The sequence below is a fragment of the Periophthalmus magnuspinnatus genome, chromosome 14 (genome assembly GCF_009829125.3).
Source record: "Periophthalmus magnuspinnatus isolate fPerMag1 chromosome 14, fPerMag1.2.pri, whole genome shotgun sequence".
NCBI lineage: Eukaryota > Metazoa > Chordata > Actinopteri > Gobiiformes > Gobiidae > Periophthalmus > Periophthalmus magnuspinnatus.
Genome location: NC_047139.1, coordinates 29284648 through 29354841, shown reverse-complemented (window position 1 = coordinate 29354841; position 70194 = coordinate 29284648). Strand labels below are relative to the sequence as shown.

Here is a 70194-nt window from a genome sequence, read left to right as displayed (position 1 = left end):
AGACTTTAAATTCAGAAGTGTGTCCAGTATTGACTCTGTTCTTTAAGTGAATGTATACTGTGTGCTATTTTTAACTGTGACACAAGTTCATTATGTTAAAAGATGGGGTAGTTCATTCCAAATATACAGGCAATTTGTAGTATGAAATATATTTATATAAAAATGTAAATTTATGAAAAAAGCAAAACCATAACTTTTCATAGAGCCATTAGTTACAGATTTGAGTACAGTGGTGACAGATGCATGCCACAAATCCTCTTTTTGAACTCACCCAGTCCTTTACAGTGGGCACATTAACATGGCCAGTACAAATCAGATCACGAGAATAACGCACAAAGAAATCTGATGATAAAAACATTTGGTAACATGTATCAGTTAATTCATGAATTGTATCTAAATAATGCATTTTAAAATAACTATTTAAAGTTCTCTTTCATTTTTGTCTTTACCACATTAGTATGCTTTTGGCTTTGATTTGTGTTCAATTGTCAAGCAGGTGTGCACTTGTCTTAGCCCTGACCGCACTTACACATTGCACTTCCACATTTGTCCATTGTGTGAAAATGAATGAATGAACTTAGCTATTGTCTGCTGTTAACATGTGCAGTGGTGATTACCCAAACATCCTGCAGCTGGGGTGCAAGCTGAAGCAACAGAGCACATGAGGAAGGGGTCTAAATGAATGGTTTTCAAAATGTGCTGTGGGTGCCCTTGGCGGTACACAGTAGTATTTTGCTGTGTTATTGAGAGATTAAAATAAAAGAGTAAATTATAGCTTAGACAGTGTGTTGACTTGTTTGTCCTTGTTTTAACTTGATCAAGATCTCATTGTCATTCTGATATAGGATGATATAGGATAAGCAATTCTTTATTGTCCTCTCCGTCTGACCCATCCTTTAATGGCACTAATGGACCAGTGCAGCGCCTGTGGCCTCTTTTGCATTTGTCTAGATTCCCAATTAGGAAGATTAGCATATTGTGCATGTATTATGGTGCATTTTCAGGTGCATTTAATCTTGTTTATGTCCTGGCTAACACCTAATTCTCATTCAAACCTGACAGGATCCTCATCTTACCTTGATTAAGAGCTTGTTCAGATTTAGTCCTGATTTAATCTTGGTTTACTCTGCCCTTCCATGATTTTTACAAACAATAATAATAATAAAGATTATTTGTTTTTGTTATTTTCAAACATTTTAAACAGTGACACTTTGATTGACCCCTTTGAGAAGAACTGTCTCTTTAGTGCCCAACACATTAGTGGTGGTGACATACGGATGTGTTGACCCTGGGACATCTGCTGTGATTGCTGTATTCAGTCAGAGATAAACCCGATTCTTTGCTTGTTCCATAGTAATTTGCCTCTGTGCATACGTGTTTGTGAGTGGGATTGCCATGTTGAAGGGGATTAGTGCTGCATGGTGGCAGGAAGGGTGTAACAACATGATCGCTGCCAAGTCCCAGCCGCCTCACTATTGCTACTGTAAAAATAAATACATTTAGAAATACAGCCACCTATAGGAGCACTATGACATCTCCCAAACTGTCAAAGTTGGCTGCCATCAAGCTGACAAGAATATTGTAAGAAAAAATATCTTAACTTTAGAGTGGAAAAGTTTCTGTGAGGTATGAAAAATGTTGTTGGAAAAGTTGATTTTATTCTTTTTGTTGTTAAAAGAAAAAAAATAAAGACAACTGATTGAACTAATGATCAACTTTGATGTAGATGAGAAGTGTGCATTGCCATTTTAAAGACAACAACTTACATTATTATTATTATTATTATTATTATTATTATTATTATTATTATTATTGTATTGAGTATTCTTGAGAGGATCATCAGTGGTTTTAACACACCTGACTCCATCATTATTGATCCGATCCTGTACTAAAGCCACGTTACTGTCTCACCAAAAGTTATAAATGATGTCTAAGTTAGTGAACGTGAATGGGTAATAGGTAGGGCTGCACAATTTTGGGATAAATTCTAGTAGAAGAAAATTGATTGGGATTAGATTATATATTTAAAATCAGTCAATCTTTAATTGTTCACAGTGCTCCTTGTAACAACTCCAGCAGCATTAACATCTGAGAGAAAATTGATATGAACTAATAAACTAATTATCAAAGATATTACTATCTGAATTGCAGCCTTTAATGATAATTGCGCCAACTCAAATAGTGATTTCGATTTGATAATATATTGTGCAGTCCTAGTACTGGGCATAAAACTTTGCCTTTGCAGAGGTCTCTACATCAGGCCTTATTCTAATTTTGTCTGCATTCCTTCAGTGACAAAAAGTAAATTAAAAGGTATGCTACAACGCGTCTTTTCTCCAACAATCATATACAGTACAAAGTCTAAAAAAGGCTGAATGAAACTGTCAGAGAGACATCCGCTTGAATTTGAGCATAATCCACAGCAGAGTCTACAGCTGGAGGCCAAACACTGAGTCTCTGATGCAGAAATAATCCTGGGACGCACATCACAAACAAACCGGCCTTCTGTCCCTTTTAAGCCTTTTTGTCTCCCAGTCCCTCGGGAGAATTGGCCTCACATTTTAACCTCTGATATCTGCTTCTGAGTGGATCTTCATTTATGTTTATTTGAATAACTCTCTGCCCACCTCTGCTACTACCACAAATGCAGTAGTGGACATTGTAATCCACTTTTGAATGGGCACCAAGTTACAAAATGGAGTCCAGGTTTCTATGGGAGATTACGCACACTCCAGTAATAACAGATGATGTAATAGTCTAGAGAGTGCCCCAAAATGAAGCAAGCGACATCAAGTTTAGGCGTAAAGGCTCTCAGCCCATAACCCTTTTACCTTACAATGGTGCAGGAACTAAAGGGCTGTTCTCAAATTGTTCTCATACGTATTTTTGACAAAGAAATAAATATCAAACCAACACAAATCAAGTACTTTTTGTATATTTCATGTCTAATCATCAATGATAGCCAATACTCTGGAGGAAGATATGTGATTACTTTTGTTTATGCTTAGGAACATAAACAATGTAAAATCTATTTTTTTTCCAGTTAAATCAAATCAGTAGACATGGCTCATCTAGTAAAGCCAATTTAATTGTTTTTTCAAAAGAGAAAAATGTAATAGAAAATAGAAAATTTTCTTTTCATATCATCCAGCCCTAAGCAGAATCAACAAAGTACAGGTTGACGTGATAAGCTGAACATTCTACAGCAGGGATAAGTACCACATGGAAGTGTTCAAATCTTTATTTGCTGGAGCAAGAATACAAGTGGCTCAAAATGTGATGCTATTCATGGTTTCAGACTATGACAATGGTCCTCCATTGTAATATCACATTTGCACAATTCAAATTAAAGTATGGGATCTTTTGAATGGGGAAAAGCCCTCACAAATCAGGAGGAAATAATTTATCTGATAGGGTCAGAGATTCTCAAAACCTGCAGTTTCAGGTCACAAGAAGTATAATGATATTGGTTTTCTAGATTGACTTTATCTTGTCTAAAATCTTGTATTAACTATCCATATCTGATCCAGGTTTCTTTAGTATTCTAGAAACCACCAGAGCAAAGATGGGGCAGTGTATAATCCCAGATCAATCACAGATCTGATGGACTAAAGATTAAACAGTTAATCTGTCTTCTTTATCTGTTCCGGTGTATTTCATTTTTCTGTTTGTTCAGTTTTTTTGTTTTGCAGACTGTAGACTTTTGATGATGAGAGTGGATGAAACTAACAGGTGGAAACAGATGGAAATTAGCATTTTGCTGGTGCAGCCATCTTTTTAATGTATCTGCACACTGTCCTTCAAATAAATAAATAAATAAATAAATAGTTTGAATGTATTTAAAACTCTGTAAATTGCTATTATAATGATAAAATACACAGACCTGTTGACTGTAAACGGTAAATATTTGATCCAAACTGGTCATTTATTTGCTAATCCATTGTGGCCAAAAGCTTTTCAAGCTATTTACACACGTATACTTCACAACAGGCCAGGATCAGAAGACTTCACTATGGGCTCAATATTTAAAAATGAACATACACTAAAAAGTTAGCCCTTTCCCATAGTAAAAACTACATTTGTTTATTCGTGTGCATTGGCATTTTACACCAGCTAGGAAGGATATCTTTGTGTTTTATGGTTCTTTGCCTATGTATCATGCTATCTGTATATTTGTTTTTGTTGACTTTATGTGAAGCACTTTGGTCAGCTCAAATTGTTTAAAATCTGCTATAGAAATAAACTTGAATTGAATTATGTTGTGATGCACCGGCCGTGGCTGTAGGTCGTCAGACAATACCGCCATTGTCTCACGTTCCCATGCCCTTTTTCCTACCCGTGTGCTGCTATTTAAGCATTATCTTTTTGTGGCGCACTGAGGTCATTTCCCATACAGAAAACAATAGAAGAATACAGGCTCACTCAAAGAGAAAGAGAGGAAGGTGAGAGAGATGCAGGCAGGAAGCCATAATCTAAAGCCTAAATGTGGGGCTTTTGATTAATATATTTGTGAATAAGGTCTAATACTTGCGTAATTTTGAAAAAAAAAAAAAAAAAAGCCAGAGGACAAATTGTGGTTGTCCCAAGCGTGGAAAAAAGGAGATGGCATAGAGGATAAATTATATTAACTTAAAACCAACAAACACAGAAGGAAAGAAGGCAAGTACTGTTGCTATTACTGGCCTTGGAATTAATCTATAAAATGTAGTTTATTAACACCAGATTTGAGCTTAGTGTTGATTTTAAAAAATGAGAATAAACAAACACAAATAATGCTTAACTGTCTAACATGGTACACTGTTGTTTTTTTGGCAAGAGTTTAGTTAAATCTATTCACACAGTGTGGTGTCTGTCACATCTAGTTTGTGTCATAGAGACAGCTATGGGATAAATCAATGCAGCTGCCCTCTTAACATTAAAATACTCAATAATTTACTACTTCTTTTTAAAAATACAATACTCATATGGAAAGCCCCCTTGGCTATACATCACAGAGTATCTATCATACAGTGTTAGGATGAGGGCAGTCTGTTTGTTCAAGCTTAACTCAAAATGTATGCTATTACATTTGTAACACAGGAGGGAAAGTAATTTGACACTCAGTCAATTTACTTGTATAGTTTAACTTGTAAGTATCATAAGTATAAGTAGGAGTAGTATTGAGTACCATTGGAGGCATGGCCTGTGGTGATACTCCTGGGGTGGGAAAACTGCTATAGTTTAAAAACGGTATACTCTGTGTGGGTTTTAAATATTATCTCCAGCAATGCAGTGACAGATAGTTGTATTAAGTTACTGCAATTGCAGGTACTTTCTTACCTTACACATTTTTTACCATTAAGGAAATCAATGCTGGGCCATTTTACTTTTACTTGAGTGTTACAACCAATACAAAATATTGAAAACATTTAGAGAAAGAGAATAGTGGAGTCAGCTATAAAACTCTTTGTGAAGACAAAGAGTTCACAGAAAGTAGAGGAAAGTAGAATGAAGATTCTACTTTTCTCTACAAGATTTCAAGCTTGCAAGTCCAATAAACACGTGTTTTTGGGAGGTTTTTTTTTGTTTGGTTTTTTTAGGTTTTGCTGCATCTGATCCAGTGCAGCACTCCTCTATCACTATCATTAGTATTTAAAACATCTTTTTCTATTGATGTACGTTTTACATAGTTGTACATAGCATAGGTGCAGCACAAACATCTTATCTTGTTTTGCAGAGTTTCCCCTTGGGAAGATGGCCCAGGAGGTCATTGTGCAATGTCACGTTTGTTTGTGTTTACTGAGGCATGAATGAGAATTAGGGCAGCCATTGTGACCATTTTACCCAAAATAACAAAAATTGTATTTTGTTTAGAGTATAATAAACAATGAGAAGTTAATACTGATTCTCAATAACGCGCTGGCGTTTGACCGTCCGGCAATCTAAAAGTTTGGAGAAGGAACCAGAGTGGGGCAGAAGTGGCATTAGTAGTAGTTGTAAATATTTTCAAGCTTATTTCTGACCTCTTGTTTCTGACCCTACATAGTACAAATTGACTTCGCAGTAAACACACGTGACAGGGTGGCGAAGGTCTACAGTGGATTTGCTGAAGGAGATCACCAAGTCAGTTGTGTGCTTATTTATACCTCCCTTTAATCCCTCACCTTTGACCCCACCTCACCGCTCATGCTGATGAACCATATCATGTTGGACAGTTGGGCTCAGTGTCCTTTGGTGATTGTAAACAAAAGATCATGCCAGAATGCCCTTACTTTGCCAAGTATACATGGAGCATTTTATTCATTCTTTACTTAAGCATCTTTCTTTTCAACTTGTGACAATGTAATAGTGGTAATTATCTTTTCTTCTCTCCATAGGGGTACAGGGACAGAGTGTGGAGATGGACGAAGAAAAGTCAGGCTTTGTGGGGTCAAAGGTCGAGCTGCGGTGTCGCTTCATCAACAGCTCTCCACCAGTCAAAATCTCACAGGTAACTACAACCACAAAAAACATTTAAACACTGTACTACTGGTCACATTTGTTCCCTAAAGAATAGTTTAAGGAACTACTTTCAAAGTACAAAGCATGTTTTCTACATTAAACAATGAATGGTCACATATTCTTAGTTGGGCACTAGGCGAACAGTTGGAGGCCTCACTATTTCAGTGCCATTGGACTTGTGATTATTAACATTCCACAACTTGATGCACACAAATGCCATTGTCTGCACTAAATGTATCTGTACTACCATTATACATTTAAGTACAAAGGTATTTATAGTGGCTAAGAGCACCAATAGCCACAACAAATAAGCAAAAAATACTTCTAATTACCAAAAGGGGGCTCCCCAGAAAATTTTGATCATTATACACATTTTTCCTGTTTTCTAGTGCGTGTACTACAACTGGTGTAATTACATTTCTGCATTATGTATTATAAATTATGTGATAGTGCCCCACTAGGCCCCTAAACATGCTTTACAGTGGTCTACAAATGAATGCTTCAACATAACACTTTGATTTATTCATTATAACCTAAATATTATAGGCTCACCATCTCTGTTTCATAATGTGATTAGGACCTACACTGGCATGAAGACTTTCATGTTAGTTTCACTTCATGATCACATTATTTGTGTACAATAATGCTGGGAAACTTATAAACAAGTAAATGTGGAATAATTTGCGGGTATGAATAAATTAGTGCAACTCATTAATATGCACAAAGATGTAAGCGCATCCATGGGTCATTTACTCGTCCAGCAAAGCCAAACAAAGCTTCTCTCATTATCAACAGTAACCCGCTGCAAACTAGTTTCTGAATTATTGGTGTGAGACAAAGATAAGACGCACATGTGGTAAACTTGTCTGAGATGTGTTTACAAGTGAGGGACGAGGGAAAGGTCGAGGCACGGCAGTGTGCCGTCTCAACACATTTAACCAATCAGAAAGTGATATAAAGTAATAAAATTCTAAAATAAAATTTGTTAAAGTTAAGTATACCCTTTTCTGAACTCTGACCTTGTGTTGCCCAGGTGACGTGGCAGAAGCTGGTAAATGGCTCGAAGCAGAATGTGGCCATTGCAAATCCGTCTCTAGGCGTTTCCGTGGCACCACCGTACAGAGACCGCGTCACTTTTAAGAATGGAGCTGTGCGACGTAGAACCCCAAACCTGGAGGACACAACCATCACCTTCTCATCGCTGCGTTTGTCTGATGAAGCAGCATACATCTGTGAATACACCACCTTCCCCGCAGGAAACAGAGAAAACACAGTCAACCTTACAGTCTTAGGTGAGATACAGGGTCTTAAATGTACAAGCCTCTATAGAGACCCTTTAAAATGCTCAATGAAGGCAATAATAATTTTAATAAATAATAATAATCAATCATTTTGATTGGCTGACTGACATCAGATCTAAATGCTTATTATTTTTTAACAATTAATAAGATGCAATTTGGAATTGAAAAAAACAAAAAACTTTTTCAGCACACCAAATGGTCGTCGTCATCATCAGCCTCACGTATGTGTGCTGTTACGTGCATTTAAATTTGACAAATGTTTAAGTCCTCCCTGACTTAATCTGATGTGATTGGATTAACTTCACATTTGTAATAATGTCCATGTAGGCTACATCTGTGTATGAGTTGTTTTGAATTGTTTGTAGAAGCATGCTGTTTTGTTGCATAATCCAGTTATAAATCCAACCATAATCCAATCCAGCATATGCAATGTATTATGCAACATTTTTATCAGATCTTATATTTCAGGTAAAAAATGTATACTATCTTTCACAGTTCGACCCACGACCCAGATGAGTCTCTCCACACCAACACTCGTGGCGGCTCGATCATCAAAAGTAAAAACTCCGGTGGCCACTTGTGTTTTAGCAAATGGAAAACCTCCAGGAACCATCAGGTAGGCGACTAAATACACATGGAAGACAAAATGTGCCAAGTCATAAACACAACCATAAATAACAAATGAATAATTCATAAATTAATTTAGAAAAATGTAAAATTACATTTTTAAAAATCTGTTAAATTGTAAAGTCAGTAGATATGGCTCATCTAGTCCAAAAATCTATTGTCTATATTGTCATGTTAATGTCAATGTCAATGTTACATTGAAATATAACCTATTATATTTTATTAACAAGTGTACACTTCTACAGACAGAAGCACAGAACTTAAGTTAGTTTTCCTAAACAAAATTTCATCTCAGTAAAATGCAGTTTTATATTGAAAACTAATCAATCATCTGCCAAAGATGAGTCAAAACTCAAGGTGGTCATATGTTTTTCTGTGCTCTTTCATTCATTTGACAGTGCCCAGGTCCTAGTCATGCTCTCAGGGACCACACAGAATCACTGCTTTAATGCAGTCAGCCATTGGAGATTACTCTTTACATACACTTACACTTTTAATTACCTCTCATACTGAATTAAGAAATATTTGTGGGCTTTGTGTACCCCATTTAAATGTATGAAGCCTACTTCCCAAGTTTGATCATATAAATGTGATGACATAAACCCAGATATCTTTGTCATTACAGAATCTTGGCTAGTATTCCAGATGAAGATGTAAACATTGCAGATTATAAAGTATTCAGATGTGACCCATTTTAAATAAGAGTGACATGGCAAATATTTTTTATAATAATTTTATAGAGGCAGGCAATGTAAATGCTAATGAAAACACTAACAAAGAAACAGATTACAACAAATAAAGTCTTAGATCACCTAATAAACTTGAACCCCAAACCAAATCTCTTGGTGCTGACAACCTCAGTTTACAGTTATTGAGTCTTAGTGCACCATAGTTTCATCTCTTATGACCCATATCTTTAATTTAACATTCTTGACTGACAACATTCCATCTTTGTGAAAGTCAGTGCAGGTTGTCCCGCTACATATAGGTGGTGATTACAAGTGCCCTTAATAATTATTGTCCAGTTTCAAAATGACCATGTCTGGCAAAGCCTGTCCAGTAAACTCTCAATTGCGGTCCTTTCTAACAATATCCTGGATCCACAGCAATCAGGTTTTAGACCGGGCCACAGTACAATCACGGCCGTCACTGCAGTAGTCAATAATATCATTCATGCCTTGGACAAGAAACAACACTGTGTGGTGTTCTTCGTTGACTTTTGAAGGCCTTTGATACTGTAGACTCAAATATTCACCTAAAAAACTTGCATCCCTTGGTTTTGGTACAGTTTTCTCTAAATTGGGCCAAAAAGGGTGTTCCCCAAGGTTTAATCCTTGGACCATTACTTTTTACATTGTATATGAATAATATTTTCCCCTCATCTTCCTGCGCATTTTTATCCAGATGACACAATTTTGTATTCCATCGCACTTACTGTTCAGGAAGCTCTATGCAAATTACAAAATCCATTTGATTTTTTATTTTGATTTTTTTTACTAATAAATCTAAAACTGGTCCTAAATTCATCAGTAACTAAAAATATGCACTTGACCATATCTCATGTGACAGGCTCCTACGATCCCATCAGAACTTTAAATGCTGACCTCAGTGAACAAGTTCCTCATTAGAATGACCTCGGTATTTGGTTGTTTTAAAACAACACTGACAACATTTCACAAAAACTTCAAATTTGAATAGGTTTTCTTTACAGGTGTCTGTGTAGACCCTCAGTCGTCCAGGTCTGATCCATCGCACACAACGAAGTTAAATCTGTCAACTGGAGAAATCTTGTAGGAGTGAAGACGTTCCGCTGCTCATCCAAGCTGCTTCTTCTTTTCTTTACAGGAATAAAGCCTGTTTTTCATATAAAAATAGGAAAACATGAATTCAATCTACAGTCCTTTCTTCACTGGATTATGGCCACCTCATTTATGGTCACACAGCAAACACCTTAAAAAATCATGATACTATTTACCACAGCACACTTTGTTTTATTACATTGACAGACTCATCACTGTACAGCGAGGTTGGCTGGACCTCACTGCAGACCCACATATATATCCACATCTTCATTTACAAAGCTATACTGGTCAAATTTCCACAGTATCTCAACCCTCTGATTCAATTCAATTCTTTTCATTACCGCAGCAGGTCTCAGGAGAGACTGACCTTAGCAGTAGCACAAATCTACACAGAGTAAGAGAAAACTGGTTTTAGATTTTATGCCCCTCATTTATGGAACACTCTCATAAACCGACTCAAACTAAACAGTGTAATTTCGTCAAGTGAATTTAAACACACTATATCTGTCATCTTTTCAGACCACTGTAATTGTTTTATCTGAAGCCTGTTAACCACAGGTTCAGTAAATATTTAAATGTACATTTTACTGTGCATTTTATGAACTGTAAATATTGTATGTTTTAACTGTGTAAGTCACACTCCATTGAAAATGAGATGGAATCTCAATGGGACTTCCTGATAAGATAAAATAAAATAAATAAATACATAGGAATCCAGGGCTAGAAGAGCTGTTACACTACTTGTATTGGATATGTTCTTTATGTAAAATTAGATAATACATTTACATCTAACTATATGTAGGATGTCACTTTACAGGCCTACTCATACAGCCTAATCTCTGCTTTAGAGACCCTTGTCTCTGTTTGACTCCAGTGTGAAATTCTTTGCAGTTAGATTTTAGGTGCAAATTTTTTGGCATTTATGTTTGAGTTTCTATATTGAAAGTGGCTGAGTTTGGGCCAAAATCGTTTACGGCATGAGGACAGGCAAACAAGCTGAATTTACTGAACATGTGTGTTTATGAATAAGAGCTGTGTCATGTGTTCTGAGAAAGAGCATGAGAACTGTGTGAACTGATGAGAGATGTTCTATTTGATTTGACCACCTCTTCAGATACATGTTTGAATCAAACTAAACTAAGTATAAAGAATGTGTGAAAAGAATGGAAAAAAACTGTAAATAGCTCTGTATATTATGAATATATGTATATATTATTGTATATATTATTGCAATATGTTGGCAGCTATTCTAATCTCTCTGTATGTCACAATTGGAAAAAAGGTGAAAATCATATTCTGTTACGGCATATCCATGGTCATCCTATTTAGTGCTACATTTATTTATTTATCTTTTTGGCAGTGTTCCTTCTTCATATATGCTGTGACCAATATCTTATCATTACATGTAGGTGGGAATCACGCGTCCAGGGAGAGGTTAGCACCAGGGAGTACAGAAATGAAGACGGGACATATACGGTGCAGAGTGACTACATCCTGGTACCGAGTCGCGACACGCATCGTGAGACGCTCACCTGTGTCACCACCTACAATGAGGAAGTGTTCACCGAGAGTGTCATCCTCGACATTCAGTGTAAGCATCTTAGTTATTTAGTTAGTTACTTGGTAACAACGTGTGTGTTATGCGCCGAGGCAGGTCTGCTGCTCTAACAAAAACTGGCAAATAAAGTCCGTGACTAGAACCCATTGGCCACCAGGTTGAGGCAGCACCATCCTTTTATTTACAGCTGATTACAATTGCAGCTAGGTGGATCAACTGGGTGGCACCTGGTAGCAGGACAGGTAAAGGGAGAGAAAAGACCAAGAAAGAGGGAGAGAGGAATGGCAAAAGTATACATGAATATATAAACGGCACGGAGGCTGTAACAATGTACAGAAATAACAAACACCCCAAGAAAGAACCAGCCACCTGGGGAGATGACAAGGGGGGCAAAAGTTGTCTTGCCCTGAGCCCTAACAAGCCTGCCTATAGGTCTGAGAAACACATTGGCAATATGAAGGCATCAGTGTAAAGTTTGATTGTTTGTTGTAAAAGTGCAGTGATGAAACCAAAATAGCCAAATAAGACAAATGAATTTGCTCTGATGAAGGGTCAGGGTTGTATATATCACAAATATTGGTTTTATTATTATTATTATTATTATTATTATTATTATTATTATTATTATTATTATTATTATTATTATTATTATTATTATTATTATTATTATTATTATTATTGGCTAATTTAATGCAATAATTGATACAGCAAGAAAGACCTTGTTTTGGTCTTGGTTTCTGACAGTTTGACAGTTAATGAAGGCGAATACATTTTTTGTGTGATTATACTCACAAAAGCACAAAAGTCTCTACATATACACCTTTTAAACTCAAACATAAAACTACCACTTCCTGCCTCACAGATGAGCCAGACGTCATGGTGGAGGGCTATGATGGAAACTGGTACCTGAACCGAGAGAACGTGCAGCTCAACTGTCTGGCCGATGCCAACCCCTCAGTGTCTCTGTACCAGTGGAGAATGTAAGTATAGTTTTATTATTTAATACCAAGTGAGTGTATATTCATTACCCATGATTCACAATGCTTTTTAATGTGTCATTTCTTTGTATTACAGAATCAATGGTTCCATCCCAGACACTGTTGAAATCCGCGACAACCTCCTCATTTTCAAAGGACCAGTGACATATGAACTTCAAGGGACCTACGTGTGTGAAGCAACTAACAGCATCGGGACACGTGCTGCATCAGTGGACATCAGTGTAATTGGTATGCAGTTTATTATCAATATTAAATAATTACAACATCAACTAGAAAAGCCGTTCTCCCTAAAAAAAATATACACTGTTTTTTGTTTTATAGATAAGCCTTTACCTCAGATTGCAACCAGTGACGTGGTCAGTGTCATCGCTCTGTTATTGGCTGCTGGAGTACTACTGGGCATCACCATCACGGTCCTCATCCTCAAAATCAGGAGTCGCAAAGACAACTCATCGTGAGTGACACCTTTATGAATAAAACAAGAATAATAAACAAATGGCCTATCTGTATGTATTCACATAGACTGTACTGTGCTTTGTTTGATTAGAAATGACTCTCAATCCAGAAAGATGTCCCAGACACTGAGGAAGAGACCAGACGATTTCCAGGTAGGGTGATGCAATGAATCCAATTTGAATAGAGACAAAGATTCAATGACTGAATGCTTGGATCTTTACAATTGAGAGGTCAACAGCCAGTCCTCTGAGTCAAAGCATGTGGTTTGGACCAGAGTTCAGATTTTGGAGGAGGAAATTGTATAATTTATTAAAAGTCAGTTTTGTTTATGTTCAGGAAATTAATATTGATATTAATAATGAAAGCAATTTTATGTGATTTATCAGTATGAGGGAAAAAATAATAATTTTCTTGTAATATCAGCTAGGCCCAGCCCTATTTCCAGGCATCCTACAATATAAAAAGGATTTACCCCGGACCTACCGCTTACAAAACATAGATTAGCTACTTGGTGATGTTTTCTTTAATCCATGGAGCACTTACACCACTAGAGTTTGCTAACACTATTTTTATTTACTCCCTAGCATTCGAGCAGATTTTACGAGGAGCTTCCAAACACAGCAGACTACGTGAGCTACCGACTGGCCTGTAACAAGGAGGACTATCCGGAGCCCTACTCACCCCCCATCCAGCCTCCCCTCTCCTTTCTGCCGCAGCAGCCCTACCATGCCTCTTCACAGCCCAACACCGGGACAAGCACTGGCAGCAGTGGAGGCACCACCTCCAGAAATACCTTCTCCCCTCCAACACACACAACCGCCATCTTTAAATACCCCTCTGTCTCAGGACTGACGTCTCCGCCCATAGGAGCAGCATACACCTTTCCCAAAGAACAGTATGTCTAAAACAAGTCTAAATGATCTAAACAATATACAAGTTTATTTGGGACTTTGGACAGTATTTTTGTTTCTTACTGGAGGTGGACAGTGCAGCTTTTGGGCCACTACAGCCCAATTTTTGAATTACAATGTTTTATTATTTTGTTTTTGTAAGTGTAAATATTGTATGGCTTCATCACACATATATGCTGTACCTTTAGATTCATTCCAACAGTGACTGCTTTTCACTCAAGGTCAGAAGTGGTGCTACCATTAATAGGCTGCTGCTGCTGAGGGCCCGAGGGCCCTGGTGGAGCTCCCAGTCAATTGCCCTTCGGGGTCACTAATGGCTTCAGACCCATTTGATATTCTTTAACTATTACAATAAACTGAGATTAGTTTACTTTTAAGCAAGAAAACACTGTCAAAATATCAGCTTGTCAAATCCAAAGCGCTCCCCTATTTCACATTAGAATGGACTAGTCCAAGAGTGGGGCACACTAGTCTTGTTGCCATTTACAAGATGGACAAGGATCAAACTATTGAACTGTTCCTATTGGGAGATGTGGCGTGAGGATTTCTGTGTGGTCATGTAGGCTCTTGACTGTACTTTCCTAGCTTTATTATTATTTTTTTTTTCAAACACAACTCTATTATATCATGTATATATAACAGAGCTGTGTTAGCCATGTGTCTCTGTAAGGAGGTGTTACGAGCTCAGATGTGTTCAGGATCAAAACTGCTGAAAACCTATGGCCAGGGACAGCTCTTTGTCCACAGGGCTTCCATAGAAAAAGTGAGCATATGAGGATAGCTGGATGTAACTGTTAATTTTGCTCACATCAAAGTCAGCTTCAATGTTAAAATGCATCAGAAAACTGTTGAAAAGGGAGGAAAACAGCCTGACCCTGATTTTAACATATTTCAATTAAGTGCCTGATGTACATTTTACAATAAATAAATGTGACCAAATCAGTCCTGGTTATCCAGTACCTAACAGTTCAAATAAGAACTAAAGTGAAGTTTCCAGTCTATCCTAATTAAAATAACTAGACATGTGTGTGGCTCAAGAACAATGGGGATAAAACACAATAATTTAAAAATATTTTTTTTAAAAAGAGATGGCATCCATTCTAGGGAGGGCCCCAAACTTGAATTTGCCTCGGGCCCCAGACACATCCATAAGAAAGGCCCTCTTATTGTTTAGTTCCCTTAAAAAAACAAAAACAAAACACACTTCAAATAGTGTACACTGGTGTAAAAGTGTATTGTACAGAAACCTAAATCATTGATGGTTCAAATCCTGCTGTTGTTGTTCATCAGAAAAAGAACATAGAGATTTATCCTTGAAAAGTGAAAATACATTTGCATGAATGTATAAAAAATGAAAAAAAAAACAGCAACAAAAACTTTACAGACAATAACTGAGATGGTTGTTTTTCATGCTGATCCTGTTTTGTGCAGTTGACCCTTAACTTTGTCCCTTTAATGGCCTTTGTGTGGACAGTCCAAACCATTGTATTAAAGGTATTTGATGTAGACACATTCTGGGTGACACACTTTTCATTTTGTATGAAATATACAAAAGTCCTTACATTAATCGTCTTGATGGGTCGGCAGCAAATATGTTATGATTTGTGTGTATCGTGGATCACAATGTTAATTTTGTCACGGATCATGTATACCTCTGTTATATAGGATTTAAGAGGTAGCTCTCTGGTTCTAAGAGAGGGCGGGGCAAAGCAGATATCAGTATTAGTCTTTGAACATAGAATCTCTTTATAGACTGGCAGATTTTCACAGGGTCTAATCACACTTCATTTATATTGGTCTATTGCCCACCCCTGCTTCTATATCCCCTGCTTTTTATTACATGATCTCGCCCATTTTTCACAGCAAAAGTAAATAGTAAAAAAAATATTGTGGACATGTATTTTATATTATTTACATTTCTCTTTTGAAGGAAAAAGGTTTTTATTCACAAATGTTTTTTTTTGTTTCTAATGTTTTGATTTTATTTATGTTTCCTGTGGGGTTTTAGTATTCATTGACGCTGGCTGTTCATGAACATTTGATTTTAGTAATAAAAATCACATGTGTGAAGTTAATTTTGACTGGACTACCACTAAACCCACTGCATGCAAAGAGCATACACTTAAAACAAAAACAAAACAAAAAAACACTATAATGAAGCAACTAAAAGCTATGGTACAGTGAATACACAAAGAGAATTCAAAAGTCCCTTTATTATAGGCTAAGAATAAAAAAAAAAAAAAAGTCTGTTGCATATAAATGTACTGTGTACTTTTTTTTAGCTGAAAACCTTAAATTATATATCATTTAAAATAAAGCCCTTAACAAACTTGAATCGCCAAACTAACAAACAGGACAAATATAACACACATGAAATGCAGGACATGACGTCTACACTTAATAATCCTTAAAAGGGACCAGGACAATGCCCACTTAAAGGCCACTCAGTCTTACTTGAGCCTAATGAGAAGATAGCATTTCCTTTGTTGCCACGTAACTATAGACTGTTGATCAGATGTCAAACTCAGCTCATTTTGGGGTCAGCATGAACAAGACATGCTTAAACTTTTATTGGCTACAATTTCAACAGCTTTATACGTCAATCAAGAATCTTATCCTCAGGATAAAATGTAATAAATGGCTTCATTTAAAAAATCTATATCTGTCTTTTGTGGACAGTTGAATTCAGTTTTTGGTAAAAAAAAATGTCAGTATTTTGATAACATTAGTCAAGAAGATTACGCTCTTGAAAATATTTTTTGTGTAGCCAGATATTGTTTGACCATATTCCAGAGCCGGATCTTTCCATATGAAGACTAGTGTAGTCATGATGTTATATACATATCTGTCAATCCACATGTAGTTATGAGAAAACCCTTGTTCACTTCTCAGTGTAAATATCAATTTCTGACTGGTTAAATGTGTTTGTGCAATAAGACACATTATGTCATGCCCCGACCCCTCCTTCACTCATAAACACATCTCAGACAGCATAATGCAAGTTTACCACACATTTGTCTGTTATCTCTGTCTCACGCCAAGAATTCAGCAAGTTTAAGCTGTGGTGGGTTACTGTTGATAATAAAAGAAACTTCTCCCTTTTGCCTTTGCTAGACGAGTGAATGACATGCAAACAAGCAGCAATATGCATGTGTCTTCATGCATATTAACGAGTTATGCGCGGAAATTATCGTGGTTGTGGAAATCATCTGTAAGATAATACCAAAACATACTAAAAGACTGTCTGTGTTGGTTTATTATGTTTGCACCGGTAACCAAACGGTCCAGCTACTGACAGACACAGTTTCTGCTGCAGTGGCCCAAAGGTATGGGGTAACACTTAAATACTGTCTGAGGTCTGAGCCCTTCCCCAAGTACAACTTGCATTTAGGTCAGTCTGGCTGGACATTTGGCCTTCTTAGCTCAGAGAGGTAACACCTTTACATTAGCATTTGAGGTAAGGATGATCAAACAATAGATGTGAAATAAAACAGTAGAAATGAAAATGGAAGACACAAAGTTACCAAGAGCCTCCTGTGAGACTCAAGGATTTGACAAAGACTAGCGTGGCTTTTAACACTTCTTGCAGTGTGTCTTGGACAATGGAAAACCTACACACAATACTAAAATTTCTATCATAGCGCTAATTTGCATACGCACCATGCACATATTAAGAAGCTTAATCATGCTCTATTTATTGGCACAGTTATTTGATGTCTTCCTGCATTTATAACACAAAAATGATTAAGTAAAAACTTTAACGTTTTCATGGCAGTGCATAGTCCTGTGACAGTCCTATTTATAATGAATATATCAAAGTGTTATGTTGAAGTATAAATTTGGAGGCCAAGAGCATATGGCACAGTGGGACTACATGTGGCACACCAGCACTACTTTACACAGTCCATACATATAATCACACTTCAGCCCACTGGAAAATATGAATAGAAAACAGTCAAAATTTTTATAATAGCCAACAATTTATGGTTGATAATCAGAAATGAATTCTAGCATGTTTTAGTGTTTTACTCTGTCTGATGTGGGTAAAACACATAGTGCAGCTGTCCATTATGTTGTGGCATGTGAAAAAACACTTGAGCCAGAGTGGGACAGAGGTGGCGAGGACCCCCAAACCAAATTTCACTAAAGGTTAAATCCAGTTCTTCCATATTTAAATTAAAAGATTACCAGACACAGCCAATCACTGACAAATGCCAACATAACGTTTTGTGCAGTACTTTTGTGCAGCAACAGAAGCCAACACACTGAGCAGAAACCTTTGAAAATAAGTGCTATGGTCAACAATTTAAACTTAAAGGTACAACACATATGCACAAAGTATAGCTGTTAAGCCCTCTGCATTACAACTATGCAGAATTGCTGTTCTTCCTCCTGTTAGCATTAGCCTCAGTATCTTTGTCCCCATATTCACTCTCCCTCCTCTGTACAAGCCTCAATCAGTGTCACCCAGCTCTGTATTTCTCTTTTATCTCTTTTTACCACTGCCCCCAAGCATTACAACACTGCTGTCTCATCCCCGTGCTGTATTATTCAAAAATAATGGAAGTATTATTTGAGATACACAAAATAGCATTGAGCTATTAAAAAAATAATAAAATAAAATAAAAGTATGGTATAATATTGCCCACAGTGCTGTTACTTGGGTATTGGTACGCAGTTTGAACTTTTATTTTTGCCCTCATTTGGGTTAATTATTGTTTAGAACGACCTTATCCATGGCTTAATCTAATTTTAGGTTGGTTTAGTCGTATTTTATATAATATTTACCCCTAATCTAATTTAGATAAAAAATAAAGTGTGGTTTTTGATCTGGTGGTACTCAAAAAGCCAAATATTACCTTAGGAGGTAGCTGGTGTGAAAAGTTTGAGGACCACTGGCCTATAGATGGGGTTATTTGGTTGTAGCAGACACTCAATCTGGACAGAGAGATGGAGCTTGTTTGTTTTACAAGAAAAACTATTCAATTCATTCATGACTTCCTGAGAGATATTTAGTTATTGCTCTGCTATTTACTAATATTTACCAGGAATCATGTCAAATAAATGTTCATGATTTATATTACAAGATTCAGTATATCATGTAACTAAATTAATTATGGCTTAATTTAATGTAATTATATAATACTATTTTATAATATTAACATTTTGAGTGTAATGCGCAACGTTAATTCAATAGACTTATAATATTATAATATATAGTGCTATAAGGAATTCAAACCACTATTCTTTCTTTTTTTTTTTACTAATTATATTCCACCCACTTTTAAATGTTGATAAATTATGTTATCATTATCGTCTGAAGCATCATTAAATACATTATTTCCGCTAAAACACATAGTAGTGTCAGCTGCTGTAGTGTCTCTTACTATTGGCTGGTCTGAGGAAAACTGATGCACTGAGCAGCTTCATTCATGAGCAATGAGTTGGTGTCTGGTTACTCTCATCGGCCCTGGCTCACCTCTCTCTCTGTATGATCAAAACATCACTGCCCTCACCATTATTATAACAGCAATTATTCACGCACTGCATGATTAGTACAGATAAAGAACAAGGACAGTAGGCAACAGTGTGTCCAGTTCATGCTGATTCTCGATTATAAGCTTAAGGATTGACCAAAATAATGCCCTTTCAAAATAATAGTCAAAACAAGTAATTAACAGTTTCTGGATGTCCAAAAAATATGTATAGTTTACCACATAAAAGAAAAAAAAAAATATGACAAACACCAAGTCAGACATCAAATATAAACGTGTCTCTTCCTTTTCACTTGTTTTTCACAGTTTAAATTCAAAAGAAAAGCCCAACAATATTGTGTTATGTTGTGAGCAAAAACAAACTGTTACTTCCTGTCTATACTGACCTATGAAACGCAGGCCATTTTGTAAGTTGCATACAAAAAGACACACCCTTACAACTACTATTTACCGGTAATCAACTCAAATATTTAATATGAACTTACTACTGTTAAAATTTCAAGTATCGCTTCTATTACAGCTTCAATTGGATACGTCTTTAATCAGTGACCTTTACAGCTACTATGCCACAAGCTTTATTACAACAAATACAAAGGTTACAAAAAACTGCAAAAGTACAAAATGTTGTCTCATTAGTTTATTAAGTACATTATGTTTTCAGATATTGCTTGAGTAAATTTAGTTACTTTACAGTTTTGACTAAGAATTACTGTGTGTGAGGCAGAGTAACCTGTGCAGGTATGTGGGACCCATCTATAATAAATGAGCAGGGTATCACTGTGCTATTCTAACCGAGGCAGAAACAGAGAAAGGAAAAAAACACATCAATAATTGAAGCCAAATCAGTTTATTGCGCCTTCAGCCCTCCTCCTGTCAGTCCAATGAAGTCAGTGCATGCAACTGGTGTCTGTGACAGTTGCTGGGGTACACGGTGTTTATCTTTTCATGTTTTTGAGACATTTAACTTTTATCTTTTAGTTTATTTAATAAATTGTTTTGTTGTGAAGAGGCAGTGAGACTGTGAATCATCATGATACCATGGTGGACCCACTGCTAGGGCTGCTGTCTTTTTTGTCCAGGAGCCTGCTTCTAGTCTCTGCTTATGGTAAGTGTACGCAATACTTTTTTTAAAATTTAGTTTTACCTGTGCTAACATTATACAGAATATATATTTCTTTATTCCAAATTATTGTGGTCAAACTGAGTATTAATAATGTAATAATGTATTTGACAGAGAAATATATTCTATATTAAGATTTATTTTACTGCCCTTTCAATTTGTCAAGTTCATAGAGCCGCCGCTTACAGATTAAAAATAGCTCTTGCAGTTTAATGACGCTTATAGCTGTGCAGTAGCTTGCGTAATAGATTTTAATGCATTTTAGAAATACCACAATGAAAGAAACAATATTATTATTTATTGGTGGAGGCTGTTGTTGTTGTTGTTATTGTTTAGCCTGAAAAGTTTCACAGAATGACATAAAACTTAGCAATCTCCATGGAGACAGCAGGTGACTAAACCAAACCAAACCAAGTATTTTTTTGGCAACAAAAACTCCTTTAATTGAATAAATGAAAAGGTGGAGCTTATACCACAGTACTGTGGGACATCACAGGCAAAGCAAAACAAATTTTAAGTAGGTTACTAGTTACACAGTGCACCTTTAAGTCTATGCAAGCAAAAATTTCAAAACCAAAGAAAAAAAAACATCATTTGGTGACTTATTCATTGGTGTGCTATTAAAGTGTGATGTTTTCCCTGAAAGTAATGCATCTTGTAACTGTATACTTGCAGGGTACATGACACCGCCCGTGCCTTTTCCGTCATCACTGGAGAAGCTTGTGCCGAATCCAAGTGGGGAGGTGGTGTACCAGAAGTCCAGTGTGTATGGCGTCGTGGACAGAGCTGTGATCCTCGACTGTGGCCTGGCTACACTGCTACCTGATATCTTCATATGGAGTTTCACCAAACCTGGCTCTCAGGAAATCAAAAATGTGGTGTATGATTTGGGCAAAGGGCACCGGATGCAGGCCCTCGCTCAGACTTTGGGGCAGGTCACGGTCATTTCAAACACTGCATCTCTCAGCATTGAGCGGTTGGCACTGGCTGCTCATGGAGTGTTCACGTGCCAGGCCATCTATGATACAGCCACAGAGGCACGGTTCTACTACTACTACGTGTACCTGACTGTCCGCGGTAAGAAAGGGAACATGCATGCGTTACCATAGCAACATATTATGGTGCCAGTGTGAATGACAGCAAGTGCAATTATAATTGTATGTCTGGTGGTGGTGGTCATAGGAGCACTAAAATAATAAATAAGCATTAATAACTTGGCATTATGAGATATCACATTTTAAAGGTGCACTATGTAACTTTTTGGTAGCGGATTGGCCATCTCCATAGATATGGTATTTCTTTGCCTGGAGTGTTCTATAGTTTAGCATGGTACATATCTATATTGATGGATACACCTGTAATTAAATAAATGCAAAATTTAGAAGTATTAAAGATGCACCGATTCAGATTTTTCAGTTCCAATACAGATTCCAGCTTTATCTGCCGATCCCCGATATCAACCAGTATCAGTGCAGAGCCTGAAAACGTTTGTTTCCTTAAAACAAAAATAAAATAAGACCGCTCAAAATGTGTTATGTAGCTGTTATTTATCGCCAAGTAACCACAGAAATGTGTCCAATCAGGATACCGGCTAAATTGATATTTGAAAGCCGATATCCGAACAAGACATCAGAAAATGATAGGACCAATGCTTAGTTTTATATACTTTAATATTGTTTGTTTGTTTGAACATTTTGGCCTACTATAATGATGTAGCCTAATATAACAGTATATGGGTATTAGTGGAGGGAGATTGAATAACCACACAAAAAACATAGTTGCTATTTCAAATGACTAAACCTTACATGTGTTTCCAGTTCCCATCAGTAAACCGTACCTAGAGGTGAGCGAGTCCTCTCCAGTGGAGGGAAGCCCTATTTGGATGCGCTGTAATCTGGAGAATGGGACTGGGCCGATACAGTACGAGTGGCACCATGAAAACATGAATGGCAGTGTGACCGTTTTTGGACAAGGAAATTCCAGTATTGTTGATGTGAACAACATCAACCGCAACAACACGGGTTGGTACCGCTGCAGGGCCCAAAACCCAGTCAACAGCGAACAGTCGGACCGCACCTGGTTAAGCATTATATGTAAGTAGGCCCATGTCACTGCAGGTAGAATAAAAAGGTTGTCAAAAACAATGCATGAAGATTGTCAAATATAATTATTCCCAGGTAATAAACTACTTGAGTGAGATTCCTATCACCATAAAGCACACGACACTACGATAAATTAAAGTGAGAGGCTTTAAAGTGATAGAGGATGCATTCATGTAAATGATGTCACAGTAATCAAATATGGACAAGATACTTCCTTACTATGAAAGGCCCCTAAGCTTCTGGCTAAGGTATTTCACGTGAACATTAAAGAGCCTGGTATCTATCCTAACATTAATCAATTATGGGGTGATCGCCATTTCAGTATTTTAATTTAGACAGAAAAGAAGAGAATATTTGGGACATTGTACTTCTGTAACTATCAACTTTTTATTTATTTCTTTGTCCACAGTTGGCCCCGATGTTCCCCAAATAGACGTGACTCCGTACACAATGACAGAGCGGGGATACTCAGCCTTAGAGAGAGAGACAGTCTCTTTGATGTGCCAGGCTCAGTCCAACCCTCCCAGTCAGTACGTGTGGCTCTACAATAACTCCCAGGTCTTTGGGGGACCTCAGTACACCATCACCAAGATCCTTCGCATGCACACAGGAGACTACACCTGCCTCGCCCAGAACACCTACCTGAACACCCGCTCCAAGAAATCCATCAGTCTAACTGTCTACTGTGAGTAGGAAATTCAAAATCTTGACTTTCTTTTACTTTGAATCCTTTACACTCTTTGACCTAATTTCCTCTGCGCATCTATCTAACAATCTACAATGCACATTCATACATTTGCACAACATACAAGCACATACACACCATGGAGTGAGGGAGCAACAAGCCGTTCGGATGGACGGGGAGCTCAAAGGGACTCTGCTGGAAGGTACTATGTATGTAACAAATCTGGTCTGAAGGACAGACCAGAGCTTGTCATCTAGCAATAGTTTTCGGCAGCTGAGGTTGAAAGTATAAGCTGGATCAGTCCAAATGTTTTTAGTTTTTATATAGGTAAAGAGGTAACGAAGTTGAAAAGGTGACATGTATGCTTTTCTGTTTGTAAAGTTAGCAATGTATGCGAAGCAGACAAAACGTAATGGCCACTTGCTTGTTGGACAGCCTTGTATGTAACAAATTTTGATTCAGTGTATTCTGGTGCATATGTTTAGCTTTCCTGTCAAATTTTAGCTTTTATCAAACTTCAAGAAGTCTTATGCTTGTCCATTATACATATTAAAACTAAGTTCACCTATTGCCCTCCAAACGGCAGCTGCCATAATAATTTTGTATTAATTTATTCAGAGGTCATAATGATTTTAATCTGCTTACAATATAGCTGTAATTGTAAAAGCACTTTTAAAGTTGTAGAAGTCCAAGTAAACAGTAGAAAATGGTAAGCTATTGTTATTTTTCTAAATGATCTGGAAAATGTGTACTTAGCCATATGGTGTGATTTATAATGAATCAGTTTTTACTCATTAACAAGTGCACTGTAAGTATGTGTATTTTTTCTCCTCAGTTGGTCCAGATCTTCCTCAGATATTAGCAACATCCAACACAAGGACAGAGTCTGGATATACAGCAATTGAAAAATACACTGCCATCGAGAAAGACAATGTGTCTTTACTGTGTCAAACACAATCCAACCCGCCCAGTGAATACACGTGGATCTACAACAACTCCCAGATCAGCAGCAGACCAGAGTTAACCATCTCCAGGGTCCTACGAGCTCAGACTGGGGACTATATTTGTTTGGCCCAAAATGCTTTGCTTAACAGCAGCTCCATAACCAACATAAGCCTTAGTGTCTACTGTGAGTGAATGAATGAATAGCACATTTTCTATTGTTTGCAGATCGCTTTTTGCTTTGTTTGAGGCTAATTGTAAATGCCTACAGATCCCCCAGAAGGTCAGCCAATCTGCTCGATGGTGGCAGTGTCAAACCACAGCTCTCTCAGACTGGTCTGTCTGTGGGTCGGAGGATATCCTTCTCCAAAACTGAGCTGGAGCAGTGAATTAAATCTAACTCAACAAGAGGAAACTCACACACACCTGGTGAAGAACACGGCCATTTTTGTTTCTTCAGACAACAATACATCAAACAACAGCTCATTCACCTGCAGAGGCACCCACCCAGCAGTCACTCAACCAGCAGAGTGCAGTGTGCACACTTGTGAGTGTGGTAAAACAAAATACAATGTGCTCTTACAAATATCTTTAACATTCTTCTACATTATGTTATCTACTCTCCTTCAGATGTTTCTACTGAGGAGCTCCAGTGTTTTTTTACTGTCACTGGTCTCAACGTGACACTGTCCTGCCTCTGGGAGGGTGGTGTCCCCAGGGCCCTGGTGTGGTGGGACGGCCCAGAAGGCCACAGTAAACCTGGGCAGGAGGGCTCCAATAACATGACCATTAGATATGGCACTCTGCACACTGAGGCGCCCTACACCTGCTATGCCAGACACCCACTTTTGTCTCAGTCAAAAACCTGCAACATTACAATGGGTTAGTGTACTTCGTACTATCTTACCCAATCCTGGAACCAGATGCACAAACACTAACAAACCTCTACAAATGTGTCTCACAGTTGCAGTCAGTAGACCCTCCCTGCTGCTCAGTGAGGCGTCTCCACTGGAAGGATCCTCCATTTCAATGATTTGCAAAGTTCAAAATGGGACCGGGCCAATCCACTATGAGTGGCACTATGAAGCACAGAATGGGGGCATTTTTATGGTTGCTCAAAACGACAGCGCTGTCCTCCAGCTATCCAATCTCCAACATAATCAAACTGGCTGGTATCACTGTGAGGCAAATAACCTGGTCAACAGCCAGAAATCTGACCCAATATGGGTGGATGTTATTTGTGAGTGTCTCTTTTAAATTTTATCTAAAAGCAAAGCAATAAAGAGTCAATGTTTACCATTAATATAGAAGACAGTTGCAGCCCTTAATACTATTAATATTTAATTTTCAACTTCTCAGCCTAAAACAGGCTTAACAATGAATTGGTAAGAAGCTACATCATACTGTTACCTTCTTGCATTATTTTATTATATACCAATACACTGATCATGAAGAGACGTTAAGTGAAATTTCTATTCAAAGAACCATGTTAAATAAAACAATACATATAAGTGCCTAAGTCATGTAAGATCTGTCTATGGGAAACACTGAAAGTGTTGCCAAAATCATGATTTATACCTCTCTTTACAGACTCCCCTGTGAACTCCTCCACCTGCTCGATGGAGGCAGTGTCAAACCACAGCTCTCTCAGACTGGTGTGTCTGTGGGTCGGAGGATATCCCTCTCCAAAACTGAGCTGGAGCAGTGACTTAAATCTAACTCAACAAGAGGAAATTGACACACACCTGGTGAAAAACACAGCCATCTTTGTGGCTTCAGACGACAATACTTCAAACAACAGCTCGTTCATCTGCAGAGGCACCCACCCTGCAGTCACTCAACCAGCAGAGTGCAGTGTGCACACATGTGAGTGTGAAAGTGTGAACAAGCACTTAAAATCTAGGTCCTTGTACATAGCCATTGTGTTCATTACAAATTGGGTTCACTCAGTCTGTCAAATAGAATAGCTTGCTTTTATTTCTAAAGTAAGAAAAGTTGTCGGCTAAAAAAGGTTTACATTATTTAATCCATCTACAGATGTTTCTACTGAAGAGTTCCAATGTTTTTTTACTGTCACTCGTCTCAACGTGACACTGTCCTGCCTCTGGGAGGGTGGTGTCCCCAGGGCCCTGGTGTGGTGGGACGGCCCAGAAGGCCACAGTAAACCTGGGCAGGAGGGCTCCAATAACATGACCATTAGATATGGCACTCTGCACACTGAGGCGCCCTACACCTGCCATGCCAGACACCCACTTTTGTCTCAGTCAAAAACCTGCAACATTACAATGGGTTAGTGTACTTCGTACTATCTTACCCAATCCTGGAACCAGATGCACAAACACTAACAAACCTCTACAAATGTGTCTCACAGTTGCAGTCAGTAGACCCTCCCTGCTGCTCAGTGAGGCGTCTCCACTGGAAGGATCCTCCATTTCAATGATTTGCAAAGTTCAAAATGGGACCGGGCCAATCCACTATGAGTGGCACTATGAAGCACAGAATGGGGGCATTTTTATGGTTGCTCAAAACGACAGCGCTGTCCTCCAGCTATCCAATCTCCAACATAATCAAACTGGCTGGTATCACTGTGAGGCAAATAACCTGGTCAACAGCCAGAAATCTGACCCAATATGGGTGGATGTTATCTGTGAGTGCTTTCATAAAATTACATTTTATTTCATATAATTAGAAAGGATTTCTAAATCTTGCCATAATTATCTTCCTTAAGACTCCCCTGTGAACTCCTCCACCTGCTCGATGGAGGCAGTGTCAAACCACAGCTCTCTCAGACTGGTGTGTCTGTGGGTCGGAGGATATCCCTCTCCAAAACTGAGCTGGAGCAGTGAATTAAATCTAACTCAACAAGAGGAAACTGACACACACCTGGTGAAAAACACAGCCATCTTTGTGGCTTCAGACGACAATATTTCGAACAACAGTTCCTTCACCTGCAGAGGCACCCACCCTGCAGTCACTCAACCAGCAGAGTGCAGTGTGCACACATGTGAGTGTGAACAAGCACTTAAAATCTAGGTCCTTGTACATAGCCATTGTGTTCATTACAAATTGGGTTCACTTAGTCTGTCAAACAGAATAGTTTGCTTTCATTTCTAAAGTAAGAAAAGTTGTTGGCTAAAAAAGGTTTACATTATTTAATCCATCTACAGATGTTTCTACTGAGGAGCTCCAGTGTTTTTTTAGTGTAACTGGTCTCAACGTGACACTGTCCTGCCTCTGGGAGGGTGGTGTCCCCAGGGCCCTGGTGTGGTGGGACGGCCCAGAAGGCCACAGTAAACCTGGGCAGGAGGGCTCCAATAACATGACCATTAGATATGGCACTCTGCACACTGAGGCGCCCTACACCTGCCATGCCAGACACCCACTTTTGTCTCAGTCAAAAACCTGCAACATTACAATGGGTTAGTGTACTTCGTACTATCTTACCCAATCCTGGAACCAGATGCACAAACACTAACAAACCTCTACAAATGTGTCTCACAGTTGCAGTCAGTAGACCCTCCCTGCTGCTCAGTGAGGCGTCTCCACTGGAAGGATCCTCCATTTCAATGATTTGCAAAGTTCAAAATGGGACCGGGCCAATCCACTATGAGTGGCACTATGAAGCACAGAATGGGGGCATTTTTATGGTTGCTCAAAACGACAGCGCTGTCCTCCAGCTATCCAATCTCCAACATAATCAAACTGGCTGGTATCACTGTGAGGCAAATAACCTGGTCAACAGCCAGAAATCTGACCCAATATGGGTGGATGTTATTTGTGAGTGCTTTCATAAAATTACATTTTATTTCATATAATTAGAAAGGATTTCTAAATCTTGCCATAATTATCTTCCTTAAGACTCCCCTGTGAACTCCTCCACCTGCTCGATGGAGGCAGTGTCAAACCACAGCTCTCTCAGACTGGTGTGTCTGTGGGTCGGAGGATATCCCTCTCCAAAACTGAGCTGGAGCAGTGAATTAAATCTAACTCAACAAGAGGAAACTGACACACACCTGGTGAAAAACACAGCCATCTTTGTGGCTTCAGACGACAATATTTCGAACAACAGTTCCTTCACCTGCAGAGGCACCCACCCTGCAGTCACTCAACCAGCAGAGTGCAGTGTGCACACATGTGAGTGTGAACAAGCACTTAAAATCTAGGTCCTTGTACATAGCCATTGTGTTCATTACAAATTGGGTTCACTTAGTCTGTCAAACAGAATAGTTTGCTTTCATTTCTAAAGTAAGAAAAGTTGTTGGCTAAAAAAGGTTTACATTATTTAATCCATCTACAGATGTTTCTACTGAGGAGCTCCAGTGTTTTTTTAGTGTAACTGGTCTCAACGTGACACTGTCCTGCCTCTGGGAGGGTGGTGTCCCCAGGGCCCTGGTGTGGTGGGACGGCCCAGAAGGCCACAGTAAACCTGGGCAGGAGGGCTCCAATAACATGACCATTAGATATGGCACTCTGCACACTGAGGCGCCCTACACCTGCCATGCCAGACACCCACTTTTGTCTCAGTCAAAAACCTGCAACATTACAATGGGTTAGTGTACTTCGTACTATCTTACCCAATCCTGGAACCAGATGCACAAACACTAACAAACCTCTACAAATGTGTCTCACAGTTGCAGTCAGTAGACCCTCCCTGCTGCTCAGTGAGGCGTCTCCACTGGAAGGATCCTCCATTTCAATGATTTGCAAAGTTCAAAATGGGACCGGGCCAATCCACTATGAGTGGCACTATGAAGCACAGAATGGGGGCATTTTTATGGTTGCTCAAAACGACAGCGCTGTCCTCCAGCTATCCAATCTCCAACATAATCAAACTGGCTGGTATCACTGTGAGGCAAATAACCTGGTCAACAGCCAGAAATCTGACCCAATATGGGTGGATGTTATCTGTGAGTGCTTTCATAAAATTACATTTTATTTCATATAATTAGAAAGGATTTCTAAATCTTGCCATAATTATCTTCCTTAAGACTCCCCTGTGAACTCCTCCACCTGCTCGATGGAGGCAGTGTCAAACCACAGCTCTCTCAGACTGGTGTGTCTGTGGGTCGGAGGATATCCCTTTCCAAAACTGAGCTGGAGCAGTGACTTAAATCTAACTCAACAAGAGGAAACTGACACACACCTGGTGAAGAACATGGCCATTTTTGTGGCTTCAGATGACAATACATCAAACAACAGCTCGTTCACCTGCAGAGGCACCCACCCTGCAGTCACTCAACCAGCAGAGTGCAGTGTGCACACTTGTGAGTGTTCAACAACACATTAAATGGGTTACTGCCACAATCACCTGAAAACTACACATGGTTGATATTGAGGTGTGATCTTTGACAGACTGAGGAAACCCACTCTCTGAAAAAAAAATATAATCCATATAAACCCTATCTGACCATTTCATTTTCCTCCACCAGATGTTTCTACTGAGGAGCTCCAGTGTTTTTTTACTGTCACTGGTCTCAACGTGACACTGTCCTGCCTCTGGGAGGGTGGTGTCCCCAGGGCCCTGGTGTGGTGGGACGGCCCAGGTGGGCACAGTAAACCTGGGCAGGAGGGCTCCAATAACATGACCATTAGATATGGCACTCTGCACAGTGAGGCGCCCTACACCTGCCATGCCAGACACCCACTTTTGTCTCAGTCAAAAACCTGCAACATTACAATGGGTTAGTACACAAGGGACATGTCTGACCACTCTAACCCATTTACATCTTAGAAATAGCATTTCACCTACATAAAACATACATATGATTTTTGACAGCTCCCCTCAGCAAACCAGACCTAGTGATGAGCAATGCTTATCCACTGGAGGGCTCAATTGTCTCGATGCACTGCAGTCTACAATCTGGGACCAAGCCGATCCAGTTTATGTGGCACTATCAAGCTCTGAGTGGTAACACCTCGATACTCACACAAAGCACCAGTGTGGTCAAGCTGACAGTCAAACGCAGTGACATGGCTTGGTATCGTTGCCTGGTCCAAAATCCGGTTAACAACATACAATCTGATTGGATCCTATTAAATGTCACTTGTAAGAAGACAGATTTTATCATTTCTACTAATTTAAGTAGAAATGAACTTCAGTATTGTGTTACTAGATGGTCCAGAGTTTCCTGAAATCAACGTGGCTCCAAACATAGTGGAAGTGCGCGGATATATAGCACTGGAGCAAGAGACGGTTTCTTTGTTGTGTCAGGCCAAGTCCAATCCTCCCAGTCAGTACATCTGGTTCTATAACAACTCACAGGTAGGGCAATGTTGACAAATGCCTATCTCAATATTTTGTAGTATCCTGATAACAATATTCAGACAGTACTATGTCTATCCAGCAGAAATATGTTAGAACATGTCTTTGTCACCTCTATTGACAGGTGAACATTGGACCACAGTTCACGCTTAGAGACATCCTTCGGACACAAACTGGGGACTACACCTGCCTAGCCCAAAATAGTTTCCTCAACACTCGCTCCAAAAGGTCCATCAGCCTGACTGTCTACTGTGAGTGAGACCTTAAAATAGCAAAGTGATCACAATCTAAAACTGCACAGGCTATAAGATGTAGCCGGTAGCATAACATTTAGGAATCAAAAGTATATACAGTAAAAACATAACTAATGCATGAACAGAAAGTTTCAATGTACGGATATAAATGTTTTATTTTTATGGACCATATGGCAGTATATGACAGCAGAGGGACATTCAAAACATTCAATGCACTGAAGAAAAAATAATAATATTGGAAAATGAGCTATAGTGAATTCTGTTTCTGCTTAAATCTCTGAGCTTTTGGTCCATTATTCTGCAGTTTATTCTTTTCTGATAATCTTTTCTACTCTTTTATCAGTTCAATTCTTTAGTTTTTATGATTTCTAGTGCTGTGTTGGCTTTGAATGCTGCAGTGATGGTCTAACACTTGTCTAATACTTGTTTCTTTTTTATCTGCTTAGGTGAAAAGTTCACATTCATTCAACAACACATTTAAAAGTCACCACACACTAATTTCTGTTCTAACTGTAATTCCCCTACTTGACTTTCATTCTCTGATACTGTGTACTGCAAATACATTATTTTGTTGTTCATTCATCAATATGTGCTGTACAAGCTAATGCAGGGCTTTTCTAAATTCTGTCCCCAGACCCCCCTGATGGTCTGCCCACCTGCTCTGTAGAGGGCACAACTGAGCACACATCTCTCAAATTGCTCTGCACTTGGACGGGTGGATTCCCCTCTCCTAAGCTCATTTGGAGTGGAGACCTTGTGGACCAAGAGGGGGTGAACGCCAACACTGCCACCTTACTGTATGCACAAGGCACTGCATCAAACAACAGCCTGTTTAAATGTCAAGGATTGCACATGGCTATAAAACAGCCAGTAGAGTGCAGTGTGCAACCATGTAAGTATGCAGCCATTCACAGGGTGAAAAAACGAGTTTGGATTGTCTCAATGTTCCAAAATACCCGAAAACCTGAAAGACATGCACATTTCTTGAGGCAATGAGAGAAATTTGCTGTGGCAATGCCATGCTGGAAAAGAAAACTCTCAGAAAGAAAAATACTTTTTGAATCGTTTGAAATGTTATTATTATGTGCCATATTTTTATTACCTATATCTTCAGATTCTCCTGCAGGGGAGCCCCAGTGCTTTGCTTATGTGACCAGCAACAACCAGAACCTGATGCTGTCCTGCTCGTGGGATGGGGGCTTTCCAAAAGCACTGGTGTGGTGGGAGGGTCCAGGTGTTCAGGGCAAAGGTGGACAAGAGGCATCCAACATCCTGATCCTTCGTTATGGGACTGTCCGCAGTGAGCAACCCTATGTTTGCCATGCAAGACACCCCCTAGTGGCACAGACCAAGACCTGCACTGTTCCACTAGGTAAGTGCAAAGCTGCTTTAAAATAATATGAAAAAATAAATAAATAAATAAATATAAAAAAAAAAAAATAAAAATATATATATATATATATATATATATATATATATATATAGTCTAGGCATAGTAATGTATTTTATGTATTTTTTTTGTTTTGTTTTTTGTTGTAAAATATGAATTTTAACTTTGCAGAGCCTCCAGTGCTCCGAACACAGCGAAGAACAGTGACAGTATTCGAAGGCACTGATGTTCAGCTTACATGTAGTTTGATGGACAATAATCTACCTTCAAATGAAATCACCTGGTTCAATAATCGAGGCGTCGGCGTGATGGACACCTCTAAGTACCTGCTCCTGCGCTCCTCCGCTTGGGCCAACCTCACTGTCCGGGACACAGACGAGATCCAGGACAGTGGCCAGTACCGCTGCACCACTTCTAATGCTGTCGGAGGCACAGAAGTCAATGTCACTTTAGTAGTCAAAAGTAAGTGTTATCTTTATAATTGTTGGCTATTTTTGCGGGCCCGGTTAACATTAACATTGGGCACATCATTAAGACCTCTTATCTAACAAACTGCCAATGGCAAAAAATACAGGACGATACATACAAACGAGGCATTTGCCCTCTTAAAACTGCTAGCCAAACGTGCTCAGAAATAACCAAAGTGTATACAGATATTCAGGATTAACCAAAACTGGGGCCTTCACCATTCCACTTTGAACTAACATTTACCTGTTTACATGTTTGGCCAGGATACCCCATGCCACCCAATGCATCTCTGGTCAGTGTCATGTATAACAGCCCTCAGAGAAACCAAGTGGATCTGGAGTGGCAGGTGCACAATGAGGAAGACTACAAAGGAGGTTGGACGGGCTTCATATTGGAATATTCATGGATGTTTGAAAAGCCGGGCAGGAGAAATGGCAAAAATGAGTCAGTCATTGTGCCACACCCAGGAAAGATTGCATCTATCTGGTACAGTAGCATCGTCCAGGACCCAGAGCAGAGAGCACATACGCTCGGGAGCCTTACACCAACTGTCACCTACCAGTTTAGGATCACCTCCATCAACCATCGCACCCTGGGACACCCCTCTGCGCCAAAATCTCCAGGTAAAGTCTTGAAAAGTCAAAAACACCTTTGTTTGATGAACCTGTTATTGAAAAAGGAAAAATGTTAGTGTAATTTTGTTTTTTGCGAGAATAACAATTTTTCTTCTTCCACTCAGGTGAAAGAAAACACAATTCATTACATTCACAAATACACAGCTTCTTTTTTTCCTCTACCATTTCTTCCCTGACGTCCTGTTGGTGTGAAAATAAAATAAATTATAAATAGCCTACATGTAGCCTACGTTGTAGCATTAGATAAAAGTGCTCAACCCATGCCACCAACTAGTAACTACAGCTTCTGCATTGTAGTTACTAGTTGTAACAGTCAGTAATGATGTAGGCAACACAAATCACCAATAACTATGGTATGTAGGCCTGCTCTTGTGTTGGTATGTTGCTTACACCAAATACACTGACTTTATAATGAACAAAAGCATGGGGTGAAAACCACAGTGAGCAGATATCAGCTCTTCATAAAGTCATGTTAAATAAGAACCATTCAAGCCTCTATCCCAATGAGTCACTGTGGTGTTTTGCAGCGGAACCTCGACAAAACTCGTTACCAGCGATCATCGGCGCGGCCATCGGAGGGATGCTGTTTGCAGCGATCCTCACGGCGCTGCTGCTCATGTACATCATCCGCAACCGCAACAACAACCCGCGTGAGTCCTACCCACAGTGCACTGGGGCGGGATACAACAGAGTGTGTACAAGTCAATACGGCATACATGGGCCACTAAAACAGTTAGTACACAGTGATATCATCAATATTCTGTGTATGATAACCAGTACAGCCTTTATCACAGCATTTTAAGTTGCTGAGGTGCACAGTGTACCTTTTGTAGTGAAAGTTACACATCTACTGGTCTCCTTAAAATGTTCCACGCTGTGGCAATAAACCTTTTTTCTAGTACTTATTTCATTTTTCAGTTGTTTTTATCACTCGAAATGTCCTAGAAAAACACAGATGAGAGAGGGGTCACCTCTATCTCCATGGAGATACATACTGTGGAACTTCTCATTCTAGGCCGAGCAATAGCGTCACCAGGACACACGATTCTTCCACCAGAAAAGTTAAGCAGTGAACATTGAAAGAAAAAACAAACAGTTTTTATAGTATTACTTTAAAAAAAACAAACACAAAAAACCCACTACTTTTAATAGGCTTAAGTAGTGCAATAAATACTGCAAAATAGCAGCATATCTACAAAGCAGTCAAAGATAAGGATACAGTACCAAATGATTATGTCAGGCCTATATATCTAAATATTTAGTTTGTTACAGCCCTACTATTCCAAATCCATCAGTAAACTTTACTTGAAAACGTTTGCTTTTGTCTCAACAGGGCTACATGATCTGTTGTTTGGCAGGTAAGCAGAATATATGAAAACAGTACGTTTCAAGACATTGGTTCAAAACACTAAAATGTGGTTTTATTGTTTTTGTCTTACAGGCAGCATAGCCAGTCAAGAGAAAACATCAACTTTCCAGAGGATGAGGTGATGGGATCTGCAGGGGGAATAGAGGATGTTGGTGGATTATCAAGTTCAGGTAAGGCATTTACTGTAATTGAAATACAATTGCATATATGAATTACTCACTTTATTAAATTATTCAAATTCTTATAAAAATAAATATATGTTAATAGATATGTGCGCATGGTGCAATAGTTCAAGACTTTAAGTGTGAATGGTTGAGTAAAAAAAATGAATTTCACAGGGCATAATAATCAGGACAAAAACATGACATGATTGTTCAGTACAGGACAACATTTATCTGTGTCCTGTGTCTGTAGGAGCAATAGATGCTGACATGTCTAAATCTGAACAGGTCCCACAGTGGCTTTACCCAGAGCGGCTTCACCCCTCACTGCCCCCTCCCAGAGTGCCACCCCCAGCACTGGCCAACCGCCCACCGAGCCACCCTTTGACGACGGCAACGAACCAGTCAACGTCACCATCACTGTCAAAGCTACATAGTCCTACCCTGGCAGTTTGCTTCAAATACTTTTTCACATTTTATAATCAGTTAATTGTCATCCAATATAATTCAATTTTAAATGACACACAACTTATGGTCTCTTCTGATATATATATTTTTTTTACTTTGCTTCAATCAGCTGTGCAAGTTTGGTCAATAAACTAATCTCAAACAAATCAGCTGTCCTGATTGTTGTAGATAGAGTCAAATGATCTTTAAAAATAATTTATTCCAAAACTTTGAGTTATATCGTATCATACATAATCCAAACAAACAAAGCTAAGTGAACACAACACTAAAACATGGGACCAATTGGTAATTGGTAATTTATATTCAAACCTAAACATAATCAACATTTAGAAAAGTTCACATTTTCAGAAATACAAAAAGTGGTACATTGATAAAAACAGACAAAGACCAGAACAATGAAACAGGGAACACCTTAATATGTACATATGTGTATACATATATACACAAATACATAAGTTTGTCAGTCCATAGAGTGTGATTTTCACCAAAATATCAGCTATATCACGAGATCAGTTGAGTGGTAACAAAATCTTTTGGGTGCTGATGATGTCACCAAGTTTCTGTTTTATCTTAACAAACAGACGTTTGAACTCAAGACCATCTCCCTGGGGAAAAAAATAAATACAGTTAATGTAATTGTTTTTACATAATGCTTAGCAAAACTGTAAGGAATGTAAGAATCTTTTGGCCTCTGTGAGTGTCAATATAGATATCATACATGTAAAGCACAAAATAAAATGTACATTACAAATTGTATAATCATGCAAGATTATCCTTGTAAACCACTTTTGAATATACAGTACCATTAGGTGACATAAGCTGCAACAATAAATAACAGAATGAAGCAATAATTAGCCACAGAAGTTACTTTTTCAACCCTTTACATTAGAACAAAAATACACCAAATGCCCCCACGTTTGCAAAGAAATTGTACACAAAATACATTTTGAGCCCCAAAATATATTGTTCCAGCTTTCATATATTGAACAATAAGTTGATATATTAATTATCATGATAGGCCTAACAACGCCATCACTAAAAGTAACATATACAATTAATGCATGTTCAAAACTTAACCAATTCTTACAACTAATTATTGTATTGCTGTAAAACATGTTAGACTTGCCTTAGACAGCCTGAAGTCCAGCAGCACCTTGTGATTCATCTCTAACACATGAACTTTGAAAATTAATTTGTTGTTACGTTTATCCAGCGTACTCAACGTCACCTACAAAACAGAACATTTCTTAGAATGTAATATAAACATCTTTCAGCAATTGCAATTTTTTTGAGAATTTTACCTGTTTGGTGCAGTTGATTTTAAAGGTAATAGCTAAGTTAACACTGATATCTTTGAGGGCACACAGAGAGGCATCAGCATCCACATTAGTAAAAAATCGGGTCATTCTCCGCACCAATCGCTGCCAAGGATTCTACAAATCAATGGAAAAGAAAAAATTTGTACAAAAAAAATAAAAAAATAAAAACCTTTAGTAATTATTTAAAGACATAACTTACTTGACTGGCTCCAGGTGTGGCCACAAGTTGACTTCCAAGAAGCATGTGTTCAGGTTTGATTGGCTGAGAGAAGCTGAGCAGACCATCACTTGAGCCGTTAAATGTATTCTCAAAACTTCCCAGGGCAAAATCAGGCTGAGAGCTGGAGAACTGCATTCGGTCATCACTGTGGGAAGAAGAGAAGAAATGTAACAATTCAAGACAATGACTACTTAAAATTATAATAAATAAATTAAAATCATTTCACCTATTGGTTCGGGACAATGGTGGATCAGTGCGAAGATGCTTGCTTCCTGGTGGTGGTGGCTTGACACCTACAAAGACAAGATAATATCAGCTATAAATTACATGATGTGTGATTAAGTCACAGTTTTTATTCATGTAAAACTTGCCTTGAGTAAACCAGCGGTCATTTTTAATGTCAGAAATGCTAATCCTCTTGTCAGGGTCTGGTAGCAGTAACTTGGACAATAAACCTCAAAACAGGAAATACATTTGTTGATGTAGAGTATAGGATGTGTTGGTGTACAAGAGTAAACAAGAAAATGTATGTTAATGTCTTAGATTTGATCAAATTTTCAAATTAACAAAACAGTGGCTTACCGAGAAGCATGGGTTGGATTTTTTTCCAAGGAGGTAGGTAGGTCTTTTTTTGCAACCAATCCGAGTACTCTTGACAGCTTTCACTTGGCTGATCCCAAGGTAACTCTAAAATAAATCATCATTAATCAAAAATAATTTCACAAGTCATTGGCCTCAAATTTAAATACGTTTCAGAAAATTCAAAAGAGTAAAAATTCCTACCTCCAGCTAACATAGCAGTAAGCACTATGCCACAGGCCCAGATGTCAGCTGGTTGAGCTCTGAACTCGGTTTGGCTTAAAAGCTCAGGGGCCACATAGGGTAATGTCCCACAGATACGGGACAAAAGACGCTCTCGTCCCTTGAAGCGAAAGAGTGTTGCTAAGCCAAAATCTGTCAGCTTCAGGTTATCTGCGAACAAACATTTTATGGTATGTATATGTTAGCATTTAATTGTGTGTGCATGGCAGTAACTCACCTTTGTCGTCAAGCAGAATATTCTCAGGTTTGATGTCTCTGTGAGTGATGCCGATGCTGTGGAGGTACTCCTACAAAAATAAATAAAAACATTAAACACAGAAAAATAATGGTAAGAATCAATATTTAAGAGAAAACTCTTTCTCACCACAGCTCCTGTAAGCTGTTTGAAAAAGCGATGGGCGTCTTTTTCTGGCATTCCTACATCAGGCTCTATTTTAAACAGTAAATTAAACTTAAACAGTTAACATTTTCGTTTGACTGAAGGCAAAACAAATGTTCAGTGACATCTTAAAAATATACCAAATACAAATTGACCTAGACACTTAAAAAAAAAAACAACATTGCTGTAAAATGTTTGGTTTTTTTATGTCATTTTCCAAAAGAAGCGCCGTACCAATACGGTCAAATAGTTCTCCTCCAGAGCAGTACTCCAGGAAAAGGTATGTGATGGGCCCTTCATGCCGCTGGCCATAAAAGCGCACAATGTTTTGGTGGTTGAGAGACTTAAAAATAGAAGAAAGCATATTTAAGTTTAAACAAATTAGTGAAAGCATTTAAAAAGCAAGTCTAACAGATGATAATAGTATAACACTTATCACTGACCTTATGGACACAGATTTCTTTCTTGACATTTTCAGCACACTCTTTGGACTGACTGGTATCAATCACTTTCACTGCAACAGCCTCCTCCGTCTGTCTATTTACCAGCAACCTGACTCTAAAAACACAATACAGACATGTAATGAATCATTATAATGTCGTTAGCTGCTTAATTATGATCAAAACAATAAAAACAACAACAACAAAAAAAACAACAACTTACTCTCCATAAGCTCCTTCTCCAAGAGTCTGAACAACGTCCCAGTCTTGCACAAAAGGCACTGCCATGCTGTAAATGAGGAAAACATCAGTACTTTTGAACTACAACTTCGCAGTTTAGCTACTGAGCAATTATTTACTCTGTGTACAATCATACCTGAGCTCTCAGATGCCAGCAGCGCTTCCTAAACGAAAATCCCACTTGTTATTCAGCTTGACCAGCCGTAGTGTCACAGTGCTGGACTTTTGGCGGGTTGTTGTCATAATTTATCGTCACTTCCGGTTCTTTTTCCGTTCCTGTTGAATCCAGCGCTTTACTGCCATCGTGTGGTGTTTTATATTATATATAATATATTTTTAGGGCCTGTTGTGTCTGCAGTGTGCGCAATGCAAGACCAGAATGTTTCTCACCATTCAACGCCAACTCCACGTTAGGTAACTATTAACAAAGCACAAAAGCACCCACAATTAACTGTATAATTTAACATAGCCTAAATATAAGCTGTGTGTGTGTGGGGGGGGGGGGCAACTAGTTTTTCACCTCTTCATGATCTCCACTCTATCACCTTCATTAAGGTAAGGTCATAATAGACTTATTCAAAGATGGAAACCCAGTCACGAATGACTGTTATAAAACGGCGTTCTTCAATAACCAGTACAAAAGCCACTATGTCATGTAAAAATATAGCATTCATCAAAGAATTATCATTCCCCTAGGCATTATTAAGTCATTGGCTAGTTCAGTATCAAATCTTTAAGTTAATTATGAACATTTAACAGCACAGCTAAAAGCATATTGAGAGACTGTGCATAAATCAAGACGGAGAGTCATTGCCTGTATCAGGTGTGAATGGGTGAATGTTATAAAAACTCAAAGGGATCATGAACCGCTTACAGGCACAAGCATGTTTTATATTTTAGACCAGTCTGCTCCATAAATGATGTGATGATTGGTTTCCTGCAGTGGTTTCAAAGTGAGCCATCAACACATTTTATGCAAAAGGATATCAATAAATGACTGAATCAACTGGCTGTAAGTAATTTGGGAAATATATTCACTGGACCATCCATATCAGTGTGTTGAGATGGCTTTATCAATGACCAAATCAGTTTGTCAATAGCAAAGGCCAAATTGTGTGGCTGGCTTTTGGGAAACGATGAAGCAATAGTTTGTTTTTTTATTTTAGTTGCACAATCAAGTATTTTATCAGCTGCTTCAAGAGTACAGCTTGCGGGATGAGACATCCTTGCTGCATTACCATTGGTTTTTTTGGGGTTTACAAAATATCATTACATTAAGAAGATATATATTCAACATCTCATATATATTCAACAAAATTTCAGGACAGATTTTCTTCGTTCCCAAGTTCAGGAAAATTCCCTGTTGAAATTTTTTTGTATCACTTATTGATTTTTTTTTTTTTTTTTTTTTTTGTGATGCAGTTAATCAGTAACAGTGTGAGCTAAAATTCCCGTCACCTTAAGTGTTGGAGTTATTTAGTGGTGCGTGGAAGCAGTGCTGAAATAAAAAATATTCAAGATGGCATTCTGGGGCTGGTTTGCATTTTTTTGCCTCTTCAATCAAGGTAAGAAAGTTTAAAACATTTTGTGAAAAAATTGTTTTGATGGATAAGACACAATATATGCTTTTTTTTTTCTACATTTATTGTGTTTTAGGCAATCTAGTTTGGTGCCTTTGCACAGAGGAAAAAGTACAAATTGAAGGAGGCACATACACGTTGTCTAACCAGCTTCAAGAAGCCAGCATACTCAGTTACCACTGCGAAGAAGGACACTACCCATATCCTCATTTGGTGCGCGTTTGTAAATTCAATGGCTTATGGGAACCTGCACCCACAAAACCCTCAAAGTGTAGACGTAAGTAACATGATGACTGTCATCTTATTTAAATGATACACTTGACTTAATATTGTGTTGCTTTGATAGCGGTTCAATGCCCAGATCCAACTGTTATAGAAAATGCTAATGTCTTGCCCAATGAAAATCGATACTTTCATCAAAATGAGACCAGATACGAGTGCTACGCGGGGTATGAACTATATGGACCCTCACATCGCACCTGTTTAGCGAGTGGGAAATGGAGTGGTCCGCATCCTGTGTGCCGCCGAGACTGTATGTAGACTCTTTACTCTGTTTCCTTTTATGTTTTTGTGTTTTTGTGCACTGTACCTCTAAATGTGATTTCAGCTGGAGACCATTGCCCTGACCCTGGAATCCCCCCAGGCGGGTCTAGGACTGGCACCCTGTTTGGTATTGGAGAGAAAGTGACCTACACATGCAATGGCAACAAAATGATCTTGATTGGCTCAGAAGAAAGAGTTTGCCAGGAAGACGGTCATTGGAGCGGCATAGAACCAACGTGCTATTGTAAGAACAGCACAAAGACATCAATACCCAGATACTGATCAATACTTAACCTAAATACTATATTAGATGATACTCACTTGAGGTATTGACATTAAAAAAAATCACATTAACAGGACAAAATTGGACATTTCAAATGGTCAAATAGTTTTCACATGGTTTTGTTTTACGTCAAAACTAGGTACAATATAGAAATCACTTAAAATTACATTCTATTGTCTTAAAAGGGGTATTGAGTATTGAGCCTTTTCAATACAAAATTGCAACCAACTGTCTATCAAAACCAGTTTGTTGTCCACTAAAATATGCTACTAGCTAAAAAGACTGTCCTCAAGAGTTGTATTTTTGTAGACATTCTCATGCAGTTATTGTACCCATATCAATCTTTCTCAAATATATATATATTTTCTTTTTATATCTACACTGCTATTTCTATTATAACTGTTATCAAGGTCCAACTTAACCTCTTCTTGCAGACCAGCACACTTATGACTCACCTCTCGAGGTTTCACATGTATTTGGTGGTGGAATCAAACACACTTTTGCATCTTTACAAACAGAAAGTAAGTATTGGCAGAGAGTAATTTGCTAATATTTCACTACTTGTCATTGTGTTTTACCCAACTATGTTTTGATTTCATGTTCAGATGTTACACAGGAAGGGAGAACAATCAAGTTGACCAAAAGTGGGATACTTAACATATACATTGCATTGGACATCTCTTCGAGCATCAATCAGGAACAATTCGAAAACGCCAGAAAAGCTGTATTAACACTTATTGAAAAGGTATTAGTAATACACATTGAACAAACAGCAGAAACACATTTTAGGAGGAAAATATACAGCCAAAAATGATGATGATGATGCCATACCCTTTCTGTATGACTTTGTTGGTTTGTGTAAGTAATAATGCTGGTGATGTTTCTTATTTTGTGCTAGCAGTCCCAGTTTTATAAATGAAACGTTGCTAGTAAAAATGCTGATTTGTGAGAACACTGCTGTGATCTGTAAATGTATTAGACTGGACATTCAATCAATACTTTAGTTTGTTCAAATGTGACTGGCAAATTGTGAGGACCTAGTAAATTTTGTTGTTAAATATTAATTATAAGACATTATGATTAGTACAGTAGCAGTGCATCATAATGGAAATCACTTAGGCTGCGTACATTACTTGTGCTTGGCTGCTGTCCACTGGCCTCTTTTTGTTGCCAAAGTTTCTTGGCATATACTTTGATTATGTCACAAAAAAGCACTTTGAGAGAGTCAAAATAATATAACATGCATTAACAAAATATTTTGCACTTGTCAATCTCCTTATCTTTTTTCATTCACAGATTGCATCCTTTTCAGTGACTCCTAATTATGAAATCATCTTCTTCTCCGCAAAACCTATTGAAGTTGTAAATATCTTGTCCTTTTTTGATAACAAAACAAAGTCGTTGGCAGATATGGTAAAAGAGTTGGAAACATTCAAAATTCAAAGTAAATCAAGTGGATTACAAGTTCACTCTTTTTATGTTTTTATAGTGTTTAATTGTACATATGTGTGTGTGTGTGTGTGTGTGTGTGTGTGTGTGTGTGTGTGTGTGTGTGTGTGTGTGTGTGTGTGTGTGTGTGTGTTGTGCATGTGTGTGCACGCATTTGTGTTTTAAAAGGACAAAACCAAGCTGGAACCAATCTCAATGAAGTTTTTCAGAAATTCCAGGAGAAAATGGCCATTATTAAACAACGACAAGCTAACTTTAAAGAGCATCAGCATGTCATCATTGTGTTTACAGATGGTAATACAAATGCATATTTTCTCTTATAAAAATGTACTAGTGCTCCAAATGCTTTCTTTACTTTATTTGAACAATTAACAGGTGGCTATAACATGGGAGGAAACCCCACTGAAACTGTTAATAGTATTAAGGCAGAGATTTTAATGGACAAACCAAAGGAAAGAGCAGAACATCTTGGTGAGCATATTATGTTTCTGTTTTATTAATTGTAATAATGTATTTGTTTAGCTCAATATTTGTGTGTAAATCGGTATTGTTTGTTTCAGATATTTATATTTTTGGCGTTGGTACTCAAATTTATGACCGCAACCTCAAGAGCCTCACAGTTGGGACAGGAGAGAAGCATTTCTTCAGGTTACAGACTCTCCAAGACCTGCATAAAACCTTTGATGAAATCATAAGTGAGAATATTTCCATCTCTGAGTATAATTTATTCAATTTATCCCACTGTTGTCAAGATTAATGCAGACACACTCTAAGACAAGTTTATTTGTCAAGCACAATAGTGAAATGTGTTACATAATGGTTTTATTTTGAATGTTGCAGATGAAGAAGATGTAAAAGGCTTGTGCGGTCTCCATAGAAACTATGGTGATATGCCTAATCTTAGACAAAAAAGACAGAAATACCCCTGGGTCATGTTTGTTTCTATTATGGTGAATTTAATTGTTTTATTTTTGCTTATATTTTGTTTTGTTTTTTTCAAATTGAGTTTACTATTACTTATTGTTGATATGATTATTATTATAAATGTACAAAACATTTTGGTTACAATGTCATTTCAGACTGATGAGAAGACTTCAAATTGCCTGGGCTCCTTGGTTTCCCCTCGTTTTGTACTGACAGCAGCTCATTGTTTCACAGTTGGTGATTTCATAGAAAAAATGTCAAATGTAAAAGTAGAACTGTATGATGGCTTTCAGCTAGGTATAAATAATATCATATGTACAAATTCATATTTTTCTGTGAAATTAGTTTAAGGGAAATGCCTTTATTCTTACAGATGTTCAGAAAATCCACACACACCCAAAATATAATATATCTTCCAAAAGGCACCGGGGCATACACGAGTTTTATGACTATGATGTGGCTCTCATCGAACTGGTAAAAGATGTGCCGATCTCTCCGTCATTGAGGTTAGCTGTCATTTGTGAAATGGTCTTAAAATAACACATCTTGATAAAATGTAGTCACATTTTATTTATTTATTTTTCATTTTTTTCAGACCAATTTGCCTGCCCTGCACAGAGGAAACAAATGGTGCATTAAGACAAACTTTAACTTGTGAGCAGCAAGGCAAGTGTCCTCACCTGAGAATAATACATTTACAGAGGCCTACTAAATTCTTATTTCCCTGTAACGTTCAATTTATGTTCACTTTACATTCAGTGTCAGAAATATTTGTCTTTCACAATATATGTTATATCTTCTCGTTTAATATAGAACGCTTGCTCTTAACAAACAATGACAGAATCGGCTTTTTGACCAAGAGAAATCTTGTTGAAAAAGATGCCCACATAAAGCTTGGTGAAAATGTATGTGGCAGTTTTTACTACTTATTATTTATAACTAGACAGCATTTGTAGTGTCACTTAAACTTACTGTAACATATTTCTGCAGAGGCCAGACTGCATTATTAAAGCACTTCAAGCAAAAGGCATCAACACTACTAATGTGGCTGAGGTTGTGACCGACAGCTTCCTCTGCAGTGGAGGGGACTATCCAGCCATAGACAAAATAGCATGTAGAGGTAAAATCAACACAAAGAAAAAAATTAAAACAAAGTACCTCATAATTAAAGTATATTTTTGACCATATAATGTCTATTTATTTTAGGTGATTCTGGAGGCGCTGTGTTTAAAAATTACCTAAATCGGACAATACAAGTGAGTATCTCTTTACCACAAAGTAAATCAAACAGTTATTATCACAAGTAACCAAATATTTTGTTTAGGTCGCCTTGGTCAGTTGGGGAAATAAGGTCATGAAGAAATGTGAACTGGGTGGAGTGGTGGAGTCAGACAAAGATTCAAGAGATTTTCATTTTAATATTTTCAAAGTTGTACCTTTTCTTAAATCCATTCTTGGGAAAACGGGTCAGGATTATGTACCACTTGTATTTGTGGACTAACAAACATTTTTTATACAATTTCAACAGTGATATTATTTACAAATTCCGCAAAATGAAGTTATATTTTTCATTTTAAAATGAAAAAGCACATTGATTTTCTGTAAATTGAAGCACATGTCTTCTGCTTGTGTATCGTCTTTTCTGCAATGAAAGCATCTATGTTCATGTTCGATGTATTGATGCTGCTTTGTCTTTATAAATTAAAACATTTGTGTAAGTAATAATGCTGGATAAGTTGATGTTTCTTATTTTATGCTAGCAGTTAGCATTTTTGTGTGTAGACCTTTAGCACATGTTTGGATGGGTTTTATAAATGAAACATTGACGTGCTGATAAATATGCTGATCTATGAAAACAGTGCTGTAATCTGTTTCCATTCAGTCAATACCTTAGTTTGTTCAAATGTAACTGGCACGTTGTAAATTTAAAAAAACAATGTGTGTGTGGGTGTGTGTGTGTGTGGGGGGGGGGGGGGGGGCAGTTTTTCAGAAATTCCAGGAGAAAATGGCCATTATTAAACAACGACAAGCTAACTTTAAAGAGCATCAGCATGTCATCATTGTGTTTACAGATGGTAATACAAATGCATATTTTCTCTTATAAAAATGTACTAGTGCTCCAAATGCTTTCTTTACTTTATTTAGACAATTAACAGGCAGCTATAACATGGGAAAAACTGTTAGAAACACACTCCGGTTACTTTTAATTATGTTTAATGTATTAATATGTATTCTAAGTTTCAGAGGCCCTGATACAGTTCATAAGCCCCACCCCATTCATGTGTGGAGTTTGGAATGGCTTGGGGTTCAATGGGACTTTTGCCAGACCGTTTACTGGTAGCAAATAGAAATGGGGTAGGATTTATTTAGAAGCCTCATTGATTGATTAATATTTGTTTGTGGTTTAGTTAATAAGTGATCAACTGGGCTGAGCTCATCATTTGTTTTAACTTTTACCATCACAGTTCACCCTAAGACTGAAGGATATTAGCAGAAAAAATTCAGAATGTCATTTTTTATTCACCAAACTTGGTTTGTGGCAGTTTTCTGGTTTCTTATAAAAGGTAAGTTTCTATATTTATAATGGATGGTCAGGTGTATCATGTTTATCACAAAATGATGTATATGTTCTTGTCACCAAAGTGTAGATATAAACCATATAAATATATACCAGAAAAGATATAAAGGTTAGAATTTTTGTGAAGTAGAATTTCTATTTACTGTCTACACTAATCGCTAGAAAACTGTCAGGGCATCTTCTGAAACAAGGGTGTTTTTGGTCTGTACTGGTCAGTGTGCGTAGGTCAATGTCCTACGCCATTGACCTACGCACACTGAGTAGTCTGTATATCAGGAAGGGGAATACCACAATTAGGGCAGGTAACATTGATAAAGTCTTACATTTGTATTGTGCTGTTCACATTTGACAAGCCTTTTAAAGCTCCAAACAGTTGTCCTTTGCCCTGGTACCGGTAGTAGACTGGCAGCCCACTGTTCTACTATAACATCTTTACTGTGCTTAGGAGATGTAGTTTGGTGCAATTGCTCCATGAATGGGATGGAGATTGAAGGTGCTAATTTCAGTTTGTCAAACGGACTAAATGAGGGCAGCATTCTCCAATACCAGTGTCCCACGGGCTACTACGCATATCCTGAACTTGCCTACAGATGTCAATTAAACCACCGCTGGACTCCTGAACCACAATCAAGACTACGATGCAGAAGTAAGTAAAGATGATAAACATGCTTTGAAATAGTACCAGAATACTTTCTCTGTACTGTACCATGACAGAACACTTTAACAGATATCATAGCCAAAGCAATGTCATCTGTTAAACTACAATCAAATCTGTACATATTATAGCACTTTGGTTAAATGCATTTTGTTACATCCTTAAAACACAATATTGGTGCATTGCTTCGCTTCATTTTACTCAAGGGCTTTGTGTTTTTTCAAGGGGTTGAATGTCCAGATCCAACAGTTCTCCAAAATGGATATACTTTGCCAATAAATGAAAACAAGAGGTATTATTATGAAAGCAAAATTACGTATCACTGCTACACAGGATACACATTACATGGCCCTTTCCGGCGCAAATGCTTGGAAAATGGGAAGTGGAGTGGGTCAAATCCAGTTTGTCGACAAGACTGTAAGTGTCATTGTCATAATTTACCTTTATACTATTCTTAATATAACCCCTTCATAACAATTTGCAGCTGGAGATTGTGCTGATCCTGGAGTCCCACCTGGTGGCATGAGGTTCGGAAACAGCTTTGAAATTGGAGATAAAGTGAATTTCAAATGCAGAAGCAACATGATTTTGATTGGCTCAGAGCAAAGAGAGTGTCAGGTGGATGGCCAGTGGAGCGGAACAGAGACATCCTGCTACTGTAAGATTTGCATTTTATCAGTTGGTGCTAAAATACAAATGTTACTGGCTAGATATCTTTCTTCATGTTATTATTAGATTTGATTTTTAACATATTTTTTTGGCAGACAAATACACATATGATTCACCGTGGGAGGTTACAGGGGAGTTTGGCAGGGGGATAAGAAACACTCTTACCTCAGAATTTGTTGGTAAATATTATGATTATGATGATAATGATGATGATGATGATGATTATTATTAGTAGTTTTAATTTATGTTATTCATTTAATTTCAAAGCTGCCATTAAATGAGTATGTGCACCTCACTGTGATTTGTTTTTCTCAGACGGAACACAAAAAGGGCTGTCAATCACGTTATCTCGAAATGGGACACTCAATATTTTCATTGCCTTGGATGTCTCTGAGAGTATCGATGATGACAGTTTCCAAAGTGCCAAAGATGCGATTAAAACACTTATTAAGAAGGTAAACAAAAGCTGGACATACAGTGCCTTCCATGGGGACCATGGACAATAGACATGCTAACTTTAATCATACTTTGACTTAGCTGTTAGGTGGAGTAAACAAAAATATTATATATACATAATCATATATCCAAAATCCAATCATGGCAGCCAGAACAATCTAAAAAATCCAAGTGACTATTATTATCATCACATCGTCATCTAGGACCTATCCTCCTGTGAACTCACCACCTGTAGGAGAATCCATAAGCAATCAGAATGACAACCGGATCTCTGGACACTGAAAGTGGCTCTGGGAACATAAAATGTCACCTTGATGAGGGGGTTGGCTGAGCTTGTGTGGGAGGTTGGGCATTACTGATTAGATATTGGCGGCCTCTCCTCCATGCACAGCTTGGGCTCTGGAACCCAACTTGCAACTTGAGAGGGGTTGGACTCTCTACTTGTTGGGTCAAGTGAGTCACATCCCTTTGCACTGTGGACAGTTCTGTCACTGTTGTCTTTGCCAAACAGCAGTGCACAGTACCCGGCCTTCTTGGAGTCCCTGGGAGGGATATTGGACAGTGCACCGATCGGGGACTGTTGTTCTATTGGGGGACTTCAACACCCATGTGGACAATGGCAGTGACACCTGCAGAGGGGTGATCGGGAAGAGTGGCTTCCTTGCTTTGAATCTTTGTTCTGATATTGGACTTCTGTGCTAGTCAAGGTTTGTCCATAACCAACACCATGTTCAAGCACAAGGGAGTCCATCAGTGCATGTGGCACCTGGACACACTAGACCAGAGGTTGATGATCATGTCATCTGACTTTGTGTTTTGGACACGTAAGTGAAGAGAGGGGCAGTGCTGTCAGCTGATCACCACATGGTGGTGAGGTGGATCCACTGGCAGAGAAGGAAGCCGGAAAGACCTACCAGACTCAAGTGTATCATGGGTTTGCTGGGAACATCTGGTGGAGCCCTCAGTCAGGGAGGCCTTCAACTCACCCAGATACCAGGGAAGACTAGGGACATCAGAGTGGACCATGTACTCCGCTTCTATTGTGATGCAACTGCTCATAGCTGTGATTGTAAGGTCCGTGGTGCCTGTTGTGGCGGCAATCCTCAAATCCGGTGGTGGACGCCGGAATTGTAGTTGCAGAGCCAAAAACTCAGAGTTGGGAGGAGTTTGGGAAGGCAATGGGGGAGGACTCTCAGTCGGACTCAAAGTATCTTAAGTCTCTGGATGTTGTGAGGCTGTCTTGGCTAATATGCCTCTGCAACATTGCGCTGCAGTCAGAGACAGTACCTCGAGACTGGTAGACTTTCTGTTTAAGAAGGGGGACCAGAATGTTCCAAATACAGGGAATAACACTCCTCAGCCTCCCTGGTAAGATCTATTCCAGGGTACTGGACAGAACAATCTGACTGATAGTCAAACCTTAAATTCAGGAGGAGCAGTGTGGTTTTTGTCCCAGATGAGGAACACTTCTATACAAACCATTGAGTGCTCAAGGGTTCATGAGAGTTCGCCAAAACCAGTCCACATGTGCTTTTTAGGTCTGGAAAAGCCATTCGACTGTGTTCCTCATGGTGTCCTTTGGGGAATGCTCTGAGAGTAGGGGGTCCAAATCTCTTGATTTACGTAAATTTTCGTACCTACCCTGACCTATGGTCATGAGCTTTGGGTAATCACTGAAAGAACAAAATCGTGAATACAGAAGCTCAAAATGAATTTCCTCTGCAGGCTGGCTGGACACTCCCTTAGAGATTGGGGGAGGAGTTCAGTCACACAGAAGGAGCTCGGAGCAGAGCCGCTGCTCCTCCACATTGAGAATAGCCAGCTGAGGTGGCTCTGGCAACTGTTCTGGATGCCTCCTAGACACTTCCCTGGGGAGATGTTCCAGGCATGTTCCACCAGAAGAAGACCCCAGGGAAGACTATGGAGTATGTCTCTCAGTTGACCTGAGAATGTCTTGGCGTCCCAGAGGAGGAGGAGCTGGAGAATGTGCCAGGGTGAGGGAAGTCTGGGAGTCCTTGCCTAGACTTCTGCCTCTGCAACCTGGCCCCAGATAAGCAGAACAAAATAAGATGGAACAAACATTCAATAAGAGCAAATATTTTGTATAAATACATTCTTACGAAAAGAGATTTAAAAATATTTAAAATGACAACAACAGTCAGAAAGTGCTTGTGATGCAAGCATAGTGTTATAACATGTATCTGCTATTATTTGTGTAACTATAACTATGTAATTCTAATGTGATGTTTTTTTGTACACAGATTGAAGTCTTCTCTGTGTACCCAAACTATGAGGTTATTTTCTTCTCCTCCAAGATTCACACTGCCATTAACATTCTTGATTTCTATGGGTCTAACAACCCACCGCCAATGAAAACATTATTAGAGAAGGTTGAAACATATAAGATAGAAGGTAAGTCAGAGGAAATACACACAGTTTCCTTTTCTGTTGAAAAACTGAGACTGACCTACTGTGGATTGTTTTGAAGAAACTGACAGGTTTGGAACCAATCTCAATGCGGTTTTTGAAAGAATTTTGGAAAAAATGGCTGCTATCAAGATACGGGACTCAAGATTTAGTGAACATAAGCATGTGATCATTTTGTTCACAGATGGTAATTTCTTTAATAATAATTTTATCAAAAGAAATATCACTGTGACATGAGATTTTATGACCTTATTGCAGGTGGTTATAATACCGGAGGTGCTCCAACCAAAACAGTTGAATATATTAAGTCACTGGTTTATATGGACCAACTAAAGAACAGACTTGGACACCTTGGTAAGTACATTTAATATTTGTAGTGTAAGTAAGTAATAAAACAAGGACTGTTATGTCGACCAGAATGGCGCAGTCGGGCCCCAACCAGGCTCAGCCCGAAAGGCGGCCACTCCTGTGGTGAGCCCACAGGAGGGTGGACCCTCCTGTGGGCTCAGTCAGGGTAGCAGTCGGCCATGGGCGTCTGGGCAACCCAGTCCACAGGCACAGCATCTGGCTGTGGCGACGTGGAACGTCACATCACTGGGGAGGAGCCTGAGCTCATGCAGGCGGTTGAGAAGTACCAGATGGGCTCTGGTACCCAACTCGTCGAGAGGGGTTGGACCCTTCACTTTTTTGGCATTGCCCATGGGGAGAGGTGGCAAGCTGGTGGGCTTGCTTATAGCCCCACAGCTCAGCCACCTCGTGTTGGAGTTCCCCCAAGTGAACAAGAGAGTCACATCCCTGCACCTTCGGGTCGGGGACAAGTCTGTCACTATTGTGTCAGCCTACGGGTCAAAAAACTCGGCCTTCTTGGAGTCCCTTGGAGAGGTACTACGTACTAGAGTGCATCAACTGGGGACTCCCTTGTTCTACTGGGGGACGCCTGGAGAGGGGTGATCAGGAAGAACGACCTTCCTGATCTGAACTTGAGTGGTGTTTTGTTTTTGGACTTCTGTGCTATTCACAGTTCATCCATAACAAAAACCATGTTCAAGCACAAGGGTGTCCATCAGTGCAAATGGCACCAGGACACCCTAGGTCGGAGGTCGATGATCGACTTGCCGTGTCATCTGACCTTTGGCCATGTGTCTTGGACATCCGAGTGAAGAGAGGGGCAGAGCTATCAACCGATCACCACCTGGTTGTGAGTTGAATCCACTGGCAGAGGAGGAAGTTGGACAGACAAGGCAGACCCAAGCGTATCATGAGGGTCTTTTGGTGCCATCTGCTGGAGCCCTCTGACAGCAGGGTCTTCAATAACACCTCCGGGAGAACTTCTCCCACATTCCTGGGGGACTGTGGGAGAAGGGGACATGGAGTCCGAGTGAGCCATATTCTCCACCTCCATTGTCAATGCGGCTGCTCGTAGCTGTGGTTGCAAGGTCTCTGGTGCCTGTGGTAAGGGATGCTGTCAGGCTGAAGAAAGAGTCTTATCAAGCCTTGTTGGCTTATGGAGTCTTGAGGCAGCTGACAGGTACTGCCAGGTCAAGCATGGCGCAGCCATGCAGTCACAGAGGCAAAAATTCAAGGTTGGGAGGAGTTTGGTGACACCATGGAGGAGGACCATCGGTTGGCCTCAAAGAATTTCTGCCAAACTGTCTGACGCCTCAGGAGAGGGAAGCAGTTCTTCACCAACACCGTTTACAGTGTGGATGGAGAGCTGCTGACCTCAACTGGAGACATAGTTAGACAGTGGAAATAATACTTTGAGGAATCTCCTCAATCCCACCGTGATATTTTCTGAGGAGGAAGCAGAGACTGAGGACTCAGAGGTGGGCTCATCCATCACGCTGGCTGAAGTCACTGAGGTGGTTGGCAAGCTCCTTGGTGGCAAGGCTCCGGAGTTGGATGCGATCCGTCCCAAGTATCTTAGGTCTCTGGGTGTTGTGGGACTGTCTTGGCTACCATGCCTCTGCAACATCACGTGGTGGTTGGGAACAGTGCCTATGGAATGGCAAATCAGGGTGCTGGTCTCGTTTAAGAAGGGGGACTGGAGGATTGTTCCAACTATAGGGGAATCACACTCCTCAGCCTCCATGGTAAGGTCTACTCCAGGGCTCTGAAGAGGAGAATCCGACCAACTGTCGAACCTCGGATTCAGGAGGAGCAGTGGTTTTCATCCCAGTTGCGGAACACTGGACCAGCTCTAAACTCTCCATTGGGTCCTTGAGGGCTTATGGAAATTTACCCAGCCAGTCCACATGTGCTTTATGGATCGGGAGAAGTCATTCGACAGCACCCCCCAAGATGTCCTGGCTGCTCCATGAGTATGGGGTCCAGGGCCCTTTGCTAATGGCTGTCCGGTCCCTGTATGACCAGAGCAGGAGCTGTGTTCATATTTCTGACAGTAAGTCAGACCGGTTCCCAGTGCATGTTGGGCTGCCCGTTGTCATTGGTTCTGTTCATTTTTATGACTAGAATTTCTAAGCGCAGTCAGGGGCCAGAGGGGGTCCAGTTTGGGGACAACAGGATCTCATCATCATGCTGTTTGCAGCTGATGTTGTCCTGATGGCTTCATCAAACCAGGATTTGCAACGTGCATTGGATGGGTTTGCAACCATCAACTGAAAATCAGCTGCTCCAAATCCAAGGCCATGGCTCTTGACTGGAAAAAGGTTGTTTGCCCTCTCCGGGTGAGTGGAGAGACTCTGCCTCAAGTGGAGGAGGTCAAGTATCTCGAGGTCTTGTTCACAAGTGAGGGAAGGATGGAGTGTGAGATTGACAGGCAGATTGGTGCAGCATCTGCAGTGATGCAGTTGCTGTATCGGTCTGTTGTGGTAAAGCGGGAGCTGAGTTGAAAGGCAAAGCTCTCAATTTACTGGTCAGTCTATGTACCTACCCTCATCTATGGTCATGAGCTTTGGGTAATGACCGAAAGGACAAGATCGTGGATACAAGCGGCCAAAAGGGGTTTCCTCCACATCTATTCCATATGCCTCCTGGGCCCGTTGCTTGAGAGGTGTTCCGGGCACGTCCCAGCAGGAGGAGACCTCGGGTCAGTAGCTTGGCTGCAGATTTGTAAAATATCTCTTTTTTTTTACCGTATAATCTAAATGGAGCTTTGATTTGAAAACTGATTCATAACAATTTATTGAGGCCCTTAATATTCTGTTTAGAAAATAGAGACAGACAATAGATCTACTACTCCTACAGTCTAGCACGTTGAGGAGCTTTGACAAGCCTCTAAAGTCCTTTACAAGTGTAAGGTTTTATTCTAATTATTGTTGTTGTTGTTATCATTATTATTATTATTATTATTATTATTATTATTATTACTCTATCCATGCTTTAAGGTGAGGACATGATTGTAACACAGTTGAAAGCATAATTTAGCATAATGCTGTTTTTAGAGAGCACTGATAAGGTTTAGTCTGAATCTTCTTAGGTTACATCTTGACAAATTAGGACCTGGTTTAGTCCTAATGCAGCCTTAATTTAATTTTGGTTTAAAAATAGCTCCTAGTAAGAACTTAAACTGGATTGGTATTGTTCCCATTCACATGTACTGTATTCAGATCTGCTTTAAGCTCAATTTAAAATGTGAAATTTGAATGTCAGTAACATATTATACTGTTTTTTTTCTTGATACAGACATTTATGTTTTTGGCATCGGTGCTCAGATTCAGGATGACATCTTGAAGCCTCTTGCCATTGGAGAAGGCAAATCACATTATTACAAGCTCAAGAAAGTGACTGACTTACAGAAGACCTTTGATGAGATCATTGGTCAGTGCCATATTTATTTGTATATATTTATTTTTAGAGGAAGTTATACATGTGTTATACACTTTGAGTTTATATTCTTGACTCCACATTTCATCAAAATAACAAGAAGTAGCAGAACCTCATACTAAACAATCTAACAAACAAGCTAGTGCAGCTTTTTAGAAGAATATTTACAACTAAACCTACAAATGATTATAAGATAACAGGGGTATTTTAATTGCCCCATAGTTGGGAAATGTGAATGTTAAAACAGCTCTGACTTAAATTTGGAGATTAATTTACTTAATTTAAAGCCACAGTATGTAGTGTCCTAACTCTGAGCGGGCTTACATCTCCACAAACCTGACTCATATTTGGCCTGGAGGAGGGCCTCCTCCTACTTGTTTGTGGACAACATTGTGGACATGTTGTTCCTTTGGCTATGATCCTTTGCCTGAAGAATGTTCTGAAGTATGGTTTTAACTTTGTTTTTCCATGGAATCATGCAGGTGACATGCCATCTCCAGAAAGTTGCATACTGTACCATCAAATTAATTACTAAATTAATCAACAGGATTTGGAAATTTATATATTGGATCCACATTTAGCTGCAGCAAAGCTGCTGCTATTCTTACAGTGGTCCGCACCATACACACTTTGCATCAATATTAAATAATCTATAATTTTATATTTTCAAACACACTAAAATAAATGGATATATCATTAAATGTGCCATCTAGAGGTTAAAAAGCAAAGTTACAATTACTGTACCTAACAATGTATACTATGCAGCACATTTCATAAAATATTGTTTTAATGACCTTTACTTTATTTTCCATGCTTCCAAGTTTTTGGTGCATGTATTCCTGTACATTATTGATATATCCTTACCCATCCTATTGATGATGTTGCCTATATGTTTGGGGCATGATAAGGTGTTATGTAAAGTCATGCCCAAAAGTTTTGTCTCCACCTGCTCCACAGCACTGCCACCTACTGTTAGATTTAATATTGTTTTTCCTTATTTAATTTTCGAAACCAAATACAATACTCATTGTTTTGATAACATTTTAAACTAACTAGTTGGAATTGATCCATTTTACAACTGTCATTAGCATCTACTTTTTTACTTAAATCTTCTGCTGTACATGAAGACATGTATACTGTAAAATCATCAGCATACATAGATATTTTTGCTGTGTTTTCTACATATGATAACTCATTTGTATAAATTGTGTTCAATAAAGGCCCAAGGCAACTACCTTGCAGAATTCTACAGTTCACAGGACTAACATCAGAATATGACCCATTAAAAAACATTTTCTGTTTCCTGTTTGTTAAATAATTTCTGAAACTTCTGAATATTTTAACATCAAAGGAAACTCACCTCAAACTTTCATTTTATAATCATTGACTTAAATATAACTTACGATGTTTAGCTTCTTAGCCCTTTATAAGTAGCAGTATAGTTTAAACCTGTATATTTAATTAACAATGTCATTACTGTTTTCTTACCTCATGCAGATGAGTCAGATGTTAGGGGCTTGTGTGGGCTGTACCAAGACTATGGTGAGATGGTTGAAGATGAAAATAGAAAAAAGTATCCCTGGTTCATTTCTCTCACAGTAATGGTAATTTTAAATAGTTAACTTCCAATTATTTAAGTGCTGTATCAATTATTAATTGTGTTTGTCTATGTAATTTTAGAATGACGGAAGACCATCCCATTGCCTTGGCTCTTTGGTTTCTCCTCGTTTCATTTTAACAGCAGCCCATTGCTTCAAAGATAAAAGCAGCAATGTAACAGTGGAGGGGACAGGTGGCCCTAAATTAGGTAATGCAATGCAGATATTCAGTAAATAGTTTAGAAGTTTAATATAAAGTGAACTGCACATTGTACATGGACAGGGCAGTCAATGAAAGATTTGCTAACTTGATTTGCTAATAGGATTGTATTGTAACTGATTTACTCTTTGTTGCAGAGGTTCAAGCTATCCACATACATCCAAATTTCAACATTTCTGCTAAAGTGAACCAAGGTGTGAAAGAGTTTTATGACTATGATGTGGCTCTCATTGAACTTGTGGAAGATGCTCCAATCACCATTTCACTGAGGTGAGAATTCTGCATCTGGTTTTATATTTAATACCCTTTTATTGATGAAAACATTTTGTTTTAGACCGATATGTATTCCTTGCACAGTTGAGACTAATACAGCCTTAAGGCAGAATTTAACCTGCAAAGAGCAAGGTAAGCCCTCCCTGTTACCTTGTTTTAGTCACTTAATGTTGTTATATTGGAGGATCAGTACATTGGACACAGTATGCTACATAACTGCAGATATATAGCCACATACTTCTTTAGATGGTCTGGAAACTTAACAAAAGTTGGCCTATAATATGGATTACAAACCACCAGTTCTGTGTGGCCTGTGACTGGTATGGTGGGATGTAGTAAGTGAAATGCTTCACACAGAGGAGGGATCTGTCCCAGCTGTCATGGAAATGTTGAAATCCATTATGGCACTGTGTAGTCATTTTTCAGCAGTTTCAACATATTTTTGCAGAGAACTTTCTTCTAAAAAACCAAGCAGAAGTAACCTTTTTGACGAAGAAAAATTTTGGCAAAAAGGTGGCCCACCTGAAGCTCGATGCAGATGTGAGTGTGATTTTTGTAGTTGTAATGAGGCTGTTCTTCGCACATTCACCTGAATCTTATGGCCCCTAAGAGACATAACTGCATCATGCAAGCAAAGAACCATCCCAACATCACAGAGGCTCATGTGCCAGTGGTTGCGACAGAAAACTTTCTCTGCACTGGAGGTCGACATCCATATTTAGATCAAGTAGCATGCAAAGGTAAACAATTTATTCAGACATGATTTTATATCTTAAATATTTGGTTCTAATAATTATGTTGTAGGTGACTCCGGAGGTGCTGTGTTTAAAAATTACGAAAGTCGAACATTTCAGGTCAGTCTCTCTCCCTCTGTAGATAGATTACAACTACATTACACCTGTATGCTTACTTTCCTCTCACAGGTGGCGCTGGTGAGTTGGGGAAGCAAACAAATGCGGAACTGCAAAAATAATCGACCTGTTCATTCTGATGATGAATCCAGAGACTTTCACATTAATCTTTTTAAAGTTGTGCCTTTTCTCAAATCTATCCTTGGGAATACAGAAAAATATTTTGTGCCACTCTTATTTGTAGACTAGCTAAGTAAAATGTTTCATATTTTGAATGACTATATGCATCTATAAAATGGATTTAAACAAAAATATTTTCAGTAGCCTGTGTCGGTTTCTGTTCTGTTATCAGAAGAACAGGCGCAGAGGCTCGGGGATCGTTCTGTAGATTTTGATTTTACAGTCGGGTTAAAGGCAGCGTACAGCAGAATCAGATGCAAAGTCCATGTAACATCAAATGTAGAGTCTGACAATTTGGGATTACATCAGTGTTTTTAATCATCTCAGGGTGGGTGTCACTCGTTCTGTATCAAAGAAGCTATTGTGAAGAAGTGCGAAATGTGGCCTTGGCCAAAATGTAACATTATGTCTGAGAGTAAGAAATGACACCGTCTCGTGGGAAACAGAACATACTGTAATATATTTGTATATTGTTCACACCTGTCCATATAACCATTCATGGTCCAGTTTAGTTTTTTTCAACAAAAAAGGTGAGAGTGACTGAAAAACCGTTGGCTAATGCTAGCTAGCTTGTGACTGTAATAATATTTGTGAGAGACTTGTTTAACAGTCCATGTGAGCTCACCTGTTGTAGTTCCAATTAAACCATCTTTTTCTAGTCAGATTGTGTTTAAATTAAACTCAGATTAAAGTCTTAACAGGTCTCAGATAGAGCAGTGCCTACAGTTAGCATCACACAACCAGGGAATGTTGATGACATCATCTCCAAAGTATCAATTTACAATGAAAATGGCCAGTTATTAAATAAATGGTTTTCTATGTTTGAGTCCAAAACTGTTCAAAACTGTTTTTGTGTTTAATCTGGAAGAAATTAAATAGGTTCATCAAACAATGCATCAAATAGGAAATAAAATAGCCACTGCTAAATTGAAAAATAGTATATATTAAACCAGACAACTTGTTAACATCCATCCATTTTCTTCTGCTTTATCCGGGTCCGGGTCATGGAGGCAGCAGTTTCAGCAGGGAGGCCCAGACTTCCCTGTCCACACACATTTCTTCCAAAGGATGCTGAGAGGATCCCGAGGTGTTCCCAGGCCAGCCGAGAGACATAGTCCTTCGACTGTGTCCTGGGTTACCTAGGGCCTCCTCCTGGTGGGATGTGCCCAGAACACCGCCCTAGGGAGGCGTCCAGGAGGCATCCAGAACAAATGCCCGAGCTACCTCAGCTGGCTCCTCTCACTGTGGAGGAGCATCAGTTCTACTCCGAGCTCCTTCCGTGTGACTGAGCTCCTCACCCTATCTCTAAGGGAGCACCCAGCCACCCAGCGGAGAAACTCATTTCGACCGCTTGTATCTTGTCCTGTCGGTCATTACCCAAAGCTCATGACCATAGGTGAGGGTAGGAACATAGATTGACCGGTAAATCTAGAGCTTTGCCTTTTGACTGAGCTCCTTCTTTACCACAACAGTCCAATACAGTAAACACATCACTGTAGACACTGCATCAATCCGCCTGTCAATCTCACACTCCATTCTTCCCTCACTCGTGAACAAGACTGACTCATATTTGGCCCGAGATACTTGAACTCCTCCATTTGAGGCAGAGACTCTCCACCACAAAACCAACTTTTTCCGGTCGAGAATCATGGCCTCGGATTTGGAGGTGCTGATTTTCATCCCAGCCGCTTCACACTCGGCTGAAAACTGCCCCAGTGCTTGCTGGCTCAAAGAAACCATCAGCACAACAACATCTGTAAACATCAGAGATGAGATCCTGTGGTCCCCAAACTGGACCCCCTCCAGCCCCTGGCTGAAAAGGATCCGTGACAAAGGGCAGCACTGGCGGAGTCCACACGCACCAGGAACAGGTCTGACTTACTGCCGGCAACACGAACACAGCTCCTGCTCCAGTCATACAGGGACTGGAGAGCCCTTAGCAAAGGGCCTTGGACCCCATACTCCTGGACCACCCCCCAAAGGACACTACGAGGGACACGGTCGAATGCCTTTTCCAGGTCCACAAAACACATGTGGACTGGTTGGGCAAACTCCCATGAACCCGCGGGCACCCGATGGAGAGTATAGAGCTGGTCCAGTGTTCCCCGACAAAACCACACTGCTGGATCCAAGGTTTGACTATCAGTGACTTCAGCCAGGATGATGGATGAGTCCGCCTCTGAGTCCTCAGTCTCTGCTTCCTCCTCAGAAAACATAACAGTGGGATTGAGGAGATTCCTCAAAGTATTATTTCCACTGTCTAACAACTTCACCAGTTGAGGTCAGCAGCTCTCTATCCGCATTGCTTCCCCCTTCTGAGGCGTCGGACGGTTTGCCAGAATATCTTTGAGGCCGACCGATAGTCCCCTCCTTGGCCTCCCCAAACTTATCTCAGCCCAGAGTTTTTGCCTCTGCGACTTGTGCTCAAACATGATGTTTGTTATGGACAAACTGTGACTAGTATAGAAGTCCAATAACAAAACACCACTCGGGTTCAGATCAGGATCCCGATCACTCCCCTCCAGGTGTCACTTGTGCTGCCCACTTGGGTGTTGAAGTCCCCCGGTAGAACAAGGGAGTCCCCAGTCGGTGCACTGTCTAGTGCCCCTCCCAGGGACTCCAAGAAGACCGGGTACTCTGCACTGCTGTTTGGCCTGTAGGCCGACACAACAGTGAGAGACCTGTCCCCGACCCGAAGGCGCAGGGACACGACTCTCTCGTTCACAGGGGTGAACTCCAACACAAGGTGGCTGAGCTGTGGGGCAATGAGTAAGCCCACACCAGCTCTAACCGGTACCTCTCAACCTCTTGCACAAGCCCCAGGAACCCATGGGGAAAGGTCCGGCCACCAGGCACTCGCATTCGAGCCCCAACCCCAGGCCTGGCTCCAGGGTGGGGCCCCGGCTGCGCCATACCGGGCGACGTCACGATCCTTGTTTTATATTTCATCATAGTGGCATTAGGAACTGCTCTTAGTCTGACCCGTCACCTAGGACCATTGCCATGGGAGACCCTACCACTTGTTAACAAAAATAGAAATAAAGCAGATTGAAAAAGTATCTTTCAAGGTTTATGTAGTTTATAAACAGACGAATGATATACAACTATGTATTTATCAGGCATTAACCCACTCTGAAACATACTTCAGGCTGATATTATAATAATCCTTGTTTAAAATACCCATATGTTACTAATCGTGCCTGCATTTTAACAGTATTTTTCAAGAAAACTTCATGTACATTTTTCAAAGTCTACTTACAAAATTACTACTGTCAAACTCCTTTATGGCTGGAAGCTCTGCTGATGGTGCAATTCCCTTGGGTCAGCCTTCCTGATCTGGTCTACGCAATGCAGGCTCTCCATCTGGACGCATGCCAACACAGACTAGTCCAATTGCATTTTCTGGGCATTTTAGTTCTCCGTAATTAGGTTTTCTGCCTCTTTCAAGCCTTAAGATAGAAATATACTGAGTTTGTCATTTTGTTGTCATTATTTTACATACCAAAGAAATGGTCTACAAATAATTTATTGCAGTTGAGATATTTTAGCGGCTTCAGATGATGTTAAGACTGCATGATCTGCACTTGAGCACTGTCAGCCTTTAACTTAATGAAAATATAGAGACAAAGTAATTTTCCAAGTAATGGCTATTGGCTAAACGTCGTATAGCAGAGTGAAGAGGTGAATTTTAAAGATGGGTGTTCCCTGATATCCCCAATCTGTGAGGGCAGGGTCCCATGGGTGCACTCCTCTCACTACTCGGTAACTAACTAATTGGGATGAATGGTGCAAGTGGATGGAGTAGACAGACTGTATAAGAGTAGGCACTAATGGGAGAGGGTCTAATTGAATGAACCCTTTGCTATAGTGCAACGCCACAGACAAAGAGGATATTTAAAATGGGATTTATTGGAGGATTGGGTTAACTCTTTGTTTAACTGTTATTGTTGGGAGTGTTGACCCCGTTTCCCGGCTGCATTTTCCAGCTCCTTGACTGAAACCAATTTGTTACAGGTAAACTGATTACAGCAGCAGACAGTGTACATAGGCTAATGAAGATATCCCACCCACTACACGCCCCTCAGTGTTAGCACACGCAGCATATTCCTGATGAAGCATCTTGCTGTTAAACTCAGCCTGATCTGTCTCTCCTCCAGCTTTAAATCAAGCGTAAGGGCCATTTTAGAAATTGCTACCATTAAGAAATGCATACATCCTCTTTTTCTCCTCAGTAGTGCTTAGAAAAGCTGAGGCTCGTGCATCACAGGCCACTGCTGATCCGGCCTGTAGTATGAAATTATATAGACGATACACGAAGCTGCCACCATTTATAAGCAATATATTTCATACTTAATGATGTATAGCACCAGTGTGCCAGACTCTTTGGAACCAAACTACGACTACGGTTTAGATTTGCAATCATTACTACCATTGTAATGTTTTACTGCTAATAAAATGCAATGTATAAATGTACAAATACAAATACAAATACAAAATACAAATATTTGATGTCCATGTTATAAAAGTACACTGGGTAACTTTAATGGAGGGGGGTCTGCCACCTGAAAATGATGCATTTGGTGTTTTTATTGCAAAAATATAATTTATAAAACGTATTATTCTTACTATGAGCAGTGTCACCTTACTACAGATGTGATCTGTAACATGGCCTTGTAATGTCACCTGCTTCACTTCATGGAGGTAAGTTCAATGCCATTTTGTGGAACATTCCAGGGAAAACTATAACCTGCATAGCATAAGCGGATGGCTGAGCCTCCACCATATGTGACCAAATAAGTTACATAGTGTACCTTTAAGTATACTACAGTGGTGATGTTATTTTATCATGTCTTATATTAAATGAATGACTCTAAATTACCTTTCAAAACATAAGATTTGTGTTGACCTGTGTTATTGCTGGTATTTATTACATTGAACATGCCTAACAATTATACAGACCATTATTGTTTTATGTCATTTGAATCATTTGATTGTCAGATGCTTTTGGACATTTAAGTGGTCAGTGACTGAACTTGCATGCTAACTACATTAAGCCATTAGATGCAAATGCTCAGTTTGGCAAGATCAATTTGATCAGTTCTTTCCAGTTTCAAACAGTATTATGGCACCAGTTGGGTTATAGCTAATCCACATTATGTCCTGCATTGCCCGATGTCTGATGTTAGCCTACAACATAAAAAAGCACAAAAAGCTAAATGCTATAAGCAGGAACATGAGCAATGTTAAGAATGAGTGCTTTATTGAGATATATCTGTTGTGGAAGGCAAACAGTATCTCTCGTATTAGTAGTCCAAGAAAGAACACAGTCCAGTGAATCTGAACATATGATGGGTGATCGCTCCTAATGCTGAATAATACAGGTTTGGCTTGTTCATGGTAGATGATCTTAATTGGTTACATGAATTAATGTATAAGATATTTATTCAGCATTATTGATGCATGAGAGTTTATAGCAGCAATATTTTGTTTTGTGGATAAATGTTATCATGCCCCGACATGAGCCTTGAGAGTTGTGTTTTGTTGAATGCGCTTGTTGCAGAGATAGAAAACAGTGATATAATGAATTTTGGTAAACATATTGACAATCATGTTACTGTTCGGTCAGTTGTAATCTCGATTGATCAATGTGGACTCCTGAGGGCTTTTTATGAATGCATGTTTCATTTTGCATATATAAACATTAAAGGGGGCTTTTAACTGTGTTATAATGGTTATTTAGTCATCATTATTTTATCATTAATTTTGTTTTGATTGATATTTCATGCATGTTTGAGTAACCCTGCATTGTCCTGGATTTGAGGCTTGAATCATTAGACAATTTCTTTTTCCACCTGCCCTTTATCCGCACTCACCGCTCTGTGTCTACAGTACTTGTGATTATAACTCTGAGGCAAATCCATCATACACCATTTTTCAACAATAAAAACAGATAAATGAAAATCTGAAAGAATGCCTGATGATTGATTCTTACCTATAAATATTTTTTTTATATATATCAATTGACTCTGCACTCAGCAGTGTCCACCAAAGGTTCTCTCACCTACTTCTTCCCTAACTCAATAAAGATGCAACGCTGCGCTTTTACGCAAATATTTTAAAACACCTTTGATCACGTTAGAGGGGATCATTTTCATGTAATACTTTTGTAATGATAATATCCTGAAGCTTAAGTAATAAACGCTGCAGAGAAATCTGCGTCTTGTCAGCATTTACAATGAGAAGCACTTGCAGGATTAGATGTCCTGCGATCGATGCAGCCTTCTGCCTCAATCATTAAGGCTGCTCTTAACAGATTACTGCCCCCCTCCCAAACACGCACACTTTTCTTATTCTTCCTAACGCTCCCTCTTCTGTCTCACATTCACAGACCACAGTGTTGGCTCCCTGATGTCATTTGTCTGTAGGTCTATCTGGGTAGTTGGAGCTTTAGTGATTTTGTTGTGATTTTTGGTTGTATTGGGGTTTTTAAGCATGAACGGAATGACAAAGAAGATCTGAAGAGACTTTCCAGATATGGATGTACTGACAATATTCACTCACTTTTTGTTTTTATATTGTTTCAACCCATCGGAAGCAACAAGCCTCATCACAGGTAGGTCAAAAGAGTTAAGAGTGTGGTACATTTTAACTATGGTATGTGATGGTGATACCAGCCATTTGGGCAGTTTTAGGTAGAATACATGTGGTCTTGTGCATATATTTATGATATGTAACAAAAAGTGTGTTCAAGATAAAGTCCTAGTTTAGTTTTATACCAGCTTTGGGTCACATTCAGTTTTGGTCGCATATTATGACCCTATTTTAGTAAGATAAAGGCACAAATATCAAAAGTCCAGTGCTTAAAATGCCTAATTTTAGATTGGGAAATCGGAGCATGTTGTTACAATTTTTTTCATTCCTGTCTCTGTCTCTGAAATAAAACCAACAGAAATTTAAAATGTTCACCAAATGAGAGCAGTTATTTTAGATCTTTTCATTTCATCTTTGTATCTTATATGCACATTATCAGAGCTCAAACAAAGATTCAGAGGACTGACATCATGCCCCATACCGGGATGAGTTCATTCTGTGGGGCAAGTTGTCACATTCATCTTTATGTGATTATTTATAATGACTGTATTCCAGCAATTTTCCCCAAACCCCTAGGTGTCTTGGAGATATTATCAGGCAAACAAAAATCCAACTAGTTCATATTCAGGACAGAGGAGCAGACCCTAGAAACACTATTGTGTTACTGTTGTGATTAATCTACAGAATTGCAACTTACCTATGTGACAGCATGTCTCAGTCTCTCCTCCTTATCAGTGCTAAAAAAGGGGAAAAAAAAGTATTTGGTCTACATTTAGGCATGCCACAGATAAAATGATTTTGTTCTTTTCTTCTGCTTTCTCTGGACTTGTGTGTGACCTCAAAGCTGACATATTTGAAGCCAGAGGTAGGCCTGCAGTGAATACATCAAATGCTTCATAAGTCTCTTGTGAAGCATTCGATGTTTAAAATGAACTAAGCATGTGTTTTAGGTCAGCGTGTGTGTAAGGCTGGAAAGGGGAAGCCATGTTACAAACTCGCCTACTTCTCTGAGCTCCGGCGGCGGCTGAACTTCGTGGAGGCCGAGCTGGCGTGCAGACGGGATGGGGGTCAGCTGCTGAGCATAGAGTCCGAAGCCGAGCAGCGGATCATAGAGCAGCTCATCACGGACCTCCGGCCCACCGATGGAGACTTCTGGATCGGCCTCCGGAGGGACCACGGGGATGGGGACAGCAGCACCGACTGTTCTCCTCAGTACTACTGGCTGGACGGCAGCAAGTCCACTTACAGGCAATTTAGATCTTCTGCGTTCTGGAAAATTTGAGATTTTGTACTGTTAATGCCCCATATAGACCTTTTATCAGCAAAAAAGGTTTTAGGTTTAATTCTTTAACTCAATTTATTGCTCAACAATACTTTGCAGAACATGCATTCAGATACATCTCTCCACAGATCTGGCCCATAACCTGGTCTAGTGGTTTGTCTTCATAAAGATGCATAGGTTTATACCACTGTAGAACATTCTAGGCAAAGCAATAACATCTCCAGGGAGATCTCCATTAGAAGACATCACTTTTAATGATACGTCCTGCATTGTTGATAGATCTTTACCTCTTGTGTTTTCAGAAACTGGCACTGGGATGAGCCATCCTGTGGGTACGAGGTGTGTGTAGTCATGTACCACCAGCCCTCTGCTCCCCCCGGCCTTGGAGGACTCTACATGTTTCAATGGAATGATGACAACTGTGAAACTAAGAACAATTTCATCTGCAAATACACTTCAGGTAAAACCAATGAAAGTGAATTCTGCTTTCAACGTCTGAATGACTACAATGTCTGGGACTGTGAGCACTTCCTGTGTTGGTTCTCTTTGGCCCCTTCATGTCAGTGCTCATAAAATTAATTTTGTCCTAGGCCACTAATAATAAGAGGAAGATTAATTAATTCAATATTTTAATTTTAAGACTAAATGTTTTTTTTACAGAGCAACCAGTGGATGCGTCACCTTCACCCAACACTACACAATCTGGTAAATTCACAAATGCAGACCGATTATAGGCAAATCTATTTATTGCTGTGTATTTTATTCTAGACCTTGTACCATCTGTGCTACCCTGGAACCCAAGTGAGCACAACAGTGACCAGAGTACAGGTTTGCCTCAATATAAATATTGCATTGATTCATTTTCATTTTTAAATACAACTGACATGTACATTTTAATGTGATTTTAGCTTTGAATCTGGTTTACGTCATCATCCCCACCATCCCTTTGATACTGCTATTCCTCACTGTGATGGGCGTTTGTTGCTTCAAAATGTTTGGCAGAAGGTGAGGCATCATTAATAAGCAAATGCGTAGTAATCAGAGTAAGTGAAGCTATACTTAAGTGAAGAGGGATATGTCTTCATTTATATGTATGTATGTTTTTGTTTTTTTTTCCCCATTTTGTTACCTTACAACAAACAAGGATGTCAAAGGTCATGTCAATTTGGCTCTCATCCAGGAGCATTTTTGTATAATATAAAACAGCCATTTTGTTGGAACACTTATGTATATGGCCTTATGCTTTAAAACAGGGTTAAGAATACTCACTGTTTATGTTCATGTGATTTATTTAAAGGTGCACTATGTCATTTTTTCTGGAGTGGTGTCTGCCGCCTGCTTGTTACCATAGAGATGTTATTTGTTTGCCTGGAATGTGACAGAGTATGGCATTAAACTTGTATAACTTACATTATATTCAGTTATCAGGGTTTTTACTGGCAAAAATATCTCGAAAACATGCACCCTTATTGGAAGCAGGGTCACCTCTCCACAGATCTGACCTGTAAGTTGGTCTTGTGACATCATCTGCTTGTTTCCATGGAGACAGACAAGTTTAATGCCATATTGTGGAGCAACATTTCCATGTAGACAAGCTGGTGAAGTACCCTCTTCCAGTAGAGTTACATAGTGCACATATAATTTGAGCTGTCTGATTATTTATTATTTTCTGTTTTATTTCTATCCAATCTATAGGAGGACTCAGCAGAAGTCTGAAGTGTGCCAGACCGAGCCAGGCATTTGTCCCAGTCCTGCTTCGACTAATGTCTACAATGTCATTCACTCACAGAAGGAGGATGATCTGGTCTCCACCCGCCCGCACACCAAGAACACCTCTTTTTTGGGCTCTTCTCCAGACACTCCGACTGGAGACTATGATAACTTGGGAGGTCGAGACACAGAGAGCGGCTTTGTTACATTAGCCAGTACAGAGAGCTGCTTTCTAAACTTCGATGCCAACGACCTAAGCCTTGGACGTCGTGGCAACTTCTACGACACCAGTTTGGGGCGTCCTGTCAAGAGGGACATAAATGGGAGCAGTCTGGGGCGATCCACGGGGCATAGGGAGTTTTATGATAGGAGCTTGGGTCGTCGTACAACCAAGAGTGAGCATTATAGCAGCAGTGTGTATCCAGTCCCTGATTTGTATGACACCAGTCTCTTTGATTCGAAACTCAGGCCTCCCATTGTGAAAGCCGACTTGTATCAAACATACATGAACAATGGCAAGGAGGAGACTTTCCAGAGCAGCCTGGGCACTTATGGGCGCCGCAAATCCTACCAAGCAAATGTGGACTACAGAAGTGGGCTGAATCTAGACAATGGGAGGAGATACTTGGACTGGATCAACAGAGAGAACTATTAAATAACACATCAGCGGCTTTACTTTTTGGAACTCAAATATATACAGTAAAAGTATATCAAATGAGAAAATAATCAATATATGGAGAGACATAGCATTGTGACAGGTGTTAATAACCAAGATCATTATTGTTAACGTGCCCTGTTAGTGAATGGGATTCAGTAAGTGTAAATTGTGTCTACAAACTTTATGTATGACAAGCAAATATATATATATATAAAAAAAAAAAAAAAGTTTGAGAGCCAAACGCACAACTGGGCCAGAGCATTTCAAAATAATGTCTTTTGTCTTTGGTGTTCGTAGTCTGTCATGGTCTGATATATAAATATAAGATATCATAAGAAATGATTCATATATGTACTATATAATATGTTATTTGTATTATTTATTGATCTGCTGTGTTAAAAATTATTTGGCCAGAGAGACTATGATCCCCAGAGACTGTTTGCATGGCCTTGGTCGCTTGCCGCTTGGTTGGATGATATTGAGGTTTATGACCTTTGTATATGTGCCTGATGTCATTATCATCTGCTCTCCAATAAGTGTACACCTGAACAAAAGTTAAAGAAATATGCCTTATATGATGCCATAAACAGCTCTTTCATTGTAGAGAGATATGTAAGATATCCAAAGTTGAATAGAGCTGTTGGTGTGCCTGCAGCCTGATCACAGCAATGGAATGACACAGAATATATAATAACACTAATGTGATGATTATTAAATTCTACAATTTCATATGAGAAAGCTATTTGTATGTTTGTTATAGAAACTATTTAAATAAAAGTATTTAAATATAATATATTATGTCCTTTTGAAGGCCCTCTAGTGTACACTTGTAGTAAAAGCACAGTTTAAACCAGAAGTTTTCAAATTATTCAAATTATTTTCTAAATGCTAGAATAATGAGAGAAGGATTTAAAAAAATAAATAAAAAATCATTACTTTCTTCAAAGATGTTTACATATAATTCCTTAGTATCATTGCCTTTAAACTGTTTGGATGCACAAGCTTGACACAATAGCTGGCAGGAATTTTGGCCCATTCCTCTTGACACAACTGGTATAACGAAGTCAGTTTCGTAGGCCGCCTTGGTCTGCCCATACATTTTCCATGGCTGATGTCTTGAGATGTTACTTCAGAATTTCCACATACACATGTGGACAAAATTGTTGGTACCCGTCGGTTAATGAAAAAAAAAAAACAACTCACAATGGTCACAGAAATAACTTGAAGTAATAATAAACAATCTATGAAATTTAATAAATGAAAGTCAGACATTGATTTTCAACCATGCTTCAACATAATTATCTAAAAAAAAAACTCATGAAACAGGCCTGGACAAAAATGATGGCATCCTCAATTTAATATTTTGTTGCACAACCTTTTGAGGCAATCACTCAAACAATTCCTATAACTCTCAGCAGGTATTTTGGCCCACTCCTCATGAGCAAACTGCTCCAGTTGTCTCAGGTTTGAAGTGTGCCTTTTCCAGACGGCATGTTTCAGCTCCTTCCAAAGATGCTCAATAGGATTTAGGTCAGGGCTCATAGAAGGCCACTTTAGAATAGTCCAATGTTTTCCTCTTAGCCATTCTTGGGTGTTTTAGCTGTGTGTTTTGGGTCATTGTCCTGTTGCAAGATCCATGATCTGCGAGACCAAGCTTTCTTTCACTGGCCAGCACATTTCTCTCTAGAATCTCTTGATAGTCTTGACCTTTCATTGTACCCTGTACAGATTCAAGACAAACTGTGCCAGATGCAGCAAAGCAGCCCCAGAACATAACAGAGCCTCCTCCATTTTTCACAGTAGGGACAGTGTTCTTTATATGCTGCATTTTTCCATCTGTGAACATAGAGCTGATGTGCCTTGGCAAAAAGTGTCCATAAGACATTCTCCCAGAAGCTTTGTGGCTTATCAACATGTAGTTTGGCAAATTCCAATCTGGCTTTTTTAGAATTTATTTTCAACAATGGTGTCCTCCTTGGTTGTCTCCCATTAAGTCCACTTTGGCTGCAACAACGACGGATGGTGTGATCTGACACTGATGTTCCTTGAGCTTGAAGTTCACCATCAATCTCTTTAGACATTTTTCTGGGCTCTTTTGTTACCATATGTATTATCCGTCTCTTTGATTTGTCATAAATTTTCCTCCTGTGGCCACGTCCAGGGAGGTTGGCTCAGTCCCATGGATCTTAAATTTCTGAATATGTGCAACTGTAGTCACAGGAACATCCAGCTGCTTGGAGATGGTCTTATAGCCTTTACCTTTAACAGGCTTGTCTATAATTTTCTTTCTAATCTTTTGAGACAACTCTTTCCTTTGCTTCCTCTGGTCCATGTTGAGTGTGGTACACACCATGTCACCAAACAGCACAGTGATGACCTGTAGCCCTCTATATAGGCCCACTGACTGATTACAAGACTGTAGACACCTGTGATGCCAATTAGTGGACACACCTTGGATTAACATGTCCTTTTGGTCACATTATTTTCAGTCTTTTCTTGGGGTACCATAATTTTTTGTCCAGGCCTGTTTCATGAGTTTATTTTTTAAATAATTCTGTTGAAGCATGGTTGAAAAGC

The 70194-nt window shown here is 39.2% G+C and overlaps 6 protein-coding genes across 7 annotated transcripts in view; 5 read left to right on the top strand and 1 right to left on the bottom strand.

The window, feature by feature from the left end:
• nectin1a (nectin cell adhesion molecule 1a) overlaps nt 1-14286 on the top strand; it is a 14781-nt gene extending 495 nt beyond the window's left edge. The window contains exons 2-10 of the mRNA XM_033978396.2: nt 6357-6469; nt 7514-7772; nt 8277-8397; nt 11620-11801; nt 12631-12748; nt 12843-12994; nt 13088-13220; nt 13314-13374; nt 13807-14286. Of these exons, the coding sequence (XP_033834287.1) occupies nt 6357-6469; nt 7514-7772; nt 8277-8397; nt 11620-11801; nt 12631-12748; nt 12843-12994; nt 13088-13220; nt 13314-13374; nt 13807-14127 (1460 nt within the window). The 3' untranslated portion in view covers nt 14128-14286. The remainder of the gene's footprint in view (nt 1-6356; nt 6470-7513; nt 7773-8276; nt 8398-11619; nt 11802-12630; nt 12749-12842; nt 12995-13087; nt 13221-13313; nt 13375-13806) is intronic.
• A 6380-nt stretch (nt 14287-20666) lies between these two features.
• On the top strand, nt 20667-35472 carry LOC129456818 (V-set and immunoglobulin domain-containing protein 10-like 2). The gene is made up of 12 exons (XM_055226904.1): nt 20667-20733; nt 21424-21825; nt 22566-22841; nt 23260-23535; nt 31628-31885; nt 32108-32365; nt 32555-32845; nt 33115-33474; nt 34014-34136; nt 34820-34844; nt 34928-35025; nt 35305-35472. Exons 1-12 carry the CDS (start codon nt 20667-20669, stop codon nt 35451-35453), a joined length of 2583 nt encoding a protein of 860 aa, XP_055082879.1. The 3' UTR covers nt 35454-35472.
• A 192-nt stretch (nt 35473-35664) lies between these two features.
• On the bottom strand, nt 35665-39145 carry chek1 (checkpoint kinase 1). The gene is made up of 14 exons (XM_033977909.2): nt 39041-39145; nt 38888-38953; nt 38668-38782; nt 38459-38567; nt 38210-38274; nt 38063-38132; nt 37807-37995; nt 37606-37710; nt 37395-37478; nt 37250-37316; nt 37003-37168; nt 36786-36917; nt 36611-36712; nt 35665-36089 (listed from the first exon to the last, which is right to left on the bottom strand). Exons 2-14 carry the CDS (start codon nt 38950-38952, stop codon nt 35994-35996), a joined length of 1365 nt encoding a protein of 454 aa, XP_033833800.1. The 5' UTR covers nt 38953; nt 39041-39145; the 3' UTR covers nt 35665-35993.
• A 947-nt stretch (nt 39146-40092) lies between these two features.
• LOC117381000 (complement factor B-like) lies at nt 40093-45408 on the top strand. The gene is made up of 18 exons (XM_055226966.1): nt 40093-40469; nt 40561-40761; nt 40831-41016; nt 41092-41271; nt 41745-41831; nt 41916-42055; nt 42607-42763; nt 42940-43053; nt 43135-43230; nt 43320-43454; nt 43600-43709; nt 43839-43980; nt 44057-44189; nt 44279-44349; nt 44497-44588; nt 44674-44803; nt 44890-44939; nt 45008-45408. Exons 1-18 carry the CDS (start codon nt 40424-40426, stop codon nt 45182-45184), a joined length of 2247 nt encoding a protein of 748 aa, XP_055082941.1. The 5' UTR covers nt 40093-40423; the 3' UTR covers nt 45185-45408.
• A 718-nt stretch (nt 45409-46126) lies between these two features.
• On the top strand, nt 46127-58213 carry LOC117380998 (complement factor B-like). Of its 2 annotated transcripts, XM_055226383.1 has the most exons (18): nt 46127-46247; nt 46707-46907; nt 47142-47333; nt 47401-47574; nt 47681-47764; nt 47901-48040; nt 50303-50453; nt 50530-50655; nt 50727-50822; nt 54114-54248; nt 55752-55858; nt 55935-56061; nt 56210-56342; nt 56407-56477; nt 56794-56885; nt 56956-57085; nt 57150-57199; nt 57269-58213. In XM_055226383.1, the coding sequence occupies exons 1-18, from the start codon at nt 46190-46192 to the stop codon at nt 57443-57445; spliced, it is 2244 nt and encodes a 747-aa protein (XP_055082358.1). In that variant the 5' UTR covers nt 46127-46189; the 3' UTR covers nt 57446-58213. The 2 variants fall into 2 exon arrangements, with proteins under 2 accessions (XP_055082358.1, XP_055082359.1); XM_055226384.1 differs by lacking the exons at nt 55752-55858; nt 55935-56061 and having other exon boundaries at nt 46133-46247; nt 57269-57480.
• Nucleotides 58214-60141: 1928 nt separating this feature from the next.
• LOC117381067 (layilin) lies at nt 60142-67669 on the top strand. The gene is made up of 7 exons (XM_055226903.1): nt 60142-60268; nt 64918-65215; nt 65552-65709; nt 65910-65954; nt 66018-66077; nt 66158-66254; nt 66945-67669. The coding sequence occupies exons 1-7, from the start codon at nt 60142-60144 to the stop codon at nt 67612-67614; spliced, it is 1455 nt and encodes a 484-aa protein (XP_055082878.1). The 3' UTR covers nt 67615-67669.
• The last annotated feature ends 2525 nt before the right edge of the window (nt 67670-70194 follow it).

What these genes read in the sequence shown, in the direction of transcription:
- chek1 (XM_033977909.2), bottom strand. Translation starts at nt 38,952, where the DNA reads ATGGCAGTGCCTTTTGTGCAAGACTGGGACGTTGTTCAGACTCTTGGA. An exon ending in AACAGCTTACAGGAGCTGTG is followed by an intron (nt 38,133 to 38,209) that starts GTGAGAAAGAGT and finishes TTATTTTTGTAG; the next exon opens with GAGTACCTCCACAGCATCGG. An exon ending in TACTGCTATGTTAGCTGGAG is followed by an intron (nt 37,711 to 37,806) that starts GTAGGAATTTTT and finishes GATTTATTTTAG; the next exon opens with AGTTACCTTGGGATCAGCCA.
- LOC117380998 (XM_055226383.1), top strand. Translation starts at nt 46,190, where the DNA reads ATGTCATTTTTTATTCACCAAACTTGGTTTGTGGCAGTTTTCTGGTTT. An exon ending in TCATTTCTCTCACAGTAATG is followed by an intron (nt 55,859 to 55,934) that starts GTAATTTTAAAT and finishes ATGTAATTTTAG; the next exon opens with AATGACGGAAGACCATCCCA. An exon ending in GACAGGTGGCCCTAAATTAG is followed by an intron (nt 56,062 to 56,209) that starts GTAATGCAATGC and finishes TCTTTGTTGCAG; the next exon opens with AGGTTCAAGCTATCCACATA.
- LOC117381067 (XM_055226903.1), top strand. Translation starts at nt 60,142, where the DNA reads ATGAGTAAGCCCACACCAGCTCTAACCGGTACCTCTCAACCTCTTGCA. An exon ending in GGCAGCAAGTCCACTTACAG is followed by an intron (nt 65,216 to 65,551) that starts GCAATTTAGATC and finishes TTGTGTTTTCAG; the next exon opens with AAACTGGCACTGGGATGAGC. An exon ending in TTCAAAATGTTTGGCAGAAG is followed by an intron (nt 66,255 to 66,944) that starts GTGAGGCATCAT and finishes TCCAATCTATAG; the next exon opens with GAGGACTCAGCAGAAGTCTG.
- LOC129456818 (XM_055226904.1), top strand. Translation starts at nt 20,667, where the DNA reads ATGGTGGACCCACTGCTAGGGCTGCTGTCTTTTTTGTCCAGGAGCCTG. An exon ending in GCTTCTAGTCTCTGCTTATG is followed by an intron (nt 20,734 to 21,423) that starts GTAAGTGTACGC and finishes GTATACTTGCAG; the next exon opens with GGTACATGACACCGCCCGTG. An exon ending in CGTGTACCTGACTGTCCGCG is followed by an intron (nt 21,826 to 22,565) that starts GTAAGAAAGGGA and finishes ATGTGTTTCCAG; the next exon opens with TTCCCATCAGTAAACCGTAC.
- LOC117381000 (XM_055226966.1), top strand. Translation starts at nt 40,424, where the DNA reads ATGGCATTCTGGGGCTGGTTTGCATTTTTTTGCCTCTTCAATCAAG. An exon ending in TTTTTGCCTCTTCAATCAAG is followed by an intron (nt 40,470 to 40,560) that starts GTAAGAAAGTTT and finishes ATTGTGTTTTAG; the next exon opens with GCAATCTAGTTTGGTGCCTT. An exon ending in CATCATTGTGTTTACAGATG is followed by an intron (nt 43,054 to 43,134) that starts GTAATACAAATG and finishes AACAATTAACAG; the next exon opens with GTGGCTATAACATGGGAGGA.